We start from the raw sequence: 53,326 nt of genomic DNA, 5'->3' as shown, positions 1-53,326 counted from the left end.
AGGAGCTGCTGACGCTGCGCTTGCTGTTGACTGTGTAAGGCCTCCGAAAGGCCTACCGCAGACTTTTTCTCTACAACCCTCTCCCCCCCACACAAAATCCGAGCAATAGTCCAGGTGAAATGAGATTATGTGGTGTAATTCTATAACCAGGGCTGCCGGGAAGTAACAGGTCATCAGTTAAATAGGGCCGAGTCAATCGATAAAATTAAAGAGCTCCGTAATATAGGGCATTTTGTATGTCCATAATGAATAACAGTTCAGAAAGGACAAACGTTTAAGAAATCTGTAGAATAAATAAATGAATGCACGAAGGAACAAATAAAACAACAGATTTAACGACAGATTTAAATTTGATTGGGGAAAAGTTAAGATGCAATTGTTGGGTCATTCCAATTCTCAAGTAACTTATGATTTTCAGCAAGAAATTACAGAAGCATTTTAGAGTGTGACAGGTATGTATCATACGGTATATGGTCTTGCAGCCTTATTCACAGGCTTCCGTTAAGCCCTGCACTTTCCTATCACAGAGACTGGACAGCAAATGTTATATTTTGCTATCGACTTTACCATGATCCCAATTTTCTCAGGGTCCTCAAAAAAAAAATGCTGTTGTCCCGTGACAGCAGGAAGCCGCTGGCTGGCATATCCTTAAGCCTGCATTGACTCTACCCACATCTTGTGTCAGTGAGGTGGCTGCTTGGTATGGAGTGATCCATGACCTGGCATACAACGAAAGGGAAAGGGTCGCTTGGATTCTGCCCACAGGAACAGGAAGGATAGCGATGGGGATGGCCTCCTGCACTGTGTGTTCCGATGCTGATTTCTCTGCCCGAGATCTGGCTGCAGTCTGGACACTGGCACTGTCATGTCTACGAAGACTCTCGTGTCTCAGTGTTGTGTAAGAATTGTTCTCCATCCTCTCTGATGGGTTAACGCAGGAGCTCATCAGCCTACAGCCGGGCAGAGAGAACCAGAGGCAGGGCTTCTGATCCCAGTCAAGGGGTCTCAGGTGGGGACCAGAAAAGGAGGAGAGAGGGAGAGGAGGAGGTCGCCATGAGGAGTTCATCTTGAGGATGCACAGATGGAGCAGAAGCAGCCAACGGAGACTAAGATGGCGAGGAACACACTGAGACGGCGAGGAACACAGGGCACAGGGAACACGGGAAAGTAGATAGGCTAGTGTAGACCAGTTAGAAAAGGTCAGCATCTGTCCAGCTGTAGCGCTTCAAAGCTTAGTAATAAATCTAGTATGTCCCCGTGTCATTATTTGGGAGCTAGACTGGGTCTTAAAAAAAAAAACTATATGGATCTCTGTCAGTTTGAGGACAGCCTGGTATACAAAGCGACAGGCCTAGGAGAGCCAAGGCTACACAGAGAAACCCTGTCTCAAACAAACATTCCATTTTTACTGGATAACCCGTCTGATCGTTACGGAAACTCTCCCTCAAACTCAGCCTTAGAACGCCTCTCCTCCTCAAAAGGAAATACCTATCCTCATCCTCCTTAAAGCACGTTTTGAGTTAATGTTTATAGGATGCTAATACTCATGCCATTCTTTTTAAGTAAATGCCAGGTGGGTTTGTTTTCTGTTCTTCTATAGAAACTTCCTAACAGAGCATCCTTTCAGCTAGTGTGCATGCGTATACATCATGAATCCCCTGGAACTACAGTTACAGACATTTGTGAGCTGCTACGTGGGTGCTTGGAGTTGAACCTGGGTCCTCTGCATAAACCAATGTTCTTAACCACTGAGCCATCCATCTCTCCAGGCCCATCTACCAGCATTTTCAAAGTTATCAGTGTTTCAGGGTCTTTCCCACCTTCGTGTGTGTGTGAAAAAGCTCTGTTAAAAATACATGAAGCGTGTGAGCTTAGCATACATAGTTCCACACAGGTAACAGTACATTGTGGGTGGCTCAGGAAGGAAGGATCCCACCATGGCTCTGCTCTGTGGGATGGAATCTGGGTCAGTTACACAGGCGATGAAGGAATTTAGCGGAGACCGGCTGTGTAGAGTGGCCCTGGGCCCTTAGGGGTCAAACTCCTGACGACCGGATCCGTTCCTTGAAGTGTGGGACTCCGAGCTGCGCTGTCACAGCCAGCTACGGCAGCTCAGGGCTGGGGCTGTAACAATGTAGGGTCCTGCTTGGAGATGAACACTCATGCCTGAGCCTGTCTGGCACCTGCCTTAGGATGCATCCAAAAAAAATCACTTCCGGTGGCTCCTAGGCCCTTGCAAACCATCTTTCCCCTGATAGATGGGCTATTAATACCTCTTTGTCCATTTCAACCATTTTTTTTTATTTTAATTTTTCCGAACATTAGTGTCTTGTCTGCACTCATGAGCTTTCACCATGTGATGACCTGACTGCACAGGACTGACCCTGCCAACATTCCATCTTGGACCTTTAATTGACGTCACAGCTCTTGGGGGTGAGGGTCATTTTTCTTCAGTGGTGTTGCCACCCATAAATGTCACCACACCAACCTCACACAGTCCTAACTAAACTCAGCAGGTCACACACACACAGAGACCCGAAGGTGGGAGGGGACTTGTTGCGAAGAGGGAAAGGGGAGGCAGGGCAAATATGGTCAGAATATATTACGTACACGCATGAAATTAGCAGAGAATAAAAAAGTACTTTAAATTCGTGATTATTCCGTGCCATCTTGGAACTGGCGGCTCTTTTCTAAATTGAACTTAGTTTTTTAGCTCTTAACACAGTGGATTCTTTTAATCTTTATCGTGTTTATGGGCTATGTGTGCGTGTGTAGATCAGAAGCAACTCCAGTGCTGGTCCTGTCTCTTGTTTGGAGACATGCACAGACACACACACACATTATCACCGACTGCCTCGACCTGCCAGGCCCCCCGAGTGCTGACACAGACTCCGCCATATGGCTGTTTCCTCTCCTCAGCACCCATTTCTTCCTCCACATCTGGCTGGTGATTCCCCTGCCTGATTCTTTCCCAGAGTTCCCACTTCTGCAGGCTGTCCCGCCTAGTCTCTCCTGCTTTCCTATAGTCCACTCTGCTCTTTAGTAAACCAATCAGAAGGTGACGAGAAGGTATTTACAAAAAACTGACACAGGAGGCACTTCACAAAAATAACACCACCAAAGTCTGGCCTGCTCTCAGTTCTCTGTCCAGAAACCAGCATCCGAATAATACAAAGACACCTTTACACCACGCACAAGGGATTATCCCAACAAACAACCACTAAGTAATCTTGAAAAACTAAATATGGTACATATGAATGAACATGACTTTATTACAGTAAAGATATGACAAAATTATCCTGGGTTGTACAGTTCATAGATGACGGTGACTTCAGAATGACATGCACAGGAAATGACTTAAACGTCCTATATGTACATTTATTCACCGTCACTCAACCCACAGTACCCAAAGGCCCCCAGAACAGGCACTTGGTACTGAACCAAACGTACACCTGCGCCCATCAGAACCGCCATCCACCCGCAGAAAGTAGCTAGCGCCACCTCTGCCTTTAAATGTCAGGTCTACCTCTTCTGTGATCTTTTTATTTACTTTTGTAAATGAAACTTTTCAAATATAATTACCCTAAAGAACCCTACAGGTTTTCCACAGGATTTTTTCTTCCATGGTATCCATGTAAGATGAATACATATTATGTATCTTTTGTAGCCTAGTTGAACATGATTTTCTTTCTCCTTTGAGACAGTCTCGTGTTCACTGCATAGTCCAGGCTTGCCCCTCAACTTCTGGGTGATGGGGTGACAGCATGTGCCACGCCTGGCTACTCAGTGCTGGGTCAAACTCACGCCCGCCAGGCAAGCACTCTACCAACCGAGCTGCACCTCCGGCCCTCACAGAACTTCTGAAATGCAATTCTGATTTCTTTTTATGCTCTTGGACTTTCTACGTTGCATTTAAAAACAAGCACTTCTAAGTTTTTCTAGAAAATAAGTGATCCACATATAAAAATCATCTTATGTTTTCCACATTTACACGCCACTGCAGATACTCTAAGATCGAGCTATCTGCCTCTTCTAATGCCTCCTCACGGCACATCAATCAATCAGCTACAGAGCTTTTCCCAAGTAAGCACAGACTACATCATGACTCCGGATGACAGACACGTTATTTTGCCAAAACGTCTTCTAGTCTTACCTATAAGGGGTTTTTGAGTTAGAAATAAATTGGTTTTGTGTCACACAGTATAGCAGTGAATGAAGGGAGCTCTTGGAAAAACGGTTTCTCCACAGACTTATCTTCATGGGCTTCCTCAAAAGTGAGGGCTGCGGATGCGGCTGAGAAACAGAGCACTTGTGCGCACGCAAGGGCTCTGGGGTTCACACCACACGAAAACAGTATTTATGGCCAGCTGTTGACCCAAGTTTACACAATTGCTAAATCACTTTTTTATGGGGCTCTGCATCAGTTTGAGTTTCCTGTCACATGAGAGGCCAGGCCAAGACAAAAGATTTTCCACATTCCTTGGGTATACACTCTATAAAGCTGTGAATCCAAAGGCCATTTCCACATTCTTTTGTCGCCTTTATTTCCTCTCTATAGAATCGTGAACAAATGTTTCCACATTCCTTGAATTCAGCTTTCTTAGCTGGCATGATCTTAGAGATGTCTAGCAACTTCTGACCCAGGAAGAAAGGTCTTCCCATGGTCCTTATGTTCAGTGTCCTCTCCTGCATTTTCTCACGCTGAGCAAGGTGGGAACCTAAGAAAGCCTCCATATGACTCACTTACACTTGCAGGATTTTCTAGCACCGTGGGCTGACTGACATGGACAGAGGCCTGAGTTACAGCTGAAGGCTTTCCCAGATCTCGTGGATTTCCTACGAATGCGGAATGCTGGCGCTGCGGAAGAGACCCAGAGGCAGGCTTTCCCAAGGCCCCCATCTTAGCTGGGCTTCTCGTCCGTATAACCCCCCTGCCGCTGGCTGAGCTGAGCCAGGAGCAGGATCTTGCCCACACTCCTCAGGTTTATCAGATTGTTCACCAGTGTGAACTCTCTCATGTTCAACAGCATCTGGCTGCCGGCCAGGGCCTTGCCCGCCTTCTTCACATCCTTGGGCTGCTCGGCACTGTGAATCCTCTGATGTTTGAGGAGGTGTGACTGCTGGATGAAGGCCTTGCCACACTCACTGCACTCGTAGGGCCGCTCGCCGGTGTGAATCCTGTGGTGGCGAGCGAGGTCCGAGGCGGACGCGAACGCCTTCCAGCACTCCTGACACTTGTAGGGCTTCTCGCCGGTGTGGAGTCTGTGATGGCGAGTGAGCTCTGAGCTGTAGCGGAAGGCCTTCGGGCACTCCTCGCACTGAAAGCGCTTCTCCCTGGCGCGGACGGCCCGGAGCTTGGTGCCGCCGTTGTGCCAGCCCGGGTCGTCGTTGCGCTTCTTGCGGCTGTGCGCTGTCTTGGCGGTCTGAGGCCGGGGGAGCTCCAGATCGTGGAGGCAGGCCTCTCCGCCCTCCTCAGCGCCCCACGCCCGCTCACCACCGCGGGCCTGGGGGCGGCGAGGGGCGTCTGGGCCGGGGCCGCCGGCACCCAGCCCCGGGGCCGCCTTGCTGTGGCTCTTCCGATGCTGGGTCAGGTGCGCCCCGCGGGTGAAGGCCTTGCCGCACTCCTGGCACACGTAGGGCTTCACCCCCGTGTGGACCCTCTGGTGCCGGCCGAGGTCCGACCGGCAGATGAAGCCCTTGCCGCACTCCTGGCACACGTAGGGCTTCTCCCCGGTGTGGATCTTGCGGTGGCGCGCCAGGTCGGACGGGCAGCGGAAGGCCTTGTGGCAGTCGGCGCACTTGGACGGCGTCTCCCGGCGGTGCAGCTTCCGGAGGCCGCTCACGATGGCGCGCAGGCCGAAGGCCCGGCCGCAGGCCCCGCAGGCGAACGCCGCCCCGGCCAGGCCCGCCGCCGCGCGCCCGGGCTCGGCGGCCGCCAGCAGGGCCTTCCCGTTCTCCTTGTCCTCCAGGAGCCGGTCCCCGAGGTGGAGCAGCTGCCGCTGCGTGTGGCCCAGGGCGGAGCTGAAGGAGCGCCGGCACTCGGCGCAGCGGGGCGGCCGCGCGCCCGCGTGGGTGCGCCGGTGCTGGCTCAGCTGCGAGCCGCAGGCGAAGGCGCGGCCGCACTCGGCGCAGGCGTACGGCTTCTCCCCGGTGTGCGTGCGCTGGTGCTTGATGAGGTGCGACTGCTGGATGAAGGCGCGGCCGCACTGGGCGCACGCGTACGGCTTCTCCCCGGTGTGGATCCTCTCGTGGCGCGTCAGGTCGGAGCCGCAGCCGAAGGCCTTGCCGCAGGCCCCGCAGCCGTAGGGCCTCTCCCCGGTGTGGGTGCGGAGGTGGCGCGTCAGGTCGGAGCTGTAGTTGAAGGCCTTGCCGCACTCCTTGCACTCGTACGACTTCTCGCCGCGGTGGGCGCGCGCGTGCACGCTGAGGAGCGAGTGGAAGCGGAAGGCCTTGCCGCACTCCCTACACTGGAAGGGCTTCTCCCCGGTGTGGATGCGCCTGTGGCCGGCGAGGCTGGACCGGAAACTGAAGGCCTTGCCACACTCGTCACACCGGAACGCCTTCTTGCCGGCGCGAAGGGCGCGGTGCCGAGCGAGCTTTGAGCCCGCGGGAAAGGGCTTCCCACGCTTCGTGTCTTCCCCGATTTTGTCACCTGTGTGAACGAGCTGTAGCAAAGGGGGGTGTGGGGCAAAACTGAAGGGTTTTTCAGACTTAAACTCATCTGCTTTCTGTCCTGTGCTCAGTCTTGGGCACAGACTAAAAGGTATGAGCAGATTCGAAAAGGACACCTTCTTGTCTTGATCCTCCTGTGTTCCAGCCTCGCCTTTGCCTTCCCCGTCGGCTCTAGGACACAAACCTTTAAGACTATGGTTTGTATCCATCTCCATCACTTCCCACTGGGATAACCGATTTGCACATGTGTTATTTTTGGGTAGGACTTTCTTCATCTGCCACACGGAATCTGTATCTGGAAGATAAGAATATACTGTTTTATTATCCATAAAGAAAAAAATTGCCCTCAAAAGCACATGTTAAAAAGTAATGTCTTAAATAAAAGTCAGGTGCGGTGGCCCACGCCTGTAATCTCAGCACCGGGGAGGCAGAGGCAGGCGGATCTCTGTGAGTTCGAGGCTACTTTGGTCTACAAAGTGGGTCCAGGACAGCCAAGGCTACACAGAGAAACCCTGTTTTGAAAATAACAAAAAAAAAAAAAACAAAAAAAAAAAAACCCACCAACCAACCAACCAACGAAACAAACAAAAAAACTCTCAAAAAAACAAAATAAAACAATAACAAAACCTGAAATTTGGACAACATTAAAAAGGACAAAAAATAAACAGAAATTTCAGAGAGTTAATTTCAAAGGGTGGAGAGAGGGAGGTGCTTAGAACGGACTAAGATTTTATAAACCAAGAAGCACAAATAACTATCATTATTGTCATTATCATTACTGTTACTGTTATATGTGTGGGGAAACAGACTGTGGGCATGCACACGCCACGGCAGAAAGCACTATGGGTGTTGGGCGGACCAAGGGGATGCACAAGCCACGGCAGACTTGTGGAAGTTACCGTGTGCGTGTGCGTCTGTCAGTCAGTCAGTCTGTCTGTCTGTCTGTCTGTGGGCATGCATAAGCCACAGTAGAGTTCTGGAAGTCAGTGTGTGTGTGTGTGTGTGTGTGTGAGAAAGTCATAGTACAACCTCCAGAAGCCAGTCTTCTCCCAGCATGGGTTTCAGGGACTGAGCTCGGATCCTCAGAAGAAAGCAAGGAGCAAACAGCCATTTTGCTTTCCCAGAGCATCACCCTACCAAGCAGCTGGCAGAGGGCGTGCTGAACAAACGACAAGGGCCATCCTCGACCGAGAGAAAACGGAGAAACCTGGGGAGGCAGACAAGCCAGTGCGTCTCTGCCGTGCTCTGGCTGCTGTCTCTCTCGGGCCATAGCCTCTGTGCACGTGGGTCCTCCTGAGGGGCCCAAACTGCTTCCTTCTCATTCTGACTTCTAGCCACCAGCCTACCTGCTATGCAGAAGTTCCTTGGCTGTTCCTATCGCAGAAAAGGAGACATGCTTTCCCACTGCATACTTTCATAGCACTAGTAAGTCAAGGCGCAATTAGAAAACTAGAACTGTGGGTGAAAAGAATGCCCTAATGAGTTCAAGAGACACACAAGGAGGGAGGAAAGCTTGTGTGTGCTGGCACTCGGAAGGGAAGGAAAGGTTAACAGTGTCTAAATGAATGATCAGTTCCCACTGGAGAGTGGGAACATTTATAAATACCCAAATGGAAAAAGGTAAAGAAAGAGCAAGAGCTGGGAAAGAATCTGATCTACTTTGTTCATACAATCCTGACCATGACATCCCATAAAGGAAAGAACAGCACTTCGCTTTTTGTCACATGACAGACAAATAAGATGGCGGAGCTAGGAGCAGACTCCAGAGGGAAGGCGATGAGGGCCAGGCTGCCGTGCTTCAGCCTTTACCAGAGGCTGTTTGCCAGGGGCGGGGTGTGTGTGTGGGTGTCTGGGCCAGTGTGTGAGAGGAGCTACTGACTCCCTGAGCAGCCAGCACAGTCTGCCAGCCCCGGCGTCTCTACTCACCTGGGCAGAATCTTCTTGTCTCGCTGCCCAAATCCACGTGGGCATCTTGCTCTGTTTCCGGCACAGGGAACGTATTCGGCTGATAAATGCAAAGTCCTGCACGGGAGACAGCGTACAGGGAGTGACCACACGGACAAGAACTCCAAATTTCCTGTCTGGTGCCTTGGTTACAGAGAAGAGTGACAATGACAGGAAGGGCAAGGAAAAACATGGAGCATTTTGGGAGGATGATGAGTATGGACTGCCCCAGTGATGACTACTATTTTTTCAAAAACCACAAGCTATTTTCCAGAAGGAACGCAGCTCAGAAATCCCCGACATTTGTTTAAAAAAAAATAATGAAAGGCTCAGCTGGGTGTGGTGGCGCACACCTGAAATCCTAGCACTCAGGGAAGCAGGGGCAGGCAGATCTCTGTGAGCTCAAGGCCATCCTGGTCTACAAAGTGAGTCCAGGACAGCCAGGGCCACACAGAGAAACCCTGTTTAAAAAAAAAATTAAGTAAGTAAGTAAGTAAGTAAATAAATAAATAGGTCAATAACTGACAACAGGAACCCCGGAATTTCTCGGGGTGAGCCTTACCTACTGAGACGAGGTGGCTGTAGTTCTCCAACATCACATCTTTGTACAGACGCCTCTGCTCCACAGATAGGCACTCCCACTCTTCTGGAGAGAAGTCGACAGCCACATCTCTGAATGTCATCACCTGCCAGGGGACAAGCCCAACGTTAACAGTAAAAGTTAAATGATTTAGCTGGGAGGAAAACAGGAGGACAGAGAAGGGAAGGAGACATACAACGAGGAAAAACTCGAGGTGGCAGTTTGTGGTATGGGGGAAAAGGACATGGGACTAAGTGTGACAAAGCAAGCTGAGAGCCTACAGGCTCTTAAAATGGCTGCTCTGGGCCTGGAGACATGGCTCCGGGGTTGAGTGCTCGCTGCTCTTCTGGAGGACCTGAGCTCGGTTCCAAGCACCCTCCTAGGGCACCCATACTGCCCACAGCTCCAGGGGATCTGACACCCCCTTCCAGCCTCCACTGGTTCCTACACACATTATATCATTCACATAAGCATACACACCATACACACACATTAAAAAATAAATGCAAAGTATTGCTTGGTCACAACATCCTCATCGGCTTCATATAAGGAACATCAAGACAGGAGGCTGGCAGCCCAGAGAGAGATATCCTCCACAGTCTGCACCTGTTTGAAGTCGCTCGCTCCACATACATGGAAAACACCAGAAAATCTGCAGAACTTATGGACTGCTCATTTTGTCGTTTGTTCTTTTAGTAGGGGCACTTTAGTTGAATTTTCCATCCATTTAAATTTAAAGAATTTTTTAGAGATGGATTCCCAAAATAAATACTGCTGTTTTTCCTGGGCAGGATGTGCTCTCCCTGTGAGCAACGGTTAATGAGCTGACTTCATGCTGCTCCCCAGGTCCCTGCACACTCAGTGTTTCCGCCGTAACCCCAAATTGCATCAGAGAGAGGCATACGCTGAAACCAGCCCGAACTCATCCTGACTGAGCCAATGCTCCAGGCTGTAGCACAGTAAGTGAAAGCCCTCTTGGGCTCTGTCCCTTTTCACCGTAGTTCCACGTATGGGTTTAAAGTGACACCCTATATGGAGATGCTTTCCTCCTGACTAGATGTGCTTTCAGGCTTAAAACACAGGGCTGCGTGTGGGAGAGATGGGGCTTTTATCTCAGGAAAGAGCACCATGCAGGGACCTCCCTGGACTGCCCCACAGCACCCCACCCCCCCACCTCGTGTAGTTACAGAGCAAGTGACAAGAACGTTCCTGTGGCTCAGAGGTTAAGAACACTGGCTGCTCTTCCTAAAGGTCCTGAGTTCAAATCCCAGCAACCACATGGGGGCTCACAACCATCTACAGTGAGATCTTCTGGCCTGCAGGTGTACATACAGACAGAACACTGTATACATAATAAATACTTTTGAGACAATGCAGACTCACGTGGTCCATGATGTAAAACTCCTGAGAGTGAGCAGCCAGTCCTCTTCTTGCTCCTTATCTTGATGAAGCCGACTCCTGAGGAAACCAAGCACAGGAAACAGAATCTTATGAGAGGCCTGGCTTTCCGCAGGCCACTTTCTTCCTTGGAGGGGTCAGAGGGAGCATGGTGAAATTCTGCCCCACCAAAACTCAAGAGAAGCCCAGCTAAAGCAGGACAAAGCTATATTCTAAGTAGTTATGGCAAAAAGCATTCCATAGCCAGGTGATGGTGGCGCACACCAGCATCACTCAGCACTCAGGAGGCGGAGGCAGGTGAATCAAGTCCATCCTGGTCTACAGAGTGAGTCCAGGACAGCCAGGGCTACACAGAGAAACCCTGTCTCAACAGATGAATGAGTGAGTGAGTGACTGAATGATCAAATAAAAGAAATAATCATTCCATAGATCAGGACATGAGACAAGGTTATTCTGATTTAATCTAAATGCTTCCAGAAACTCTACAAAGCTGGAGTTAGAAGCCTGCAAAAGAAATGAATTCTCCCTTGTGGAGCCCGCTGGAGCTGCCCAGACTCCTCTGTGTGCAAACTCCAGCAGCTACTGAATCATTTTCACCTAGAGCACCTAAGAAGGGCCATGCTGTACAACTGAAGACAGTTCTGGGGCTGTAACAGGCCTAAGGAAGCTCACTGCAGTCAGCGAGACAGGCACACACACAGCCCACAGTTTAGACCAGGGCATCTGCAGAAACGGGCCACCGCCCCATCGGCCTCCACCCTCCGACACAGTGCTAACGGTGGGCCCCACAGCCTGGGCCCCGGGCCTCCCCCCTGCCCAGGGCGGCAACTGCTCTTCAAAAGCTTTGTCTTTGCTTATGTGGACGAGTACTCTGCCTGTAATACCCGTCTACATGTCCCTGCTGCTCCCTGAGGCCGCGAGAGGACGTCTGATCCCTGGAACTGGAGTTAAAGATGTTGTTAAAGAGGTCATCTCTCCAGTCTCTTAACTCTACATTTTAAAAATAAGGTTTAGGGCTGGAGAGATGGCTCAGAGGTTTGCTCTTCCAGAGGTCCCGAGTTCAATTTCCAGCACCCACATGGTGGCTTACAACCATCTATAATGAGATCTGGTGCCCTCTACTGGCCTACAGGTGTACATGCAGACAGAACATAATAAATAAATCTTAAAATAAAAATAAGGTTTAAACTTAACTAGAGGTGTGGAAGGGGCTGGAGAGATGACTCAACAGTTAAGAGCACTGGCTGCTCTTCCAAAGACCTAGGTTCAATTCCCAGCACTCACATGGCAGCTCACAACCATCTCCAGTTCCAGGGGATCAGCACCCTCTCTGTGAGCACTGCAAGCACATGCTATATATACCCAGGCAAAACACCAATACATGTAAAATTAAAAAAGAAAAAAAAAAAAAAAACAAGCAAAAAAAGTATATACATAGTGGCAAATGCCTTTAATCTTAGCACTCAGGAGGAAATGGCGGGAAGAAGGAAGTTGTCCAGAGCAAGGATACAGTGACAGCGTTCATTTCACGGTCTTGACGGAACCGCCACTGAACAGCTGTGAAGTGGAACACTTCCCTTTAGGAGGAGAGAGGGGACTTGAGAGTAATTGTTACATAGTTTGAAGGGAGAACGGTGCTCATCCTGCATTCCTCCTGAGGCCAGGGAGAGGAATCAGAAATAAACACAACTGTGTGGACAGTCCAGCAATGAGAAAGTCTCGCTCTGTAAGAAGTGGCCCAAACGATCCTAACAGAAATGATATGAAAAGCAGGCAGCAACAGGGGGATCTCTGTGAATTTGAGGCCAGCCAGGGCTCCACAGTGAGACCCTGTGTCTAGACAGACAGACAGACAAAAAGGGCTAGACATTGGTGGCTCACACCTTTAACCCCGGCACTAAGGAGGTGAGGCAGGCAGATCTCTGAGTTTGAGGCCAGCCAGTGCTACACAGGGAAACCCTGTCTCGGAAAACCAAGGGATGGGGATAAAGTATAGTCAATAAAAGGAGACATGAAGATGTAAGCGGGATTCATATTCAAGATGGCAAAACAAACACAGTGTGAGTCCGTAAGTGTACAGCAATACCAGCTGCCTAAATAGATACCAATGGGCGCGATGGAGTGGGAGAAACGGCCCAAAGACCATCACTACCCGGATGTTATCTACATGTTAATATAAGCATTAGATTTAAAAAGGAAAAAACAAACACAGAGAGTGGATGGGCTGCGGAGGTGCCTCAGGAGTTAGGAGCACTTGTTGCTCTTGCAGAAGACCCTGGTTTCCCAACACCCACGTGACGGCACTCGCATCCAGGGACCCAGTACAGACCCAGTACGGGCTCTCTCCTCAGGAGCCCGGCGAGCACTTCGTAGGCATTCAGACACACAGGCGAACGCTCATGCACATAAAATAACGTTATTTCAAAAATTTTAAAACATGAACAGCTGTGCTAAAAAGATCACCCGCCTACAACTTGAAAAGAAATTCTGACTTTTCCATCCCAAAACATTGTGAGTTTTAACATATTGGTGGAAAAAAAAGCAACGAGAGAATCAATGACTATATATCTAGCCAAGCTACCATTCAATCCTTTAATTAATTAACTTATTTTAGCTTTTTTGAGACAGGGACTCACGATGAAGCCCTGGCTGGCCCGGAACTTCCCAAGTAGCCCCGACTAGCCTCAGACTCACAGAGATCACAAGTCTCTTGCCTCCAGATTGCACCACTACGCTCAGCTCATCAATTCTGAAAGGTCTAACGAGGAACCAGGAGTGGACACACGCTTGTAATCCCGCCCGTGAGGGCCGAGTGGCTGGAGTTCCGAGCGGTGAGTGGCCCAGGTCAGTGCTGAGAACCAAATTCAGATCCTCCGCAAAAGTAGTGGCACTCTTCACAGCCGAGCTCTCCCGGGCCCTTTCCCTACCCCTCCATCCCCTAGTCGTGTTTCTGCCGTTTCACCCACCCTCACTTTGAGCAAGTACGACGCCTGCATTAAACACAGACGCTCATTCTTCGCGGCGCCTGCGCCGCTGTCCTATCCTGTCGGCACACGCGATCACGTGCCTGCAGGCACACTTAAACTGTCCTCTGGATGTGACCACCCTTCTCTGGAACACACACAGGGCAGGGCAGCCACCCAGGGCCCAAGCGTGCGGACCCCACCCCCCAGCCCCACCCCGGGCTCCCGTACCGACCCCGACCCGGCCGGCCCGGAGCACCACCGCAGCCTCTTCAGAGCCCCGCGCTCCGCAGGAAAGCCCTTCGCCCCTGAACACGGCTGCAGAGGCCATCGTGATTCCAGGCCTCACACTGACAACCGCTATGTGCCGCGAAACACTGAACTTTCCCAGGGATCCAGGCCTGGAGCCAACTGGGTCGGAACCGCCCGGAAGTCGCTTGGTCGCAGTGCGCTCTGGGAAATGTAGTCCAAACTCTGTACGGTCCTCAACAAAAGACCAGGCCACAGCTATCAACTTAAAGGTCCTGGCTTCAGCCTCCACTACTTCCACGGGCACCGACCACACCCCATACAACGCTCCCATCTGTTCAAGAGAGCTTCAGGAACTTCAGGACAATGCGGACGCCTCCATACCGCTCGCCATCTTTGGACCTGCACTAGCCATGGGTGGGATGGTTCCTGGGAAATGTAGTCCACTGCTTGGGAAGCCAGAGACACCGGCCTCAGAAGAAGGGCCAGCTGATGCCTGGCACTGACAGACCCATGGGTTGGCTGTTAACCGGATCATGCTTGAGTTGAGTTAGTTCAGTTCACACTCTTTCTAGACTCCGGTCTGATCCGCATGCAGCCGGATGCCGGCATAAGCCACGGCCTGCCTCAAAAACAGGCACAAACCACCAAGTGACAACCGTGCCTGGGCTTGGGTCTTTAATGATGCTGCCAAATACATGTCTGCGCGCGCGCGCACGCACACACACACACACACACACACACACACACACACACACACACACACGACCCCTCGGCCCACGACCGTTTTCTTACCTCGCGCTCTCTCTGCCGTGCAACTCCCCGGCCGCACACGCGGCCCCCACGGCCTCTCCCTCACACGCTCAGGCCTGCCGCTGAGGGCTCCGTCACCCGCGGGGCCGGGCTGGCTTCCTCCTGCGCTGCCGGGCCGACCTCAGGCGCAGGGCTCCCAGCTTCGCGGACCCCAACTTCCACAGCCCCGCGGGTCAGATTTCCGCCCGGGGATTGGGTGACTCTAGGCGCGGCCTCGGACTACATTTCCCAGAACACCCCGCGGCCCCCTGGAACTGCACAGCGCAGAGGTAGGGAACCAGATCGGCTAGAACGGCCAGTGTTTACGTGGGTTAACAGCAGCTTAACGCTAAGCCCGATCCCCCGGGGGCGCGCGCTGGAAGGCGGGACTCGATTCCGGCAAGTCGTCTGCTGAACGCCGCACGCGTACCCCTCCCCCACACAAACATAAACAAACAAATGTTTTGTTTGTTGGTTTTGTTTTTAAGTCGTGTTCGCCGCGCACGCCCAGCACAGTGGCTCACCTCTTTAATTCCCTGCATCTGGGAAGCGGAGGCAGGGGGAGGGCTACGAACTGAAGACCTTAAGCAAATAAGGCCTTAACAAATAAGTATTGTTGATAGTCAACTGAGGACCTACGGCCAACCAGCAGGATGAAGGAGAGCAAGTGGGTGGTAAAGCGCTGGGCGAAATTTAAGAGTCAGAATGAGGGCGTCTTACCGAGGACTCTGCTAACGTCAGGTTGACCGGATAGGGGAGAGGTCTAACGGGAATGAGGGTTCAGAGGAGCCTGATCAAAGTCTCCTCTAGGGAGTTTTTACCAGCTGGACTTTCCTCTCGACTCCGATGATCGGCCGAACGGTTTGTGCCTGTTGTGCTGTTCGGCCCAGACTTACGCTCCAAGAACTTCTTCGGAGGAGTGGGCAGGTGCTCCTCCTGGGTTTGGGGAGAACTTGCTTAGCCTCTTTAGGTGCCCTGGTGCCAGGTGTCTGGATGCTCCCGCCTGTGTAGGGCACGGAGGGCACCAGGTGACTGAGGGAGATGGAGAGGTCTGTGGAATTGTTGTCTGTGTCTAGTGACGGAGTAGGGAAGGTGAAGGCGGCAGGGATTCCTCGATTGCTGATTATGATCGCATCCGTGTGTGTGTGTGTGTGTGTGTGTGTGTGTGTGTGTAGTTTGTGTGACCGTTTTGTGTCATGCTTTTTACCAGTTCAGGGTCCCTTGACTGTGTGTTCCTGGGCTTATGTGTTTGTGAGCATTTACCAAAATGTGGGAGAGTGTAAGGTGGCTTCACGGAAAGGTCTGACCACTTCCCAGTGTGCCGTTTCTAATTTCGTGTGTGTGCGCGCGCTGTGGCCGTGCCTAGGGCCAGGTACTGCAAAGGCTTGCCTGTGGGATGGATTTTGTTTCGCTTGGGACACCTGTGGCTCTTGTGTCCCCACTGTGTGTGACTGATTGGGGAGTCACTATAGGTGAGGGACATCTTGACTCCAGCCACAGGAGTCTTCTTTAACACCCTGGGGCAGATTCTGCCCTGATCTACAGCCACCCCGCTTTTGTCTGATGCTTGTATTGCACAGGAAGCGCCTAGAGTTCTCTAGTTTCTTGTTGTATGTGATGGGTGGTATGAACATTGAGCCAAAGTGACCTCTGAAACAGTCAAACAGTCACACAGAGTCTGATGTGTCCTAACTCATCTATGCTCTGCCACATAGCTGGTTACCTCTGCTCAGGTACTATGCGTCTTCCTGGGCGAATCTCCCTTGCCTGGTTCTATCCCAGAGTCCTTTCTGCCTGCCAAATGTCTGATTAGCTATATGTATTCATGTTGCACAGGATATGAGCGTATGAGTCTATGCATGTGCCACGGCACACAAGTACAGGTCGAAGTACAACTTGAGATGTTTGAGGCAGAAAGATTGTGAGCTGAGGTCAGCCTGGGCTACTGAGTTCCAACCTGGGCTACATACAAAGCAACATGCTGCCTGAAGGGGTAAAACAGACAAACCACGGCTGTTACTAGGTCGCTAGGAGTGGGCTTTCAAATGACTGCAGAGGCTGAGGCAGGAATTGCAAGTTCAAGGCCTATACCTGCTGGCAGATTTGAGAGTCTGTCTCAAAACAAAACAAACAAACAAAAAACAAAAACAAAAAAACCAAAACAAGCAAGCAAGCAAGCAAGCCCCCCAAACCCCAAACATTACTGACAGTATGTAAGGCACTATTTGGATTCAACTGCCGACAAGATCTGTGTACTTGCTGTTGATCTCTCAACTGATGGCAGGGTCTTTGCCCAGGCTTGCCTCTACCTCCACTGAGGATTCTGCTTCAGGATCCTGGCTAGTTAAGATAGGCACGTACCAACCCTTTTCTCTTGAGGCTAGGGGAGGTTGGCATACAGAGTCACTGCCACTGAGCTATGTTCCCGTCTTTGTGACAACCTCCAGGCACAAAAGTTCACTTCCCACCTTTGTGATCCTCTTGCCTCCCATCTCCAGGTTGATGGGAGTTCAGGTGTGCACCACTCCATGGTTTAGGAAGTGATGGGGAAATCAACCCAGGGTTTTGTGCATCCTAAGCGAGCAAGCTACTAACAGCTCCATCCCTAGCCAGTGGTGTGCTCTTCTTTCTTAGGACCAGGGAAATACTGACCCGACTCAGGTTTTTCAACTCAGTATATGTGTTATTCACAGCTTGTGATAATACACAGCTGGTAAAATATGCTATCTAGAAAGTTGCTCATGAATGGGACACAACACTCAGCTTTCCTATTATACATACCACGGATTAAATAGAATCTGCTTTGGTAATGTAAAAGTTTAATATGATGCATGGCTTTAGGGGATGTGATAAAATATCCCAAGAAAAAGCAACTTAGGGGAGAAAAGGGTTTATTTGGCTTCCAGTTCCAGGTTACAGTCCATCATTGTTATGGGGGATTCAAGGCAGGAACTAAAGCCTAACATCCACACCCAAAAACAGAGACTAAATGCATGAACTATTGCTTGCTAGCTTTCTTCACTTTTACATAGTTTAGTGCCCCACCTAGGGAATGGTGCCACCCACAGTGGGCTGCGTCCTTCTATACCAATTAACCATCACAGCAATCTGCCAGACATACCCATAGGCCAACCTGATCTAAATAACACCTCAGTAAGACTCTCCCGGCAGATGACTCTTAAGAGCATCAAGTTGACAGTTAAAACTAACCAGTACAATGAAGACAGGCAAGAATGCACCACATTTTAGGGTTTTTCCTCCAACCACAAGCCAATCATGCCCATCCAGGTATTTCCCACTTCCACGGAGAATTCTGAGGGCACGACCTGAGGGTTATTCAGTTCTAGAATAAGAAATTACATAAAATTTACTATTTCCAAAGGACAAAACTTAAAGCTGGTTGTGATAGCCCATGTCTGAAACCTCAGCATTCAGGAGGATGAAACAGGAGGATCATTTAGCTCAAGGGCAGCCTGGGCTACAGGCTATTACTCTGCCTATTACTCCTCACTTGGTTTTCTGAGACGGGAGCTTGCTGAGTCAGCCAGACTGGCTGGCTGTTGAAGCCCTACAATCTCTGCTTCTCTTCTGTCCCCCACAGTGGCATCACGAAGCATACTGCCTCTCCTTGGTATCTTATGTGAGTCCTGGGATCAGAACCCAGGTCCACAGGCTTGGATGGCAAGCACTTTATTGAAAATTGCCCCGAATCCCCCAAAGAGGACAATTTAAACCATAACAGTTTTCAAATATTTATTATGTTCAGTAACACACTTTGAGCCACTTACCCACCAGGCATGGGGGTACATGCCTGCCATTAAGCTGGGGGACAAGTTCAAGACCATCAAAGATGGGGGCCATCCTTGGCTATGTAGTCTAACAAGTATCAAAACATTTTATTAAACAATGACTTTTTTTTTTTTTTTTTTTGAGACAGGTTTTTACTATGTAGCCCTGGCTTTCCTGGAACTCACTGTGTAGATCAGGCTGGCCCCAAGCTCAGAAAGATCCACCTGCCTCTGCCTCCTGAGTGCTGGGATTCAAGGCTTGCACATCCACACCTGGTGTAAGCAATGACTTTTAAACAACTGATTATAATGCAAGAAGGGACAGGGAGAGCATCAGGCCACGAAAGTCAAGAAACAGATCCGAGATGGGTGAGGTGGTAAACACCAGTAATCACAACACTCTGGAGGCAGACGGAGGAGGAGGGCCACAGGTTACAGGACCCAAGGACTACAAAGCAAGGCCGCATTCCAGAAGAAAAGCGGGGCTGGTGAGATGGCTCTGTGCTGAAGAGCATGCTTCTGCGGAGGACCCAAGTCCAGTTCCTGGTTCCTAACACCCCTGTGCCTTATAACCACTCCAGTTACAGGCCAGCTGATATCTCTGGCTCCACATATGTCTCTGAAAGAAAGCACCTGTACTCACATGCACAAGGCGCGCGCACACACACACACACACACATGTGTGCACACACACACACACAAACTATAGTCTCACTGTGCAGCCCTGGCAGGCCTGGAACTCTATGTAGACCAGGCTGTCTTCAGACTCACAGAGAGCCATTTGCCTCTGCCTCCTGAGTTCTGGGATTAAATGTGTGTGCACCATGCCCAGCTAAAACTAAATCTTAAAAAGAGACTGGAGGGGTGAGGGGCAACAGTGAGCTAGAGAGAGGTCCAAGTGGATGTGGTGGCATGCCCCTATAATCCCAGCACATGGGAAGCTGACAGGAGGATCAGGAGAGGAGGGCCAACCTAGGCTCAACAGCAAGACTTCACTCAAAATAAAAACAAATTTTAGAGAGGAGGGGAGTAAGCCCCAAAATACAGGAACTCAGCTTATGAGTTAGCTTAAAACTGACAGGACCCATGGTTGAGACAATCAAGTCACCATCCGTGAGAGGTAACACACTGCTCCTGCCTAGCTCGGCATAACCAAAGCTGCACAGTCCAGTATTTACATTTTAAATCGTAAGCCGTGACAGCAAAGCATGGGATTTTGGAAAACACACTGGAATGGAAAAAATGATTTACACGCATTAACGCCATCCAATCACAAACTGGTTAGGTTTACAAACCCAAGCCAAACATAAAAAGAAAACTGATGTAACTATAGCCTAAATGGCTGTAAGTCTTAGATAGCCATCAGGAAGACAATCATTCAACAGAAAACGGTACTGAGACGCTCCACAGAAACTGTAATATTTGAAAATAGGAAAATATGGCATTAGACACAAATTACATACAGCAGGAAATGCAAACCAAAACTGTCGTAACACTTTTCACTTAACAGACTAGCAAAATCAAAGTTTTAACAAACAAAAAGGTGTCAGCAAAGATTTCAGAGAAGGGCACTACACAATGTTAAAGAACCAAGGCCTTTTGTAAATGTACATACACTCAGAGGCAGCAAATCCACCCCAAGGATGAACTTTAATTCACATCTGTGTATAGAAGCTAATATGTACAAAGATCGTCACCTCATTCTATATTTCAAGGGATAAAAGGGCTTCTACATACCTCAGTAATTTAATCAACTATGTGATTTAATTAACTATGGTGAAGGCCAAAAAAAAAAAAAAGTAACAGTACATAGACAAGGACTATGAATGAGGATGTTAATCTTTATTTTCTAATAAATTCCACTTTCTACTCTGAAAAGCACTAAAGGACTCATTCTTCAATAATGTGTAAAATTTAGTTTCAGTGTTGAGGGGAAGGAGCCTCATTATGTAGCCCAGGCTGCCCAGGGCCTACAGTCCTTAGAGCTACACTGCAGGCCTTAAGAACTATGTGATTCCCCAGACAGGGTCTCGCTCTGTAGGCCAGGATGGCTTGGAACACAGAGGTCATCCCGTCTCCGCCTCCCGAAGGCTAGGACTGAAGATCTGAGCCACTATGCCCAGCTTCAATAACTCCTTCTTAATAGCTAAAGACACTACCCCAGAATATGTCAACTGTTTAAAATGTTGTATCAATTTTGCTTCCCCCCGAATTGCTGTTCCTAGCCTCTATTTCTTCTTCTACCTTTTAAAATTCTCCTTCATCTCGATGAATTCCTCACTGACTTGTTTCCTGGAAAACACTGTCCAGTGCACACCACAAATGCATAACTATCATTTCCCCCTCAATTCCATTAAGTTTAACTAATGGTTATTCTGAAATGATTTCAAAGTGTATTTCCAAATATCTAGAGAGGTTTCACTAAGGCCTAGGTAAGTAAGAAGGCATTATGTATAATTTGACCAGACTGATACTTATAGACTTGACATTCGAGACACAGAAAGTAACATTTATATAAGAGAATATTTTGTAAATGTGGAAGAGTCCACATTAGACCTTTCAATGATATTAATTCAAGAGGTCCAGCCTGATTTTGCTAACAGGCATGTTGAACTCCGAGCTGGCCTTCTCTGTAGTTTATTAAGCTTTAGCTTGTTATCTGTGGAGGCCATGCTATTAGTTACAAATGAACGACTCTGATTCTTTCAATGAACTATTGAACACTGCATCTTTTCCCCTAATTTTTTAATAAATAATTTTTGTCATTTCTTCTTGAACTCTTCCATGGGGGATTCCTTTGGTTACTATCTCAACAGCATGGGTCTTTCTCCTCATTCAATTTCAATCCTTCTGTAGCTTTCTTTCCTTTCCTTTCTTTCTCTCTCTGTGTGTCTCGCTCTCTGAGATGGTATTGCTCAGAATATCCCAAGCTATTATGAAACAACAGCAATCTCATCCTTGCCTTCCAAGAGATGATTCCAGATGTCCCACACCAACCCAGTATTTCGTCTAAATAAGGAAAAAACTTCAACTATGGCAATCAGCCTAGTCAAGTAGCTTCTGGAGATACTGATGCAATTCACGCCCACCATTCTGCCAGTTTCCCACTGGCTCCTTCTATGTCCATTGCCTTTGCTTGCCGTCTCATCTGGCCCAGTTTGGGCTTGAACAGCCCAAATTTTCCCGCATCGGCCTTCCCTGTGCTGGGATTACATGAGTTCACCAATCAATATACTCTAAGATTTCTAACTTTTTTCTCAGTAAAAAGGTTATTCAACCTTATAAAAAGGAGGGATTGGCAAAGGCGTTATGTTGATAATGTTTCAAATTTCCTTGGTACCTATCTGATAAACCAGCACTTGGGAAGCTAAAGCAAGATTACGAGGTTGAGGCTAGCCTGGGTTACATGACGCCCTATCTCCAGCAAAGACTTAGCTCCCTGGTTGAACACTACACCGCCTCCTTCCTTTACTGTACCACAGCGCGATTTTCTACTTTGTTGAAGAGTATAGTGGCTTTATTCCAGCTTTCTAGAGGTTTGCGAGTCAATCAGAACCATTTATACACATTCACACGAAACTTACTCTAAGCGTTTCAAACTTAACTGATATAACACTGAACAAATTATTTTAGAGCAGTAAAACTTTCTAGCTGTACTTGGTGGCAGAGATGTGTGGCGGCTATTCGAGAGGGCTCCTGAGTTCAAGGGCTGCCTAGGCAGTTAGGCAAGACCCTGTCTCAGAAAAATACAAAGGGTTGGGGATGTAGCTCAGTGGCAAAACCATGCCTAGCAGGCTCAGAGCTCTGAGTTCAAGCCAGTGTGGTGGCACACACTTCTAATGTCCGCACGCAAGCGGTCGAGGCAGGAGGATTGCCACTAACTTGTGAGACCCTGTCTCAAAATAAACCAAAAACAACCACCTGACCACACTTCTGCCTAGAATGTTTCAGTTCCCGGCACCACTGCCGGTCACATTTGTGTCCTTCAAAGGTCTCCTTAGGACCTGGGACTTCTGGCCTATGTATCAGAAGATTTGGAAAAAGCTTTTAAAGCCCAGTGATCCCATTTTATTATTTTTTAAAAAGAACTTTCTTTAAATTCATCGATCAATTATTGTATATAATATATATTTCTGCTGTCAACTCTAAGATTTATTGCTTTCTTGATGGAATGTTTTATAGCATTTATTTAAATGAGCCATATCAGGTTTTAGGACAGGTCTGCTGTTATCTTTCACACAGAAGCAAGCTATACTTTCACACTGCCTTTTTCACAGAATCCAAGAGTCCTGTTGTGACGGTTACAGATTACAAGTGTGTTCCAATTCACACCCTGTGCAGATCCAACTGTCCTGCAAACACACCGCTTCTGCCGTGGAGGGAGGACTCTGAGCTCATCTTCACTCTAATGCACCGATCAGTGACTTCATGCAGTCCTGCTAGAGTCAATTTTCTGAGTCAACTGAAGTTGAAGTGAAAATCTGCCTGTGCTCCATTCCAATCATTCCCACTCCTGAGCTCGTTACGAAAGCTTTGGTATGGAATAAGCTCTGACAGGCGACGTCATTGACAAATTGCATATGAACATTCCAAAAAGAGTTACAAAGGCTATTAAAGAAGATGAGTCCTAGTATTTCCTAATCATTCCTCCTTGCTAGTGACTACGCGATGGTCCCTTTTACTGAATTCATTCAATCCTCACAGTAGCCATACTACCAGCTGAAAGGCAGCAACCTGAAGCAGGGCTGACGTCAACATAATACAACACAGGGGACGAGCGATGCGCGAGCTGCTTCTACACTAACAAAGCCCTCGCCATTGTTCTCAATGTGGTATTTTCTATAGCTACAATTAAATACCCTTTTACTCGTAAGAGAATTAGTATTTCTATTCATAATTTAATTTTTCCTATGTGAATTAGTACTCAATAAACCATAGGTTATAAAGAAAAAAGGTACAGTCATCAGATGGTCCTCCTCTCTTACAAAGTCTTATTCCATCAGGGGCAGCTGAGAACAACAAGGGTTTCCTGTCCTAGACGTGGTATAAATTGCATGCTGAATACAGGGAGAGGTCGTTCCGCACACCTCACTCCCGAAGGCGTCTCTCAGCAGGTCTAGAGAGCTGAGGGACACATAAAGGTACTGCCCATCCTTCCGATCTTATTAACACTGATCTTCTGCAGGTACGAGAAGACGCCGAGTAGGGCCTGTTCAATAAATAAAGGGCAGCATTCAAATACACAAGATTTCTCCCACCGCGTGGATTCTTTGGTGCTTCTTCACCTGCAGGAGCCGAGTGAAGGCCTGCCCACACTCCTTGCACTCGTAGGGCTTCTCGCCCGTGTGGATGCGCTGGTGCTGCGTGAGGTGGGACCTCTGCCTGAAGGCCTTGCCGCACTGCCGGCACTGAAAGGGCTTCTCCCCCGTGTGGATCCTCTGGTGCAGGATCAGAGTCTTGCAGTCGATGAAGGCCTTCCCACACTCCTTACACTCGTACGGCCTCTCCCCTGTGTGAATTCTCTGGTGTCTATTAAAGTACGAGGGACAGGCAAAGGCCTTCCCACATTCCTTACATTCGTAGGGCTTTTCACCAGTGTGAACTCTCTGGTGTTGGATGAGATGTGCTTTCTGCCTAAAAGCCTTCATACATTCCTGGCACTCATAGGGCTTCTCGTTGGTGTGAGTTCTATAGTGTTTCATGAATGCCGAGTGGCAGAGAAAGGCCTTCTCACAGTAGTTACACTCATAGGGCTTCTCGCCGGTGTGGATCTTCTGGTGGTCGTTGAGGTTGGAAGCCCACGTGAAAGTCTTTCCGCACAGATTGCACTCATAGGGCTTCTCCCCGCTGTGGATCCGCTGGTGTCTGGTGAGATTCGCGCTCTTGTTGAAGGCCTTCTGACATTTGTGACACTCGTAAGGCTTCTCGTTGGTGTGCGTCCTCTGATGCTGGAAAAACGTGGAGAAGTAGAGGAAGGCCTTCCCGCAGTGCTTGCACTCGTAGGGCTTCTCGTCGGTGTGGACCCTCTGGTGCTGCACCAGCAGGGAGCAGTTGGTGAAGGCCTTCCCGCACTCCTTGCACTCGCAGGGCTTCTCCCCCGTGTGGAAGCGGTTGTGTTGAACCAGGTAAGCGTGCTTCTCAAAGATCTTGCCACAGATCTCACACTGGTAGGGCTTCTTATTGATCTGATACGGGGCGAGCTGGAAGTCATACTCGAACCCCCTGCCGCACTCCTTCAACTCCCCACACTTCTCCGCAGCAAAAGCCTGCTGACGCTTCTCTGGATCCGTGTAGTAGACAAAGGCTTTCTCGTACATCTCAGTAAGTTTGTCACCTGTAGGAATTCTCACCTGTTGAATAATGGCTTCACCCGCTTCCTGCTCAAAGGGTTTTGTTTCAGAATGAGCTATCTCACCTAGAGCAATGGGTACAGGCTCGATGAATTTGGGTGGCATCTTCTCCAGCGGGGCTGTCACTCCCTGTAGACACTCCTCTGCAGACTCCGGCTGAGTCTCAAGTAGTCCCCTGCATTTCCAACCATCTCCAAAACACGACTCCTCAAGGCAAGCTGAATCAGCGACTCTTTCTATTATTTTCCATTTTAATGATTCTTTTCCAAAGATGCCATTCTTTAGAGATAAAGTTTTAGTTTCGTTTACAGACAGCAAATCTGAAAGAAAATAAGGACATATTTAGCACTAGAAGACATGAACCATTAGAAACAAAATGATGAGTTTCTTTTAAAAGATTTTACTTTTTTATATGTATCAGTGTTTTGCCTACATGTGCATCTGAGTTCCATGTGCGATCAACCTGCCTGCAGAGGCCAGAAGTCAGCCTTAGGTTCCCTGGAATGGGAGTTACAGAGGTTGTGAGCTGCCATATGGGTGCTGGGAATTGAGCCTGTGTCCTCTGGAAGAGAAGCCAGTATTTGTAGCTGCTGAGTCATCCTTCCAGCCCCAGATAGAGATCTTACAGCACTTGCTGAGGCAAGCGAACCAGACTTCAGATCCCCAGAACTTGGGGAACCTCCCAGAAGGCATGGAGCCTCACCTTCAATTCCAGTCTCAGAAGGCAGAGAGACAGTGGAACTGTCTGCCAGGACAAGCTGGCTAAGAAGGCTAGTACTGGATTGAGAGACCCTACCTCACAAGGAAAGACTAGAAGCAGAAAGTGTCAGCAAAGATTGTGACATTAACCTCTGGCCTACTCAGGCACTCTCACACACGTGTGAACGGGAACACATATATACCACATACACATAAAGAGGCTTTGCTGTGCAATACCCGACAATCTGAGTTCAATTTCTAGATGCCACAGCTGAAAAGCAGAACTAACTCCCGAAGACCGTCCTCTGACCTTCATGGCATGTACCTAAAGCACAGGCGCACACACATAAAACAGAATAAAAACTTAAAAAGTAAGCCAGGCATGATGGCACAAGCCTTTAATCCCAGCACTCTGAGGGGCAGAGGTAGGTGATCTCTGTGAGTTTGTGGCCAGCCTGGTCCACAAAGCAAGTCCAGGACAGCCAGGGCTACATAGAGAAACCCTGCCTTGAGGACCCCCCCCCCAATTTTTTAAAGTAAATGGCATAGGTAACCTTGAATGTTTACATTAATACCAGATAAAATAAACTCTGTGATAATCCACACTGTCAAAATTTATTCCAATGATAAAAGATCACAATCACCTGTTTGGCAATCACAACTCACAGCCTCAAAAGGCACAAGGGTACAGAAAAAATATAACAACAGAAAAAAGGGAAGATTATTGAATCTACTTTTATAGAGCTTTGTAAATTAATACAAAATTAAGGTTATATTTTGGTTACAGCATACTATGTTATCAACTCTTTTTAAGGTATTGTACCCATGTAATTATTTTATTTTTTAATTTATTTTTTTTTTGATGTACCTATGTAATTATTAGTGCAATATGAGGGAGAAGAGGAGGGATGGGGCTACAACAAGGATGTAAAGTGAATTAAAAAATAAAAAATGTAAAAAATGCAACATGAAGTTTCAGTCCTTTTGAAAGCTACTATCACAAACTGTTTAGAATACTGCAAACTGGGCTGGAGAGATGGCTCAGAGGTTAAGAGCACTGACTGCTCTTCCAGAGGTCCTGAGTTCAATTTCCAGCACCCACATGGTGGCTCACAACCATCTGTAATGAGATCTGATTCCTTCTTCTAGCCTTTAGGCAGAACACTATATACATAATAAATAAATAAATCTTTAGAATACTGCAAACTAACAGTAAATCAAACTAATGGTTTCGTTAGGTACTAGTTTAATTAATCCACGTGTTTTATAAGTTAACCAATCAGCATATAGCTGGAAATAAGTAATTCAGATATACTAGAGCTAGATAGATGGTCTTCAGAAACTTCAGAGATAATAATTTAGGATTTAATGAGGTTTTATTAATTTGAGAAGTTTTTGACAAAGAGATGTGTCAGCCTCCTGGCAGTAGCCCCTTTTGACTTCGAGGAAGATGATGAGCGTCAAAAATTCTTTTGGAGATGTGGCAAGCTAGCCACTGGGCAAGGAATGCCCTTGCTTCTACTGCAGACAGAATGCTGGACAAACGGGATGCAGGAAAGCCAACTGCTGAGCTTCGCAAGAACAGGGTAGGCAAGTCCTTCACAATGCCTGCCTTGCAGCGAGGTCTGTCAGCTGTTCTGAGCCAAAGGCTGAAGACGATGCTCCCACGTTACAGAGAAATCGGGCTCAGGCAGCCAGCAGTCTGTCATTTCTACAGCTTTGGAAAGCCGCTTGCTCTGCACTTTCTGCTTATTCAGATAATATTATTCCTTCTCAGGTCTCTGAATGGGGTTAAAGACTAACTAGTTATGATCTTACAATTAAGCTTAAGTTCTGTAGGACTTAAGAAGATGTTTTAGGTCTAGAAAGGTTTTTGATTGCTAATGCAAGTTTTGATACAGAGTGAATTAGGTCCAGAACTTTGGACTCACCAAGATGGAACACATAGTAGAATACTTTCTTCAAGGTTGCTAATTACATATGGACTAGACATTTTGAATGTAATTTTTACCTGATAGGATACAGTTTATTGATGTTAAAGTCTTTTATTTTGACAAAAAAGAGAAATGGTGTCCAGTGTGGGGGCACAAACCCATGACCTTGAGATTAATAAGAGTCACATGCTCCCTGAGACAGGCAGCAATGGTACATGCTTTTAATCGGAGCACCCAGGAGGCAGAGGCAGGTGGATCTCTGTGAGTTCAAGACCAGCTTGGTCTACAGAGGTAGTCCAGAACAGGCTCAGCTACACACAGAAACCCTGTCTCAAAAAACAAACCCAAAACCAACCAACAAACCAAACAAACAAGAAACAGGGTTTTTGGGGTTCCCAACTTCGGGGTTTCCACTGGGATCAAATACCCTGCAACACAAGGGAGATCAGGAATAAGAAAGAAATGACAATCCTACAAGCAGCAGACTTACAGCCATCCCCCAGCCGCTTCCAGAGCCAGACTCCTCCAAACAGTCAATCAAGAAAACGACATCACAAATAGCTCTTTGTACCACTGTTGCCATGGCTTAATTTTTATAAAGCACAACATCAAAAATGGCTCAACAGGGCCAGTGAGATGGCACAGCAGCTTAGGGTTTGCTGTCAAGCCTGAAGACCTGAATTTAATCCTGGGGACCCACCATCATGGTACGAGGAACCTCGCATACACACACACACACACACACACACACACACACACACACACACACACAGTCAGATGCTCCAAATTTGAAAACAAAACAAAAAAAAAAAAAACAAAAAACAAAAAACAAACAAGCTGCTCTCCCTCTGTCAGATGATTTCCAGACACTGGCCTCATGGCACAGTCTTCATGCGCTGCATCAGAGAAGACCACCAACCACCACTCCACGGCTACTTTGGGCTTCAGCAAAAACACACTCTCTGCTCCCAACATCCTTACTCACCTGAATACCATCCTGTCTGCTCGACTACCCAGGGTTCTTTGCCTTGCTCCAGCAGTGAAATGACTGATGGCTTAGGAACAGCAAGTCCTACTCAAAAACAGAGAACATTAAAAACAAATACAGAAACAAGGAACAGCAAAAGACATCTGCTATAGAATTAACTTAACCTAAAACAAATTGCAGATCCTCATAGGATTGTGATTTTAAGTAAATAGACAGACAGACAGAAAAACAAGCAAGCAAGCCATTTAGCAAGCACCTTAGTAAACAGTTGTTGCTTGCTGTAATCACTGATAGAAAGTAAAATAAGTAGAAAAGTGTCTTGAGAAAGTACATGTACAGTGAATCAAGGGCTTTAAAGGCAGCTATCTACCATCTGTGAAGTGGGGCTGTGGGGTGGTGATAGGCCTCAGCAGTTAAGGGCTTCTCCCATGGATCTTCAGCCCCAGCCCTTAGGAAAAATATTTTCTGAATCTGCCGTATAGACGACCTGACCCAGGGACACAAAGCCACCACAGTTCTCTAACATCACATCTGTTGTGGCTGATATGGAGCTACTATTTATTAAAGTGTCAGCAGCTTCTTCTCTGAGATCTTTATTGTTCTTCACGAAAATGCTCACAAACACCAGGTGATGCTATGTAACCTTGCCTTACAAATTATCCCTGATTGGCCAATAAAACTGCCTATACCTGAGCTTTGCAAAAGAGAGGTGGGCAGAGCTAAGGTTTGTGGGCTTGGAGGGCAGCAGGACCATAAGAAAGAGAGAGAGGCACAGGAGAGGAAGGAGGAAAGAGGAAGGACGTTGCCACGGGTTAGCATGAATTAGACACACATGACAGGGAGGAGCTTGCTCTGAGGGCTGGCATGGTAGAGAGAAACAGCCCAGATGGAGCAGTTGCAAGCATTTACGGGAATTTTGGAGGGTATGTGTGGCTGGGAGATAACAAGGTAGCTTAGGGGGTTAAGATCTGCCCAGCCCCAGTGTTAAAAGAATATTAAAAATCTAACAGGTGTCTGAGTCTTTCATTTCTATAATAGAGGGTCAAATATAACCACTGATTTAATAATCTTATGAGTCAATATTAAACATTAATATCCATCTGCATCAGCTCTTAGGAAAAATACTTTCTGAATCTGACGTCCAGATGACCTTACCGAGGGACACAAAGTTGCTGTAGTTCTCCAGCATCACATCTCTGTATAAAGACCTCTGATCAGGGCCCAGGCACTCCCACTCCTCCTTACAGAACTCCACAGTCACATCCCTGAAAACCACCAACTCCTGAAATAAAAGCACAAAGTAACACACACAATAATAAAGAAAATAATTTCATGCAAATGTTGACTCCTTTTTCAAGGTTTTCTAGAAAAAAGCATGTCCCCTCCCAGCACCAGGGAAACGACATTTCAAAGAACCGGCCTTGGGCTCCTGAGAAATCGTTTCTGAGCCCTTAAATGTCCTGCTTGGTGAGGTGTTTCTTTACTGCATGCCTGAGATCTTGGATGGTCCCAGTTTTACCCCTATGAGGCAGAAGTCAAAATGAGCTGCAACCACAGCAGGCACTCCCAACAGAAAGCCCGGATGAAAAGGCACTGGTCAAGTGTCCCTTGTTGGCCATACTTCCTACATGTTCTTTTATATCATGGGCTGGGAGAATTAAGCATGTCTCCAGACGTCCACCAAGATGAATAAATGGAGAGTCTGGACTTCGCCCTTGGCAAGTTTCTCTTCCCTAATCTGCATTCTCTCAGAGTACATTCTCAAGTGTGAGGGTTAGTGCTTTCCCCACCCCGCAGTTCAACCAGACTCACTCCGGTCTCGCTCCCATTACTCCAGTACTGGGGGGACGGCTACAAACTCAGGGCTAGCCTTCAGGCTAGTTAGAGTTGAAATTACTGTAGTATGATTTAGCTTGTGTGTCTGGTCCTTTAAAGGATCCCCATGTGCTAGTCAACTGGCCCTTTAAGAATTCTTAGCTGTTAGAACTGCTTAACCCTATGACCTTCAGTACTGGTTGCCTCCTGGATTTCTGGGAACAGGATAGAATATAAAAAAGTCAACTGAGGAGCCAGGTGTGGTGGCACATGTCTTTAATCCCAGCACTCAAGGAGACAGAAGCAGGCAGAACGCTAGGAGTTCGAGGCCAGCCTGGTCTACAAAGTGAGCCCGGGACAGCCAAGGCTACACAGAGAAACCCTGTCTCAAACAAAACAAAAAACAACAACAAAAGCCAGCAGAGGCTGAGAGAGGGGGGCTAGCAGAGTGAGAAGAGATGGCAGTTGGGGCAGAAGATATTGTTAGGAGACAGCTGAGCCAGGAGAAGCCGGGCTGAGCAGCTGGGCTAGAACAGCTGTGGCAGTTTGGAGCTGCTGGTTTTGGGAAAGGGCTGTTTAAGCAGGCTGTGGGGACCTGAGGGAGGAATGTTGGGAGAAACATTTGAAGGGGCTGGGCTGGAAACTGGGAGGAGGGCTGGCAGGGAGTTAAGAGAGCCGGTTACTGTTCTAGAAGAGCCAGTCACTTTACATACCACTGCGAGGAAACAGTACGACCAAAAGCAACTAGGGGAGGAGAGCGTGTATTCCCCTCTGCTTACAGGTAACTCCATCTCTGAGGGAAGTGAGGGCAGGAACACAAAACAGGGCTGGAAGCCAGAGGCAGGAACTGCTGCTCACTGGCTTGCTCCCCACCCCTTGCTCAGCCTGCTTTCTTATAGAACTCAGAACCACCAGCGCAGAGATGGCCCCACCCACCATGGGCTGGGCCCTCCCCCACGATCACTAGTTTAAAAAGTGTCCTAACGCCTTGTGTTGGGGTGACTGTTTTGTGCACTGTATTATTCACAGGCTGGTTTCTATACCAGCAGAGAGCTGAGGACAGGCCAGGAACTTGTACTGTTATTTTTATGGTTGCATTGTATTTTGTAAATACTCACTCCAACAACTTCTAATTGGTTTACTAAAAAAGCTGAATGGCCAATAGCAAAGACCAGGAAAAGGAGGCAGGACTTCTGGCAGGGATAGGAACTCTGGGAGAGAACCAGGTGCAGGAAGGGTTGTCAGCTGGAAACAGAAGAGACAAGTGCCAGGACTGGAAAAAGATAACAGCCATGGTGGCAGAAAGCAGATTAACATAAAAGGGTTAGTTTAAGTTAAGAGCTAGCTGGAGAACAGGCCGAGGCTAAGGTAAAACTTTAATCATTAAGAAAAAGTGTCTGTGTCAATATTTGGGAGCTAGCACTCCTGTTTTGGGCTTGCCTACATGGGCTTTAAGTTCCAGATCATCCTGCTCTACAGAATGACACTCAGCCTCAACTAAAACAAACACCAACAAACCCAGATCCACAGCTGAGGAGCTGCAGCTGAGGGTAAAGGCACCCGGCGCTACACTGAAGCCCTCGGGGCTTACATCGAGAGAATAGAATTGTCTCCGTGTACCCGTATCAGCCGCCCAAGAGGAAGGAGGAGGCCATTTGTTGCGGAGGCCGCCTGCTTTTGGAGCTTGACATGCTCAGATGGAAGCATCGGCGTTTTGGTTATGATTAAAATAGGGACACACAAATAGCAGTGGCACGACCACGGTCGCAGAGCGCAGAAGACACCAGCAGAGAAGCAGCCCTGGGCCCGCTGAGAGCAGCAGGGTGAAGCCGATCCCCTGCCTCCTCGCATCTGTCCCCCACACTTGGGTCACTAGCGAACCTGTGCGGGCAGGGATTCGGACCACTCAAGATCACCCTCTCTCTCTCTCTCTCTATTTTAATTTTTACAACCCTGTACGTGTGTGCCGTGGCCTGTATGCTGAGGTCAGAAGACTATGACAGAGACGACTTAGGCAGGGAAACAAAAGGCACCCGTGTAACAGCCACTGCAGCGGCGAGCTGAGCACAGCCACGGGGAAATCAGCAGATAGTTTCCCGCTTAATGACGCCTTAGCTGGCCAGCTGCGTGGGGGAACCAGCCGGGGACTTCCTCTCCTGGGGCCTACCTGGACAGGCTCCTCCTAGTGCCCACCCTGGCCCAACTGCCCTGGGGCTTACCCCAGACCTCCTGCTCTGGGAACCTTCCCAGGGCAACTTGGGGAACCCGGAGCCTACCCTGCTGCTGGCCTTAGGGTGCTCTGCTGGACCACTGCACGGGCCCTGTGACCTGCCCTTGCCTTGAGGAGTCAGGCCTCAACTGATCAGTCATGGGCACAGTGAAGCCCAGTGCAAACAGGCCTGCCCGAGATTTCAGGAGAGTGAGTGACGTTGCCTTCCACTTTAACCCCCGCTTCAATCAAACAGAAGGGTCATCGTGTGCAACACCAAGCTGGACCACTGGGGAAGGGAAGACAGTCAGCTTTCCCGTCCGAAAGCCACAAGCCATTCCAAATACAAGTCCTGGCTGCAGCCGGCCACTTCCAGGCTGCAGCCTACGAGGCTCACGTGTGGCACCCACTGATGAAAGCACTCAGGGAGGTCAGCCAGCTGGGGACCTCTGGCGACTGACCCTCAGCAGGGCTCCACACACCAGGGCCTAACCCAGAAGGGCCAGCACCTGAAGCTCCTCCAAGCTCATGGTGAGTGAAAACCTTCACACTTCTCCCTCCTCTCCTGCCATTTAATAACTGTTCTCATGCTGAGGAAAACAAAGCAAAACAAAACAAAACACCCATAAATCCCAGGACTCAGGAAGCTGAGGCAGAAGGATTGCCATGAGTTGGAGGCCTTACCTGAGCTACAAAAAGAGTTCTAGGTTGGTCAGGGTTACAGAGTAAAACCCTAGTTCCAACACTGGCCCCACCCCCACCAGCAAAAGAGCTTAAGAGATATTCTTAACACTCAAGAGACCAAAACAACGGAAACAAAACCAAGTAAGCCACGCCTTTTAATGCAGCACTCAGGAGGCAGAGGCCGCAGATCTCTGCGTTGGAGGCCAGCCTGGTCTACAGAGTGAGTTCCAAGGACAGCCAGGACTACAGAGAAATACCCACCATCCAGCCTAAATACATTTTTATAAACTGCCTAAATATACTTTTATAAACTTAGATATCAAAGACAATATAAATATTGCCTAAAAATACACTTTTTATAAAGTGATGGTGGCTGGAGTCTAGCCTGGATTACAGGGGTTTCAGGCCAGCCAGGGTTAGGTAGAGACCATATTTAACAAAAAGAAAACAAAACAAACTAAAAACAACATGTGAGGGCTGGAGAGATGCCTGAGAGGTTAAGAGGATGCACCTCTCTTCCTCAGGATCTGAGTTCGATTCCCAGCATCCTGTCAGGTGAGCCACACTGGCCTGTTGCTCTGGCTTCAGGGGTGTGAACCCTGCTCTCTCCACACACCTGTGACTCAGGAGTACATAACCACAGACAGACTCACACACATGAACATAATTTAAAATAATAACCTTTTGAAAGATTTATTTTTGGTTTTCTAAGCAGGAAGTTATTAAGCAGAATGAAAAAAGACAATGGGTTTTTAATGGAAATAATGAAGAAAAAGCAAGGAATAAATTATCTCTGTTCTGGGGGAGGGATGTCAACAGATGTGCAGCCAATAAACGAGGTCAGAGCAGAAAGGTCATCAGTTCAAGTTTATCCCTGGCTCTAAACCAAGTTCAAAGTAGCCTGAGTTACATGAGACTAAGGAAAAGTTAATAAACATTCTGGTTTTAACCCAAATCGTTGGGGAGGCAGAAACAGGCAGATCTCTATGGATTCAAGGCCAGAGTGATCTGCTGACTATGTATTAAGGCTGTCCAATTAAATGATTAAACAAAATAAAAATATGAAGACCTGCAAATTTAAAAGCTAAAGCATTTTCCTTTATTTGCCAGTACACCAACATTTTCTTTTGTGGATTTTTTTTTTTTTTTTTTTTTTTTTTTTTAAATTTTTAAGATGGGATCCTGTGTGGTGAGCTTGGAACTTACTAGGTGCCCTGAGATGGTCTTGAATTTGTGGCAGTCCTGAATGTTATTCTTCCCTTTTTCCTGAGTCATAGAAGACCAAGTACACGCTACAATCATAATCTCTCATTTGGTGTATTTTATGTGCCAGCATTTGCTAATCACCTCACACCTATCACTTTAGTCAAAACTAATCTAAAGTAAGCGTTAATGCTTCCTCCACTTTCAGATAAGGAAATTTCGGAACAGAAAGATAAAGTCAAGTCATGAATATACAGATATTGGGATTCCTTACATGACCTGCTTGGATGAAAAAAAGCATACAGTCTCCTATAGTTCACACATGCTGAAGAAAGTAGAATCATGCTGGCAAACCTGGTACATGGTTACCATGACAACGCGGTTACAACCCCACTTCGGGAATCAGCAACCAGGGGACAACTGACGGAAGAAATTTCACCTCACCTTGAACACAGTGTTGACATCCACAATAGCCATGCTTCTCTGCTCTTCTGGGCACTTTGGGAAAACTGCAGAACTGGAGAAGGAAGATGAAATTAGGAGAAACTAGGTCAAACATCCTCAAACCTGCTCTCGTGCCTCAGTCTGTATACAGACCAATGCTGACTTACATTTTCTATTCATGGTGGGGTAAAAAAGTCTGTGGCCCTCAATCCTTGTCAGATCTCCTGGGAGAGATCCTTGGGAGATCTCTGTGAGTTCAAGGCTAGCCTGGTACATACACACAGAGTTCCAGGCTAGCCAAGGCTACACAGTGAGACTCTCTTAAACAACAACAAAAGCACAACTGTGAGTGAAATGCTAGAGAAACATTCATAGGACGATGACAGACTCTTACTCCTACAGTCTTCTGTAAAGCCCGTTACCCACCCAGGAAGTTTCCTTCCTACCTCATGAATAGGGTAAGAATGTGCCTTTCTCATATCCCTTATCACAAGGGTAGAACCCTAATGTCTCAGGATGTCACCAGGGACAAACCTGCCATTCATCTGTAAGCATGCATAGAAAACTCCACTTATGAACATAGTTTTTTTCTTTTCTTTTGTTAAAGATGAGGTCTCATTAAGTAGATGGGTTTGCTCTCCCACTCAGTGATTTGCTTGCCTCTGCCTCCCAAGTGCTAGAATGAAATGTGTGTGCCACCATGCCGGCTCCTTTGATTTTAGAAGTTTATGCTCAGAATTGTTTTCTTAATGATTTATTTATTTTACACTTATGGGTGTTTTACCTGCGTAGCATGCAGCCTAGTGCCAAGAGGTCAGAAGAGGAACTGGATTCCCCGGTAACTGGAGTTATGGATGGCTGTGAGTAGCATGTGGGTGCTGGGACTTGAACACAGACTCTCTGGGAGCGTGGCCAGTGCTCTAACCACTGAGCCATCTGCCCAGCCCCGGCAAGCAGAGTTTCTATTTCCACCATCACTAGGATCTTTCAGGAGACTTGGACGGTTTTCTTCCCAGAGTTCCCAAAGGAACCACAAGGGACTCCCTGCTCCTGGAGACTCTTTCTGACAGGATATCCCCCTCCACGTGCAAGACTGCCCACGGGCTCGGTAACAGAAACTCTCCCTGGAAGACTCAGGCTCAGCCCAGCAGCAGCAGCAGCAACAACAAAAACATACGAAATTCTGTCCAAAAATCAAAGCAAGTCTCCAAGCTGGTCACTTTTTGGCATTACCATCATCGAGGGGCTCAATAATCTGCAACATCCCGAACCTCACTTCCATCCCAACCTCTCACCCCATTATTAATCACCCCAACCCCATGTCACCCCACACACTCTTTTACTGGGACAGTGGAACGCATGCTCCCCATGTCATGAGAGAAGCTGTCCCGTGGACTCCTCCACTTCATGCAAATAAAAAAGAGGAACCTGAACTCTCTGGAAACCATAAAAAACAAAAAAGCAGAGCACATTTCAGGAACTTCAAATGATTTCTGCAGGAACGGCTCAGGCACCGTATTGGTCCACTTAAGCTGCTATAACAGAACACCAGCGCCTCAGGGGCTGAGACGACAAACTCATTTCTCAGCTGTGGAGGCAGAGAAAACACTGACAGGTTTGGTCTAATGAACACTGGTTTCCAAGTCCACAGATGGAGGAGGCCCTGGACCTGGGGAGGGGAGGCAGCTCCCTGGAGCCAGGGCACTAATCCCATGTAATTACCTTCAAAAAGGCCCAGCCATCTAAATCCACCACACTGATGAGTGGTTCGTAACTATAAGCTGGAGAGGGTGGGGAACAGAGACCCAGTGTGCTCACTGTGTGTGTCTCCTGTCAAAAGGCCTGGGGCTGAGAATGTCTTATTTTTAGAACCTCAAGTTGCGCACCCTGAATCAGGAACTCCAAATTCTGACTTCCCTAATGGTAGCCAACAGGGACTTACAGATCCACTGAGAGTTTTCCCTAAACAAGACTAAACTCAGCCTGGCTAGGTGCAACATACTGTAATCCCAGCAACTTGGGGAGGCAAAGGCAGGCGGGTCTCTGAGTTCGAGGCCAGCCTGGTCTACAAAGCAAGTCAGGACAGCCAAGGCTACACAGAAAAAAAAAAAAAAAGTCTCGAAAAGCTGGGGGGGAAAAAAAAGAGACACTAAGCGCCTACTCTGAGCGTGTCCCACAGTAAGGTCTTTCAAATATAATTTCTATACACTCGTACATTTCTGAGACGGGATTTCACTATGTAGCCCAAGACAGCCTGGGACTCACTATGGACCCATGGTTGTCCTCAAACTCACTGTCTTCCAGTTTCGCAGCAAGAGTGCTGAAATTAGAAATGTGGGTTACTGTCCCTAGCTGCTGACTACATTAAAGTCGCGCTGATTGGTAAACTAATCTACCTTGCGCACAGAAATCTCTATCATCTCTACTAGCTAGCTTTCTTTCTTTCTTTTTTCCAAATTTTCAAGTAAACTTGACTTAAAGGAAGGCGCAAACGTATCTGCCCACCCCCGACCCCCACACTTGGCGCAGTTACCTCCTCTAGTCCCGGTAACTACGTTCCGAAGACCCCGCGCACGCTCTCGCTCTCTCTCACCCTCCTGTACAATCCACATCCTCCAAAAACCTTTCGCCCACGCAGTCACACTCGCCCCGCCGTAGTCCCTGCGAAGGAAACCTCGTAAACCTCCAGCGCCATCCCGGAAACCGGGTGGGTCCTCTAGAGGCAGCAAGTCAGGACAGCCAGCGACCAGCAAACGCAGGCCTCAGGGCTCCATACCAAAAGCGCCTAGAACGTGGGGCAGACTCACCTCAAAAGTATAAAGTGCGATCCCCGAGGTTGCGAACTCCGAGGACCAGCGAGTATCAACAGGGACAGCACCCGGTTAGGTCGGGTAGGGCACTGAGATGATCCGGAACAACCTCTTTCCAGCCACTTCCGCCATGTGGCTGCGCTTTTATAGTGGACTACATTTCCCAGAAGGCAGTGCTGCCCCCAGACTCCTCGGGTGAGTTTTCATGTCCGAGATTGCAAGTAGAGAATGTTTGAAAGAGAGAAAGGAAGCACGAGGAGACTTCTAAAGGGAGAGCTTCTCAAGGACCCATGGCTGGAATCCTCTGAAGCTTTTACGGTGTTGCGGTGGGACGGAGATCTTTACTGCAGTAACAGGAGCGCGGCCGGGACCGGAGCCAATGACCCAGCCCAGGACTACATTTCCCAGAGGCCATCGCGGAGCGCGTTCTCATCGAAGTACACAGCCGGCTCTGCGCTCTTGATGCCGAGTTCGGAGCTTCCCCGACGTGCAGTTCCAGGCCCCTGGAGCAAAGAGCATCCTCTCTTCACCGGAACACTTATTCTGCTTACAATTGGGAGCCGCTAATTTAAATATGCTGCATTAGCCGGGCCTGGGCTAGCATGCGCGTAATCCCAGCCCTCAGGAGGCAGAGGCAGGCGGGTCTCTGTGAGTCAAGGCCAGCCTGGTCTACAGAGCGAGTTCTAGGACGCCAAAACTGCAGAGAGAAACCCCGCCTCGCGGGAAAAGGGGCGGGGGGCAAGCTCTAGTCCAGGGCACTGGTCCTAAGGACCAAATCGCTCACACAGCTGAGAGGGATCTCGCTCGCGAGACGTAGGTGGAATCCAGATCCTGCTTTTTAGATGCCTTTTCCGGACCTCCTGGGACCCTCATGCGAAGCCCCTGCCCCGGAGGAGTTCTCCGGAGCCTGCTTAAAGCAGACACTGTGGCGAGTGTAAAGGAGAAGTCGAGGCGCTGGCTTGCCCTTCCCATAAGCCACCGCGGCGTTAGACCCTCCGGTTGAACTACAGGTCCCAGAGAATAACGGGTGCGGGTGGTTTAAGGTCACGGCCCCGCGTGGGTCCCCCAACACCTCCGCACCCCACCCCATCCCACCCCCTCCAGGTTCTCGGTGCTTCGCAAAGTGAATTTAACCCAAGGCCAAGGGCGGTCGAGTGGGGCTCTAGACAAACGTCACGAAGTAGGACCTCCTTCCTTGGGGACAGAAGCCGCCAGCTGTCACCGTTCCCCCAGAGCACAGGAGGATTTTGTGCGTGCCTATGTCAGGTGGGGAATGTGTGGGAGTGTGTGTGTGTGTGTGTGTGTGTAGGGGGTGTGAAGAGGGGAGAGGGAGAGCCAGCAGGTGGTGGGGAAGGGCTGGGATGTTTCTCCTGAATGGCAAGCGCAGTGGGTGGTCAGACTCACGTCCCCCTGGTTTGCGTGGCTCGTGGCTCGCTGTATGTCTGTGTGTCAAGGGCCCACCTTAGGTCTCTGCTGTTTTCTCCCCTCTCTCTCCTCACCACTGCTTGGGGCTCTGCGTGAGGGAAGCCATAGCTGATCCCCACATGAAGCTCTTCAGCAAGGAGACAGCCTTCTTACAGTGGGAGGCTGGGGATGTCGTTTTGGTTTTTGAGTCAAGGACCAGACGGCTACATGTCTCGGAATCGCTGTCCAGCTTTTCTGGCTAAAGAAGCCCCGTTTGTGCTAGGCATCCATCTTGGTACCCACCAGCAGGTTGTCTCTGACTCCAGTCCCCGGAAGATAAGTGCCTGATCGTTAGGATGTATTTTAAAATACCATGCGGTCAACAGATCTGGTAAGAGAGATTTATTTGGGGGAAGGAAAAGGGAGGGGAGTTCGGGCCTGAGTTGGCCATAAAGGTAGAGAGAGAAAGAGACAGAGATAGACAGAGACATGGGAGAGCATAGGAGAAGAGAAAGAGGAGCATGGGGGCTGGGAGGGGGGAGATAAAGTCAGAGAGGAGGGAAGGGGAGAGAAACCGGAGCAGATGCGGGCACGGGATGACATCCTAGGCAACCTCTACGGTAACAGCGATAACCCTCAGTGACCCCCACCCAAAAGTGTAACTGCTTTTGTTGTTGTTGTTCTGTAACTTGATTACTCGGATATCTAAAGATTGTACGGAGTTGCCTTAATCACTTAACTTGGCGGAAGAGACAGTTTTTACTCGGCTTACTTAGGTATTGAAAGTTTTCCCTTTTAAAAGGCCTTCCGCAACCCCCTCCTTCATGGCAGCCTCAGATTTGGCTCAGCGACTGTTCCGTCCTGCCGGCAGGTAGTCAGTAAACCTTTTAACTCTAATTGGATTGAGTCTGTGGCCTTCTTCCAGGGGTCACAAACTCCGCAGCACGGCGTTACTCCTTTCTGTTCACCACATTCAGGCCGTCCGCGGAAGCAGAACGCGTTCTTAGCCGAAGTCCACCAGAAGGTGGTGCTGTGGTGCCCTTAAGACTGGCTGCTCAGGAGTCTGGGCTTTGGCTCAAGGCCCCAAGTTTGGGTCCTCAGCTCACGAGGGAGGGATGCTGGGGGACAAAAGACCAAAAACGAAGCAGAAAAAGGTGACTGGCACACACACACCTTTAGGATGACTGTGTTTGGGCACATCTCAGAACACAGGAGGCAGAAACACGTGGATCTCTGAGTTCGAGGCCAGCCTGGTCTACAGAGTGAGTTCCAGGACCCTGGCCACACAGAGAAACCCTGCCCCTAAAACCAACCAAACAAAACCCCAAACAAAAAGACTTGATGAGCCAGGTTTTGCTTGTTTTTGACTGTTGTTTGAGACAGGATCTCGGTCTGTCCCAGAGGCTTCATGTTCTCAATGCTTTAAAGCAGTGGTTCTCAACCTTCCTGAGGCTGTGACCCTTTACAGCTCCTCATGTGGTGGTGACCCGCCGACCATAAAATTAACTTCGTCGTTAATTTCACTAATGTTCTAACTCTTGATGCGAATATCCGTGTTTCTGAATGTTCGTGGGCGACCGCTGTGAAAAGGTCATCCTACTCACAGGTGGAAAGCTGCGTTAGATATTCGGTGCCATGGTAACGGGTATGAACCTCTACGCCCAACCTTAAACACAGTGGTTATTTATGTTAGACAAACGCAGCTCACATAGCCTGTACTACAGAGTTTGAAGCCACCTCGGGCCACATGAGACCCTGTGTAAAACACAGAACAAAAAAACAAGGCAAGCCAGAGATACTGGAGTTTTAAAAATAATATTTATTAAGTCTAATGGTGTGTGAGTGAGAGAGCCGAGGAGGAGGGAATGAGGAGAGGAGAAGAGGGAGAGGGAGGAGATGGGGAGGAGGGGAGAGAGGACAAGAGGATGACTGGTCCCCTGAAACTGGAGTTACAGTTGTGAGACACAACTCACATTAAGTGGAAACATTGTATACTAAATATTTTCTATAGATTACTGTTTACTTCAGCAAAGGATATTTCATATTCATACAATGAGAAGCCTTTTGTGAGGGAAGGCAGGACCTTCCCTCACCCTGAGAAAGTGTGTCCCAGTATTTTCAGTTGTTAATTCTGTGCAGAGAGCTAAGTGCTAGCAGGATTCTGGTATTGACCTTTCTAAGGACAATATTTTTCTATCTGTAAATGCTTCCCCTTCCTCACCTGCCACAGGGCAACCCATAAGAGCTGGATTGGGTGCTGTCCTGCTGCTGATTGGTTCAGGCCCTGGAGCGGGGGCAGGAAGTAGGGCCAGACCTTCCAGGAAGGCAGAGGCACAAGGAGATTCAGGCAGACACCGACTGTTGCAGAAGGAGCCACAGACTAGAGCAGGAAGCATAGAACAGAGCTGTAAGCAGGTAGTGAGAACCACTTGTGAAGGAAGACGGCAAGGAAGTCAGGAGAAGTTTAGATGAGCTAGCTGAAAGACCGCCCCAGCTACAGGCCAACAGTTTAAAACTATACGGAAATCTTGTGTCTTACTGAAGCTGCAAGGGGTCTTTGAAAGCCCCACGATACCTTTTGAGTGTAAAGAATGTGGGAAGGCTTCTAAACGATGTTCATAACCCACCGAACACCAGGATAGTCACACAGATGAAACAAACAAACGAAAAAACAACTACAATTGTAAGGAATGTAGAAAGGCCTTTCAAATGTATACATAACACCAGAAAACTCATACTAGTAAAAACAAACAAACAAACAAACAAAAAAAATCCTCTTTCAAATATAAGGAATTTGGGAAGGCTTTTAGTCCTGCCTCCATCCTGGCCCGACATAAGAGAGTCCACGCTGGTGCAAAGCCTCACTACGTCTTCAGTGTAGAAGATCCTCAGACGCAGCTCGGCCCTTAAAGTGCACCAAAGGGTTTGCACAGCTGTGAGGCTAAGCACAGAGGGAACGTGAGAAAACCTTTGGACGTGCCCCCGCTTTTTTTCTTCACGTCAGACAACACTGATGAGAAATGGCTAGTGAGTACACTGCAGCAAAGCTCCCAGGCTGGGAGCAGGAGCCACGTAACAGCCGTGAGATGGATTGGAAATACCATCTTCAGAGCGTGGCACAGGCATTGCAGATGTGAGCTCACAACAGCTGGAGTGGCCTGCAGCAGCCTGCACAGGACGGGACTCAGCCCCCTTCCCAGCTGTTGAAGGCACAGGCTCACAGATAAGCACCAGGGAGACCACAGATAACGGCAGAGGCCTATCTCTTCAGTGGAAGGATTGTGCGCGTACCTGTTGTCCACCGGAAAGGCTGAAAGTGCGTGTTGTTAATGGCCTGGTGATCTGTGCTACCTGTAGGCACAGGCTGTGGGCTTTCTGAGTTATTCGGGATGATCAGAGAAAGACACTATAGAACGAGCTTGGGTTTCTCAGCAGCAGGGGTGTCGGCCTCTCGTGGGCGGAACCTCAAATGGCCCTGCAGGAGCATGTTTATTAACTGTTACACAAAAGTTGATTTGGGACGCTGGGGAGGGAGTGTGGGGCAAGTTCCTCTTGCCAAAGTCCCCAAATTAATCTATGTTTTCCTAAAGAAAACATCATGCCCGTGCAGGTTTAGCCCTTAAGGTGGGCGGTTTGCAGTCTCCAATGACGCAAGACATTCCGCGTGCGTGAGGAGCTTCTCGGGGCCGACTCCATGCAAAGCCTGTTGTAAAGCTCCTTCAGAAAGACAACTGCACAGACACCCCTAAAGCCAGACACAGAGGCTTTCCCATGCACTTCACTGTATCTTCCTCCCTGCTGTCCTAACCAGGTTTGTTAGGGATAATTATGTTGGAGATTATGAAGTTGTACAGTAAATATGACCTTCTGACTATCTAGTTGTCTAACAGTTTTATGCAAAGAAATTGGCATACGTTTCAAAGTCAGTAAAGCTATCACAGCATAGAGAATTACAAAAGTCACAAGAGAAGGAAACTTATCAAGATATTCATGGGATTAAGTGAAGCCACAGCATCTGTAAGACACTGCACCAAATCATACATACCCTTTACACTAGGCAGCTTCTTTGAAAATGCTTCTACAATTTCTTGCTGAAAACCGCAAATCATTTGAGAGGAATTGGGATGGCCCAACAAATGCATCTTAACTTTTTCCCAATCATATTTGCTGCCGTTAAATATTTAGTTTCATTTATTTGTTTGTTCATTATATAGTGTTCTGCCTGCATGTATGCCTGCAGGCCAGAAGAGGGCACCAGATCTCATTATAGATGGTTGTGGGCCACCATGTGGTTGCTGGGAATTGAACTCAGGACCTCTGGAAGAACAGCCAGTGCCCCTAACCTCTGAGCGATCTCTCCAGCCCTGTGGTTAAATCTTAAAGGCATAATACAATAGGAAGTAACATTCCAATCACATTTCAATTTCATGTGTTCTCTCAATAATTCTAACTAATCTCCAGTTGTTGGAGTGGTGTTTTGTGCACTGTGTAAAGCTTGTTCTTGTATTATTCAAATGTGGATTTCTGTGCCTGCAGAGATCTGATGACAGGCCTGATTTTGGTATTGATATTCTTTGGCTGCATCGTACTTTGTAAATATACAATTCCCTCACCTTCTGATGGGTTAAATGAAGAGCTGAATGGCCAATAGCTGAGGCAAGAGAGGAGGGCAGAGATGGGGTCTCTGAGAAGGAATCTCAGGCACAGCCGTCATCAGCTCAACGGGGAAGCAGCAGCCAGGAGCCGGGACAAGAGACTAGGATGGACAGATAACAGGCCATGTGGCAGGGCGCAGGCCAGGGCAGGAAAGTCAGGCTAAGTCAGGAAGACTCAGCCCTGCTATAGGGCCATGAGCTTATCATAAATAGAAGAGGCCTCCGCGTCATTATTCCGTCTGCTGGCAGTCTCGGAGAAACTCCCCTTACATCCAGTGGGTGTTACAGATAGTCTCAGTTCAGCCCTTTTATCACCTAGTTCCCTGTCTGTCTTACTTTGTGGAGTCCAAAGTCCATGAGAATGCAGACACCAGCCTTTAACAAATTCAGCTACATCTCGACAACCTCACTGGTATCTGGACCGCTGGCCTGAGAATATACAAACTTTCTAAACTAATGTCCAGAGACACATTGGCCTTGACACAGGTATGAAGAGGACAGTGTGTACCAGTGCTGCTATGGTTATTAAGAGGAAGGCACACAAGCGATAAAGATGTGACTTTGATCTAAATAGAAGGACAATGAAATTGTTATTATTAAAGTGTGACTTTTCATTCCCTGCCTCAGGTGGGTGAAAGAGCACGTGCCAATTCCCACAAATCAGTCTGAATACCATTGCCAAATTGTAATAGTGGACCTGATGGTCCAACTCCACGCTACTCAGCGGAGGGTGTGAGAAGCCCGGGGACAGGAAGGACAGGTAGGTGGGAGCTGCCACGTGGGCGCTGGGACTTGAATCCGGGTCCTCTAGAAGAGCAGTCAGTGCTCTTCACTCATGAGCCCTCTCTGCAGCCTCCAGCCATACTAATCTTTTTTTACTAATCTTTTCAGAAAGTTTTTTTTTTTTTTAAAATTTTAATTTTCTGTAGTGTTACTTTCTGGACCAACATTTATTATTCCCCTTGCCTCCATTCTTAGGTCTTAACGTGCTGTTCTTTCTTGGGCTTCTTCAGCAGACACATGCTGAAACTTGGGAGACTTTGGAAACATTCGTAGATTTTTTTTTTTTTTTTTGTAACTCAAGTGGGAGAAAATATTACTTGCCCTTCACGGCTAAAAATCAGAAATGTGAAGCATCCTGTAATGCCCACGACCTGCCACCACAAAGAATTAACCAACCTGACTACCCACTGGGAAATGCTTAGAGAGCCTGACTGAGAGCTTTCTGTGTCTTTGGAAGCAAAGCATTTTGTTATAGTTTAGCTAAAATTACTTTCTCTTGAGGAAGCGCTATTCCTAATTGTCTGAGAAAGCATCAGATTGCTTTCCAAAGTGGTTGTACAAGTTTACATTCCCACCAGCAGTGGAAGAGGGTTCCCCTTTCTCCACAACCTCTCCTTTTTTTAAGATTTATTTATTTTGTGTATATGAGTGTTCTATCTGCATTTACACCTGCCAGAAGAGGGAATCAGTTCACATTATAGATGGTTGTGAGCCACCATGTGGTCGCCGGGAATTGAACTCATGATCTTTGGAAGAGCAGACAGTGCTCTTAACCGCTGAGCCATCTCTCCATCTCTCCAGCCCTGCTGTTTAACTTCCTTTTTTTTTTTTTTTTTTTTTTTTTTTTTTTTTTTTTGCTGTTTAACTTCTTAAGTTCTTTATATATTCTGGATATTAGCCCTCTGTCAGATATAGGGTTGGTGAAGATCCTTTCCCAATCTGTAGGCTATCATTTTATTCTGATGACAGTGTCCTTTGCTTTACAGAAGCTTTTCAGTTTCATGAGGTCCCATTTATTGATTGTTGATTTTAGAGCCTGTGCTGTTGGTGTTCTGTTCAGGAAGTTGTCTCCTGTGCCAATGAGGTCAAGGCTCTTCCCCACTTTTTCTTCTAACAGGTTTAGTGTGTCCATTTTTATATTGAGGTCTTTGATTCACTTGGATTTTAGTTTTGTGCAGGGTGATAAGTATGGATCTATTTGCATTTTTCTACATGTAGACATCCAGTTAGACCAGCACCATTTGTTGAAGATGCTATCTTTTTTCCATTGTATGGTTTTGGCATCATTGTCAAAAATCAGGTGTCCTCAAGAGACCCAGCTATACCACTCCTAGGCATATATCCAAAAGATGCTCAAGTATATAACAAGGACATTTGCTCAACCATGTTTGTAACAGCTTTATTTGTAATAGCCAGAAGCTAGAAACAACCCAGATGTCTTTCAGTTGAGGAATGGATACAGAAATTGTGGTACATTTACACAATGGAATACTACCCAGCAATTAAAAACAAATTATGAAATTTGCATGCAAATGGTGGGATCATCAATGAAAAGATCATGCTGAGTGAGGTATCCCAGAAGCGGAAAGACACACATGGTATGTACTCACTTATGAGTGGATATTAGGCATACAATATAGGATAATCATACTAAAATCTGTACACCTGATCAAGGAGGATCCTGGGTAAGATGCTTAATCCTCACTCAGAAAGGCAAACGAGATGGACATTGGAAGAGGGAGAAAACGGGGAGCAGGAAGGAGCCTATCACAGAGGGCCTCTGAAAGACTCTGCCCAGCAGGGTATCAAAACATATGCTGAGACTCATAGCCAAACTTTGGGCAGAATCTTATGAAAGAAGGGGGAGATAGAAGGACCTGGAGGGAACAGGAGCTTCACAAGGAGAACAACAGAACCAAAAAATCTGAGCGCAGGGGTCTTTTCTAAGACTGATACTCCAAATAAGGACCATGCATGGAGATAACTTAGAACCCCTGCACAGAAGTAGCCCATGGCAGCTCAGTGTCCAAGAGGGTTCCCCAATAACAGGAACAGGGACTGTCTCTGACATGAACTCATGAGCCGGCTTTTTGATCACTTCCCCCTAAGCGGGGGGGGGGGGGGGGGGCAGCCTTACCAGTCTGCAGAGGAAGACAAAGAAGCCAGTCCTGATGAGGCCTGATAGACTAGGGTCAGATGGAAGGGGAGGAGAACCTCCCTTATCATTGGACTGGGGGAGGTATATAGAAGAAGAGGGAGGGAGGGTGGGATTGGGAGGGGAAGAGGGAGGGGGGCTACAGCTGGGATACAAAGGGAATAAACTAATTAATAAAAAAATAAAAATTTTTAAATTACTTTCTCATTTCCATTTGGCTACTTCCTTAACCATGTGTAATCTATACATTTTAATTTTTAGCTCAGTCTTTTGGGGAGGCAGTTATCAATTGTGAACAAACTAAAGTCCAAACTAAAATCCCACATGTGGGATTAAAACAAAAACATATTTACATGCTATAACTGAGTTTTTGAAGAAGCCAAAACTTCCGTTACATTTCTGCAGTGTTAGATAACACAATCAAGTTCTATTTAGTTTATATAAATAGAACTCGCTCTCTTTTGCACCTCCGTAGTCAGTATTTTATTTGTAGACATTTTCCTTCTGCCTTCTATTTCCAATCTTTTTCATTTTTTTCACTTTCTGTTTTCACTTTTTCTTCTATATTTCCCATCCCATTCTCTCATGCTTGTTTGATTGGGCTAAAAACTTACATATAATCTTTTTAAAAAATATTACGTGTGCCTTTCATGTGCATGCACAGATGTGCGCGCCACAGAGGTCAGAAGACTGTGGGTCTCCTCTTTATTCTGAAGCTGTTGACCATCGGCCCACAAGGGCAGGAGGAGCAGAGGAAGGGCCAGGGCTAGGAGCAAGGGCCATGAGCATGACAGAAGGACAGACTTGGGGGAACTGTTGGCAGAATGTTCTTGTGGAATATATACAGTTTACCCTTGTTTCATCAAAAGCTGATTTCTCTACTCCAGTATCTGGGTTCAGTCCCGACATTACATGTATACATCAAGTTTGTGTAAACATGCCCCCCTTTGTTCTCTGTGTTGTCAATAAAACAACCAGCCAGTGCTGTGCAATGGAGAGAATAGGGTGGGACATCCTGGTACATAGGGGAGGAGAAAGAAGGGAGTGGGAGGAGTGGGAGAGCAGAGATCAGCAGGAGAGGACTTGGAAACCCGAGGAGAGATGAACTGGACCTAAGATATGACTAAAAGCAAGTATAATGCGGGAAATCTGAATGGGAGAACTTGGAGGTTTAGAATGGAGTAACTATTGCCCAGCATTGTGCTCTGGGTTAACTAAATAAATCCTAGTCATTGTGTGGTGATCTGGGTATACAGCTGGTTTAGGAATAACCTCTGTTTAACTAAAAGATAAACATAAAAAATAATAATCAACAACCGGGACCAGCTGCAGGGAGGCAGATCAACTCTATACCAAGGGTGCGGAAAGGGAAGCAGCCAGGAGGTCCCCTGACAGGCGCTCACAGCACACTTCATTTGGCCTGTGCAGGGGCACGCTACCTAATTATCACACGGGGGGGGGGGGGCATTCTGCAGGAAGCTGTGTCAGAGGCTCCTTCTAAGATAAGCCAGGCATCCATCTAGCTCAGGGACATCTCCAAATAAGGAGTCCAAATAAGTGGGTAGGAAGGCCTGCTGGAGGAAGGGAGTCCTCCGTCTCTCCTCACACTCAGAAAGCTGTCTGGTCATGGAGGCTGCAAACTTCAGCAGCGGGGCCCTCTCAACAGAGGGCAAGTTTGTGGAGCTGCTTCTCTTCTTACATCTTCACAAATTCTGGGTAGAGTATTAAACCCCAATCACCAGACTTGCCCTTCAAGCGTCTTTATTGTGAATGCAAAAGCTAAGCTGTATGACTGACACCTCCTGATCTTAAAAGATGTCTATCTTGTTGGTTGGTTGGTTGGTTGGTTGGTTGGTTGGTTGGTTTCAAGACAAGGTCTCACTGTGTGGTCCTGGCTGTCCTGGAATTCACTCTGTAGACCAGGCTGACCTTGAACTCGGAAATCTACTTGCCTCTGCCTCACAAGTGCCTGGGATCAAAGGCGTGTGCCACTATGAAGAACAAAATGTCTGTCTTTAAAGAGTCACTTATTTAACGTGTGTGTGAGTGTCGCCTGCCCGTATGTACGTGCATACCTGTTGTCCGAAGAGGCCACGGAAAGGAATCAGATCCCCCGGAACTGGAATCTCAGACAGCTGTGCGGGCCCCGCGTGGGTGCTGGAAAGCGAACCTGGGTCCTCTGCTGTGGCAGTGAAAGTGATCTTAACCACTGAGCCAATTCTCTGGCACTTGAATGATATGTTTGCTGTATTTACATTTCTTGCTTGAAAATATTACTCTACTGTTAATCTAAACACAGTAACCTTGAAGAAGGATTCTTTTGTCTCAGCCCAATTTTTTTAAGATTTTCATTTTGTCTCTGAAGTGTCTGAAGTTTTATTGTACTATGTTTATGTGTGAAGCTTTCCTTTTTTTTCTTCTTGTGAATTATTGGCTTCTTGAATCATAGTATTTCATCAGTTTTGAAAAATGCATGTATTTTTATCTTGTTAAGTATTGTTTTTGCCTCATGCTGTTTTCTTCCTCTGGGACTCTAATTGAATGCTTGCCTTTCCTGTTTGCTCACAGTTCTCCATGTTTTTGATCCATTTGTGTCTCTGTACATTATTCAAAACAATGCCATTCTCGATAATCTCTTTGACATCTACCCTAGTTTCCTAAATCATCTCAGTCTTGCTTATTTGCGGGCTTTTAACCATATATTAGCTTTGTGTTAGTGTGTCTCCCAGTTCGTGAAGTGTCTCTCAGAGGCGCAGCCTCGCCTCTGGGACGTGACCACACTATGAGAGAGGACCCTTGGGTGGGATCTGCCTTTGAAGGCTGTGTGAGTGAGTGGGTCCCCCCTCCTCCTCCACACAGCACACAGCACCGTCCCCATACACACAGCACGCACTCACATGGCTCCTCCTGAGCAGAAAAAAGAGGCTTCACCAGACGTTGAACTCCCTGACACACTGACGTGAGCAGCCCTGTCTTTGAGACTGTAAGAAAGTAACATATTTCTGATGTGTATGGATTACCCAGTGTTGTGCTCTATCACAGCAGAAAAAAAAAAAATCACTCAAAAACAGGTGTGACTGTCACATCCAACTTAGTTTCCAAAACTCTGATAGAAAGTTCAGATTTGGAAACTAAATTTTGAAGTAATTTTTTTAAAAGGATGATTGATTGAATGAAATAAGTTATACTGACCTCACAGAGTAAGTTTTAAGAAAATATTTTTAATTTATATATCATAACAAAGATATTTGTGTATACCAGGGTGTGTGGTTTTCCTCCTGGCCACATGCTCCTAGAATAATGACTCATAAAGCTCAAAATATATTTACAAACACATAGTCCCTTCTCTAGCTCAAAATTTAATAATCTATTTACTCTACACTCTGCCACATGGCTGGTTACCTCTGCTCAGGTGCCACGTGTCTCTCCTCCTCTCGCCTTCCCAGGCAAGTCTCCCATGCCTTGCTCTATCCCTTTCTATGTTCCTGATGTCCCACTTCCTATTCTACCCTTTCCTATAGGCCTTTCCTATAGGCCATCGGCTTTTTATTGGCAGGTGAACGAACGCCTGTAATCCCAGCATTTGGGAGGCAGCGGGCAGATCTCTGTGAGTTTGGGGCCAGCCTGGTCTACAAAATCAAGTCCAGGACAGCCAAGACTACACAGAGAACCCCTGTCTCACACACACACAAAATGAGTGGAAGCATTCCTGCCAAAAAGTGTGGCAAACACTAGGAAGGTGTATGCCAGGTGTGTGCCAGGCAGTTATTTTACAGAGCTTGCCACTTTAATGTGGATTTTGATGTTTGTAGGGCTTCCTTGTGACTTCCTCAGTCTAAAACAGGATTTCAGTTCTTAATGTTGGACATGAAATTTCCTGCCTTTAAAAACAAACAAACAAACAAACAAAAAAAAACAAAAAACAAAACCTATTGTGACAGAATACAAAAAAAACGGGGCATTTTATAGATAACCAGTCTTTCATTAAGTCTGGATTTTGGAAAGTGTAATGTTTGGGATTGGTCTGGTGCTGCTAACGTATTTAATTGTTAATTACTGCCTCCCCCAAGATCTCACTACACCCTAGACAAGCACATTCTCATATACAGCAAGTGATGCTGTATAACTTTGCTTCCTTATTATGTCTGATTGGTGAGGAAAATCGCTGTTTCCAGGCTTGGGATCGGGGAGAGGCTGCATGGTGAGAGGAAGCAGAGGAGGCAGAAGATGTAAGCAGGAGAGGAAGCCAGAGAGAAGGAGGGGGCCACGGGGCAGGACTGCACGGTGGGAGGAAGCAGAGGAGGCAGAAGATTTAAGCAGGAGAGGAAGCCAAAGAGAAGGAGGGGGCCACGGGGCAGAATGGACTGTGAGGAGGCAGATGTAAGCAGGAGAGGAAGTCAGAGAGAAGGAGGGGGCCATGGGGCAGAATGGACCATGAGCACGTGGCCAAGAGCAGCTTGCTCCGAGGACTGGCCTGATGGAGCAGAAGCAGCCCAAGTGGAACATGTGCGAATATTTGGGATTTTGGACGGGAAGCAGACAAGGTAGCTCAGAGGACTGATATCTGCCCAGCTCTGGTGCCTGAAAGCTTATAAAATAAATTATAGTCTCTCTGTGTCAATTATTTGGGAACTAGCTGGGTTATCGAAGCCTTCCAGAGTCCAATATATTTCGTACGAGAGTCCAGTATCAAAGCACCATTATCTCCTGATAACCTCGTACTACCAGAGACTCATACAGGAGAGCAGGGGACAAGGCTTGTCTCCCCCTCTTGTATAGTGGCACGTATCCATCAAGACAGAGCCCTTCTCATGGTTTTGTCTAATTCTAATTACTCCTTCCCCGGATGTCTTCACCTCCAAACAGAAGCAACACATGAACTTGGAGAGGGTTTCCAAATGTGAACTTCTGCAACTTAAAGCAGTCTTGCATTGTTTTCAGAAGCCTCATTCTACATCTGCTCTGGCTCTGAAGCACACCCATTCCAGACTACACAAGACTAGCTAGTTAAAAATCTGAGGGCAGATTTTAGTATGTTTATCCTATATTATATCCACTTATAAGTGAGTATATACCGTGTGTGTCTTTCCACTTCTGGGATACCTCACTCGGGAAGATCTTTTCTAGTTCCCACCATTTGCCTGCAAATTTCATGATTTCCTTGTTTTTAATTGCTAAGTAGTATTACATTGTGTAAATGTACCACAATTTCTGAATCCATTCCTCAGTTGAGGGACATCTGGGTTGTTTCCAGATTCTGGATATTATGAGTAAAGCTGCTATGAACATGGTTGAACAAATGCCCTTGTTGTAATGTAGGATAATCATACTAAAATCTTTATACCTAAAGAAGCTAAGCAAAATGGAGGACCCTGGGTAAGATACTCAATCCTCATTTAGAAAGGCAAACGGGATGGACAAAGAGGGTGAAAACAAGGAACAAGACAGGAGCCTACCACAGAGGGCCTCTGAAAGACTCTACCCAGCAAGGTATCAAAGCAGATGCTGAGACTCATAACCAAACTTTGGGCAGAGTGCAGGGAATCTTATGAAATAAGGGGAGATAGAAAGACCTGGAAGGGACTGGAGCTCCACAAGGAGAGCAACAGAATCAGAAAAATATGAGCCCAGGGGTCTTTTCTGAGACTGATACTCCAACCAAGGACCATTCATAAGATAACCTAGAACCCCCGCTCAGATGTAGCCCATGGCAGCTCAGTGTTCAAGTGGGTTCTCCTAGTAAGGGGAACAGGGACTGTCTCTGACATGAACTTATGGGCTGGCTCTTTGACTACCTACCCCTGAGGGAGGAGCAGCCTTACCAGTCCACAGAGGAAGAAGACAAAGAAGCCAGTCTTTATGAGACCTGATAGGCTAGGGTCAGATGAAAGGAGAAGAGGACCTCCCCTATCAGTGGACTGGGGAAGGGGAGGAGATGAGGGAGGGAGGGCAGGACTGGGAAGGGACAAGGGAGGGGGCTACAGCTGGGATACAAAGTGAATACATTATAATAAAAAATTTAAAAAAAATTTGAGGGCTGGTGAGATAGCTCAGTTGTTAGGAGCACTGGCTGCTCTTCTAGAGATCCTGAATTCAATTTCTGACAACCACACAGTGGCCCATGACCATCTATAGAAAAGGTATCTGACGCCCTCTTCTGACATGCACTTGTACATGCAGACAGAGCACTTACACATTTAAAAAAAAAAAAGATGAGCTTTTGAGGCCACGGCTCAGGCCTCTGACATCTGTGTCATTATCAAATAACAGGAACGATGACCACATGACCTTGCTGAATCAACAGGCGGACCTGGGGGTGATACCCCGTACCCCCCAGCTTCATCCTGCATTGATCAAGATTAGCGGTCACCGTGGCCTGACTGAACAAATGCCTGTTTGTCAGGCCCTGTGAGCAAGGAAGGGTTATTGGTCTAGAGGCAACTCTTGGCGGGTCCTGAGGGATGCTGCCGTTGTCACACCCAGCATCTGTTTAGAAAAAGTCCAGGATGGGTTTAGCAGACAACGGAAGACTAATCTCCTCAGTCAGAGGTAGAAGAGGCGGTATTCAGAAGGTAGGGAAGGGAGGACTGTTCTGCTGAGGCGGAGAGAAAAATTCCTCAGTGAGATGAACCCTAGTTCAGGGTTCAAAGTTCTCGAGGTCAGTGGGGCCCTCCCACACACCCGGCTCCCGTGTTACAGGGTCCCACTCTTCCCCAGTCAATGCTTCCACTTCAACCAGGACTTGAATTTCCATTGCAATCCAGCCAGCTCTATCATGAGGGCTTTGGGGTGACTTTCTGTAGCTGC

The 53,326-nt window shown here is 47.6% G+C and overlaps 2 protein-coding genes and 1 pseudogene across 5 annotated transcripts; 1 reads left to right on the top strand and 2 right to left on the bottom strand.

Moving 5' to 3' along the window:
- Positions 1-3,248: 3,248 nt before the first annotated feature.
- LOC110550655 (zinc finger protein 345-like) lies at positions 3,249-14,892 on the bottom strand. 3 transcript variants are annotated; one of them, XM_021640659.2, is made up of 5 exons: positions 14,602-14,892; positions 10,580-10,654; positions 9,179-9,302; positions 8,599-8,694; positions 3,249-6,967 (listed from the first exon to the last, which is right to left on the bottom strand). In XM_021640659.2, the coding sequence occupies exons 2-5, from the start codon at positions 10,586-10,588 to the stop codon at positions 4,902-4,904; spliced, it is 2,295 nt and encodes a 764-aa protein (XP_021496334.1). In that variant the 5' UTR covers positions 10,589-10,654; positions 14,602-14,892; the 3' UTR covers positions 3,249-4,901. The 3 variants fall into 3 exon arrangements, with proteins under 3 accessions (XP_021496334.1, XP_021496343.1, XP_060222600.1); XM_021640668.2 differs by lacking the exon at positions 14,602-14,892 and adding an exon at positions 13,793-13,933; XM_060366617.1 differs by lacking the exon at positions 14,602-14,892 and adding an exon at positions 13,789-13,839.
- Positions 14,893-17,472: 2,580 nt separating this feature from the next.
- On the bottom strand, positions 17,473-37,670 carry LOC110550711 (zinc finger protein 383-like). 2 transcript variants are annotated; one of them, XM_021640761.2, is made up of 5 exons: positions 37,520-37,670; positions 34,713-34,785; positions 29,513-29,639; positions 28,355-28,441; positions 17,473-25,056 (listed from the first exon to the last, which is right to left on the bottom strand). In XM_021640761.2, exons 2-5 carry the CDS (start codon positions 34,743-34,745, stop codon positions 23,621-23,623), a joined length of 1,683 nt encoding a protein of 560 aa, XP_021496436.1. In that variant the 5' UTR covers positions 34,746-34,785; positions 37,520-37,670; the 3' UTR covers positions 17,473-23,620. The 2 variants fall into 2 exon arrangements, with proteins under 2 accessions (XP_021496436.1, XP_021496445.1); XM_021640770.2 differs by lacking the exon at positions 37,520-37,670 and adding an exon at positions 37,246-37,488.
- On the top strand, positions 31,327-32,841 carry LOC110550609 (galectin-3-like; annotated as a pseudogene).
- Positions 37,671-53,326: the final 15,656 nt, after the last annotated feature.

The sequence above is a fragment of the Meriones unguiculatus genome, chromosome 14 (assembly GCF_030254825.1).
Source record: "Meriones unguiculatus strain TT.TT164.6M chromosome 14, Bangor_MerUng_6.1, whole genome shotgun sequence".
Lineage (NCBI taxonomy): Eukaryota > Metazoa > Chordata > Mammalia > Rodentia > Muridae > Meriones > Meriones unguiculatus.
Note: the sequence above shows the minus strand (reverse complement) of the source record. Positions and strands in the feature narration are given on the sequence as shown.

Bases quoted from the DNA above. Each gene is read 5' to 3' on its own strand.
- LOC110550655 (XM_021640659.2), bottom strand. The intron at 8,695-9,178 runs GTAAGGCTCACC...TCTCCCGTGCAG, and splicing joins CAGCCACCTCGTCTCAGTAG to GACTTTGCATTTATCAGCCG. The intron at 6,968-8,598 runs GTGAGTAGAGAC...CTTATCTTCCAG, and splicing joins GACAAGAAGATTCTGCCCAG to ATACAGATTCCGTGTGGCAG.
- LOC110550711 (XM_021640761.2), bottom strand. From the start codon at position 34,745: ATGGCTATTGTGGATGTCAACACTGTGTTCAAG. The intron at 28,442-29,512 runs GTAAGGTCATCT...GTTTTTGAGTAG, and splicing joins CAGCAACTTTGTGTCCCTCG to GACTTGCTGTTCCTAAGCCA. The intron at 25,057-28,354 runs GTGAGTAAGGAT...ATTTTCTTTCAG, and splicing joins GCAGACAGGATGGTATTCAG to ATTTGCTGTCTGTAAACGAA.